Raw genomic sequence first — 66,658 nt, 5'->3', positions numbered from 1 at the left:
GCAAGAACCTGACCCCCTACAGCGATGAGCTGCGCGAGAAGCTGAGCCAGAAGCTGCAGGAGATTCGGGAGAAGGGCATCCCCCAGGCTGCTGAGTATCAGGCCAAGGTGATCCAGCACCTCACTGCCTTCCGAGAGAAGGTCACGCCCCTCGTGCAGGATTTCAAGGAGCGCCTGACCCCCTATGCTGAGAGCCTCAAGACCCGCTTCCTGAACCTGCTGGACAACCTCCGAAAGAACTTGGCCAAGGGCAACTAGTGGCACCGGGCCAGGGACTGACACCCCCTCCCCTAGCCCACAATGACCCCCAACTGATCAGCCACTGCCCTGTATTCCACTGCTGCTAATACGCATCTGGGCGAAGGCACCAGGTGTGCTCGCCTCCCCCTTCCCCTGCCCCCCGGGCGCCCCCAGCGCTGGGCCAAGCTGTCTCGGCCCTTTGGGGCTTAGTCACTTACTGATCAATTGCTGTCGAACGAGGGTCTCTCTGCTGGGGGGCGGGGGAGGGCTGGGGTAGAAACCAGCACAGGGCAAAGGCCAGTCCACTGGGAATGTCCTTCCCAGAGCTCTCCTCCCTGTTCCAGGCTCGGGGCTCTCACCTGCCCCAACCTCCCCCCCACGCACCCACCCCGCAGAATTCTTCATTCTTGTTTCTTTGTTTTGTCAAATAAAAATGATTTAAGTTACTGGGAGCTTGTGTTTGCAGGGGATTTCCCGGGGGGCAAGAGAGCACTGTGGGGGGCAGGGAGCACCAAATGGGAGGCTGAGGGCCCTGTGGGGCGGAGAAGACATAGGAGCTCCAGGGGGACTCATGGGGGTCCATGGGCTGCAGGTTACTGAAGGGAAGGGCTGTGCAGACCAGGAGGGATGGTGGGGGGCAGGAAGAGGAATGGTCTGCAGGGGAGAGGGGGTGAGGGGACCCTGTGGGGAGCCCTCCCAGGTGCTCACTTTCCTGCAATCCAGCAATCCTAGTGTAGGCTTGCAGAGCACCCTGAGCTGAGCCGGGGGGGTTGCCCCAGGGTGGCTCTTTCCAAGAGGCGTTGATCGGAATCACCTTCCCGCAGGACCCAGCTGCTGAGGAGTCTGTGTGCAAAGCCCAGCCCAATCGGAGCCTTCTGGGAGCCCCAGGGGGAGACGTGGCTGTGGGGCTGGGGTGAGCTGGGCAGCAGACATGGCATGCGAGGCCATTGTAGCTCCCCAGGGGAGTGAGCCCCTCCGGCTCAGCCCTGTCCCTTGTGCAGGGAGTGCAGGGGATGCCCTCAGCCGGGCTGTTATAAACCTGCTGCCGAGGGGAGCATCAGCCGGCCAGGGCTGGCAGCTCGGGGGCAGGCTCTGGTCCTGGCTGCTCACAGGGGTTGTCCAGAGCTGTCGTAGCAGGTCAGGGCTGAGGGCTGTTAGCAGAGCTGGCTAGGAACAGAGTGGGTCAGGCACAAAGGGTTGATTCGTCCAGCTGAGGCCTCACCAGAGCTGAGCCAGGCGGGATGGTCAGCTTGGTGTGAGCTGGGTCCTGCAAACTCAGGTGTTCATGCTCCTGAAGCCATCTTGGTGGTTAGTGTGCGGATGTGGGTGTGCGCCCTCACCCCCCCCAACACACACATCCCAGCATCGCACCAAGATGGGGCGTCAGGCCAGGCCCTGGTGCCCGCTGCCCGCTCTGTAGCAAAGCGGAAGGGCTCTGTGCGCTGATCTCCTCGCTGCTGTTGAGAGAGCATCTGGCAGCCCTGCAGTGCTGGCTGTAGCCTGAGCCTTTATGCCCCCTGTTGGCCTTGTTTTCGTCTGCTTTCAACCTGCTGGTGCCAGAGCCAGGCCACAAGTCCATCGTGGGGGTCTGCCGCGCAGCAGCGTGTGTCTGCAAGGGGAGGGGGTTGGCTGCATTGCACAGCTCTGGGTTCTGCGTACAATAACCGCCCACCCGCCTACACTTGCTGAAGGTTTAGACAAACCCACATCTTGACGCTAGCCGGGAGAACGGCCACCCTGCGGTCTGGCCCAAGATTTGCAGACACCTTGAAGGGGCCTGATCCTGAGCAATTCCTGAAAATCCAGCCCCCTTTCCTGTGCCTCGGGTGAGGAGCCCCCCACCACAGCAGTGGCTTTGTTCTCTACCTCAAAGCATATTCTAGGCTGCCATTGTTAAAGCAGCATCTTCCCATGGGGCCAGGTTTCCACTAGGTAACGAGCACCCAATCCCCTGTCGTCCTTTCGCTAGAAACGCAGCTGCGGTTCCTAGGTACCAGAGAAGCAGGTGCCACAAAGGGTGGAGGGGGGCGTGCCCGGAAGGCCTAATGCTGACTTCGTTCATTGCCATGCAGCGAGTTGGGATGTGCCAAGCATGGGCGTCTGCGTGCGCACAGCTGGAGGATTGAAGTCAGGGCTGGACTGGGAGCCAGAGCACTCACCTGAGTCCCAGCCTGGGGGGTGGCGGCTCATTGGCCAGTAAATCCCATTCTGGGCAATTGTTCCCGAATCCTAGTTGGTTCCGATGAGTCTTTCTCCCTGACCCAGTGCTGAAGTTGTAATGAAAGGGGTCCTGGTGTTCAAGCAATTTTTTTATTCATAACTGATGCAGCAAAGCCCAGAGGTGCCGGGACTCAGCCCTGCCCACATCAAGCACTGCCTCTACCCAACGATGGGTATTGCACGGAGAATGCATCCAACTTCTCAAACGCTGTGCTGCTTGCTCCCGGAAGCCAGTTTACTGCATGCATGCTATGCACACACACTCTCTCTCTGCAACACTCCAGTAAAGGCCACCACATGCATCTCAAGTTTACTTCATTTTATTGCAAGACACATGACAAACTTTGAGTTATGATGTTTTATAAGGGGGGAAAAGCCCAGCCCCTCCAAACCAACACACCAGCTGGAACCAAAACTCCTGTGCCCCAGTGGAAGTAGAATATGACCACACCACGCTGAGTGGAGATTGAGTCACTGAACAGACAGGCAGCTGGGAAAGCGCTTAGGTGGACGGATGCTGGGCTCTCTGCCCAGAGCAGGCAGTCGCTCTGGTTACAATTTGCATTGCGCATCCTGCACCTGCCCTCACTCAGCTGAGAACCCGACCAGAGCTGCTGATGTGGGGCTCACTGCCCAGGCGACTGCTGCTCCCAGAGCGCAGCGAACTTGTCCTTTAGCATACCCCAAAACTCGTGTACGTCCTCAGCACGCATACTGACCCAGTCCCTGAAGGGTTAAACACACCGGGGGGGGGGGCAGAGGAAGAGGTTATATTAAAGGGGGGGCCTATATGCAAAGGTTGAAGATAGCCACTTTAATAATATGACTCGGTGCAATCAAGCTGGGAGTTACACCCGCGGGGGGGCAGAGAGGGAAGGACAGCTTACTGGGCGTTGTGGGTCTGTGCTGGTGCTATAAACTGCTGCTTTAATAAGCAGCGCAGGGTCAGGGCATGGCTTTTATAATCATGCTGCCTCGCCTGAAATGCTGAGAAACCCACTGTCCCCAAGGCATCCCCCTGTGGGCTGGGGAACATGCTGGACTGATGGGACTGGTGCACTTAAGCCACAGAACAAGTGCAGCAGGGGTAATGGCAATGCCAGCTTCCCCCATCCTGTCCTGGGGTCACAGAGGCCCATCTGTCCATGGCCCATTCAGTCCTTGCCCTTTCACTGAGCTGCCAATTAGAAGACAGACTCATGGGGTATTTTGTGTCCTCAGAGGGACTGGCCTGAGCCTGAGACCTGCTCTGTCTCGTGCCTATGCCCCTGGATTAACCAGTTTGCATATTCTGTTTTTTGCAATTTTGCATATTGCAGTCAGAGTGCTTGGGGTTTGCTGCACCCCATTGCCTCGGCATGACAGCTCCCTCCCCCAGCTCCTGGCACAGGCAGTTGGGTACAAGAGCCGGCCAGGTGTTTGCCTCGTGGGAGAGGCACTGTGAGCAGACCAGCTTCTAGGGGGCCTCAGCCAGCACAGGTGTGACTTGGGTGCTGACCCTGCGGCGCCCATGGCCCTCACCTGGAACTGTGGGACACTCAAGGTCCCAAGAGCTTTGTCACTGGCTTCCTGGGCCCAGGGTTGTACCCCAGCGTGTTCCACACTGAGGAGCAGGGGCCTCCTGCTCGCTGCTGCACTGGGGCAGACCTCTGCAGCTCCAGGGGCTGCTGGGCACTGCCCAGCCCTGTATCTGCCCCTGGCCTGGTCGCCAGGGTTCTCCGTATGCTGGCTGTGCCTGGGCAGGCATGGGAAGGGGAAGGGCTTGTGGAGAGAGGTGGGGGAGACCCCTGGGCCAGAAGGGATGGGGGGGCGCACCTGGCCTGCTGAGCCAACTCGTATTCCTGGACCTTGCTTAAGGTGTCCTTGGCCGTCTGAGCCATGTGCTGGACGTAATCTTGCACCTTCTTCAAGACGGTTTCCTCCTCTGTGGGGACCTCCGCCTCTGCAAGCAAAGACCAAGCCATGGGTGTCGGGAGGGGCGGGGGGGAGGTTCTGGGGGGTATTAACAGGAGTGTCGTTATGTAAACCAAGGGCGATAATTGTCCTGCTCAACTTGGCACTGGGGAGAGCTCAGCTGGAGCCCTGTGTCCAGTTCTGGCTGCCCCACTGTAGGAGAGATGTGGACAAACTGGAGAGAGTGCAGAGAAGAGCAACAAAAATGACCAAAGATTTAGAAAACCTGGCCTACGAGGCCAGGTTAAAAACCAGGTTGTTTAGTCTTGAGAAAAGAAGACGAGGAGGGACCTGATTTCAGTCCTCAAATATGTTAAGGGCTGTTATAAAGAGAGCGGGGATCAGTTGTTCTCCATGTCCACTGAAGGCAGGACAAGGAGAAATGGGCTTAATCTGTAGCCAGGGGAGATTTAGGTGAGATAATAGGTAAAAATGTCTAACTCTAAGGCTAGTTAAGCTCTGGACCAGGCTCCCAAGGCAGGTTGTGGAATCCCCGTCACTGGAGGTTTTTAAGAATAGGTCAGACAAACACCTGGCAGGGACGGTCTAGGTTCTCTGGTCCTGCCTCAGCACAGGGGGATGGGCTAGGTGGCCTCTCGAGGTCCCTTCCAGCCCCACGTTTCTGTGAGTCCCTCTCTGTCTCCTGCTGCCTTGTAACTAACAGCAGTTCCGTGGGGCTTTCCTCCAACTCATGGGCTGCGTGATGCCCCTTCCCTCGTCCCCACCTCACCCTGCAACCTGCTCCCTCCCCCCACTCTTCCCATCTCTTGCTTATACCCGATTCCTTCCTCCCCCCTTCCCCTCGCCCCTAGATGGGGGGCGGCTCTTACGTGCCACAGCAGCGAGCAGTGCCAGGCCCAGGAGCATGAGGAGGAGCTGGGCCTTCATGGTGCGGGCTGAGGAGAGAGCAGCAGAGCGTGAAGGGCTGCAGGGGCCATCCCAGTGACAGCCCCCCCACCCGGCGTAATGGCACCTCCCTCCCATGCCCGCTGCCCCAACGCCCCCAGGATGAAAAGCCAGCCAGCTCCCTGCTGGGTATGGTGCAGCGAGCCCCCCTGGCTTCAGGGCACGTGCCCGCCCCCAGGCCTCTTGCTGTGCCCCTCTGGACACGTAGGCGCAGCCTACCCCGGGAGCCAGCGGCTGCACACCCGGGGCTGTACAGTGTCAGGGCCGGTGCTCACGCCCCAGCCCACTCCAGCCTGGCACGCGGAGAGCCAGGAAGCGAGCGGCTGCCGCGAGTTGAGCTGGGGGCAGAGCGGCCAACAGGGCTCAAGGTGGCTCAGAGTAGACAGGCACCCCCTTCTGTCCCCCCACGCAGGCCCCAGCCCAGCACCACCAAGCTGGGAGAAGGACATTGTCTCCCCACATGCACGCTGGCCCTGCTAAGCTGGGCTGGGACTAGCCCACAGCCTGGGGTCTCTGCCTGCAGCAGCTCCCGCCAGTGCCCTGATCTCTGAGTCCACAGGCTGCAGCGTGTGTGAGCCAGGGAGAAAGGCTGGCAGCTTCCCCGGCAGAGGGGGCTGACGGCCCCAGCCAGGCCAGGCCCTCTCCAGCCATAGCAGGCAGAACATACAGTCCCTTCAGGCAGACTGGGTCCCATCCTGCTCGCCCCAGCATCGCTGCTCGGAGCCGGTGACGTGGGCTGTTCCCACCGCCCCTGCCCTGCTGCCAGCCTCAGCCTGGCCGGGCACGCAGGCCCCGGAGCAGCGCTTTGCAGCTGGCTCAGAACACACGCAGGAAGGTTTGATGGTCCTGTCTGCAGGGGGGGGTCGTGCCATTAAGCTGCACACACCTCCCGGGGGTGGAGAGTGCCCCTGCCCAGGGCAGACCAGGCAGCTGCCTGCACCCGCTGCACGTGGGTGTGCACAGAGCTTAGTAAGGCGCGAGGCAACAGCTGCTGCCCAGTGGCATTGCCAGAGCATCCGACTAGGACTCTGGAGGTTGGTTCACCGAGGGCAGGACTGGCTTTTCCCTGTTATCTCCTCCCCCGTTGCAGCCGGGCCTGCTTTTCCTTTGCAGTGATGCTCTGCGGCTTGAAATGCAGCTGACTCACCTCCAGGTGGGCGCAAGCCCCAGCCATGGCCCCCCAGCCCCAGAATCTACCGTGTCAAACTCCAGGCTTACCTGGCTGCGTTGCTTCCTGGGCTTTGCTAACCAGCTAGTGCCCCGGCTTCACGCTTTTATACCCGCCCCAGGAAGCGGCCTCCAAGGGACGTTTGGGCAAAGGTCAATGGGGTGGCTTGGCCAGACCGAAGAGGGGGGTTGCATTTATGGCTCACTTGCTTGCTGCCAGGCATACTCAGGGTCAGGCTGCCTCAGGGAGTTGAGAAATCCCACAGCGAACCGGGGCCAAGGCTGTACACACACCCACACCCACACTGCAGCGCGAGGCCCTGTGGTGATCAGTGCAGAGCAGTGACAGGGCTCCCATCCCTGCTTTGCAGAGAGCCTAACTCCCTGCAGCCGCTGCCTTATCTGGCTCTCCCCTCCTGGGGGTGGGCCCCAGGTGAGTGCTGCCAACAGAGATGCTCCACTCCCCAGCCTGTCCTCAGCTCCCTGACCAGCCGGGCCCAGGGGAGGCTGCAAATCTCTATGTGGCACAAGAGTGACCTCCAGTGGCCTGCGTCCAGCTTGCATCGGCGGGCAGGGCACTGGGGCCAGCCACCGTCTGCCCTGGCTCTGGGGGCAGGCAGCGTCCGGGCTAGCTGCCCCGAGGGCCTGGGGCAGGACTGCCCTGCCGGGTGGCGCGCTAGCCCTGTGCTCAGCAGAGCGGCTCCTGAAGGCACCAAGAGCTGTGAGAGGCCTGGGCTGCTCCCGCATTGTCCTGGCTGGCGGGAGGGGCGGCACCAGCACCTCAGCAGCGGGGAGAGGGCAGCAGGGCCCACCTGGGAAGCTGGATTGCTTGGTTACTGACCAGTTTTCTGGGCCTGGGCCAGCTACTCCCCCATGGAGAGTGGAGACCCAGGTCCAACCTGCTTCCTCCCAGGGCGGGAGAGGAGGAGCAGGGTGACTCTATTCGGATGACCCTCTGGCTCTGGCCCAGGTGACAGCCCCCAGGGCTCCAGGCCAGTCATGCCCCAGCCACTCTGACCCCCATAACCACCATACAGCCCTGCGAGCTTCCAGGCAGGGCCTCGCTGCTGGAGCATGCCCAGCGGAAAGGAGCCCAGGCTCCAGCAGAGCTGAGATGGGTCGAGGTGTGGAGGGGAGGCCCCTGAGGCATATTACAGCAGCAAACAGATGTCCCAGTCCCGCGCAGACACAGTCCCTGCCCCAGGAGCTGGCAGGTTAAGCAGATAGGCTGGCCCAGGAAGTTCCCCCTTTTCACAAGTGGGGAGCAGAGAGACTTGCCCACAGGGGGAATAATTGGTAGCTCTGGGCATTGAACCAGGACACCTGGGTTCCCCACCAGCACTGTAACAAGCAGCTCATCCTTTCTGTGTCTCCAGGCTTGCTGGGTTTGGTAGGGGAGGGATGGTATGAGCCACTTGCACAGACCAGCCCTGCCAGCCTCCCACTCCTCAGTGCAGGTTTGCATTTGCTTTGCTCTCAGCATGAGCCGGGACATCCTGCTGCTGCTGGCACCTTCCTCCCCGAGGTCTCCTGGTTCACAGCTACCTGGTGTCGTGCACACGGGCCTTCTACAGCCAGGACAGCAGCCGGGGCTCTTTGGACTCTGGTGGTGTCATCCCTCCTGAGCCCTGCCGCAAGCCCGTCACCCCAGTCACCTTGTACTGTGAACCGGTGATAACACATCACAGGGGAGCTTCAGCCTGAGCCAGGGAGGTCAGCGGGGTGCATCTCTGGGGAAGCTCTGGGTTGCAACCGGCTGGGGGACGAGCTGTGGGGAGACATTTAAATGTGAACTAGGCAAAACTTGGGGGGGGGCCTTGCGCTGACGCCTGCAGCTGTGCCCATCTGGCGCTCTCCAGGTCTCCCTCGGCACTTCGGTCGCTTGTCTTACGCTCAGGCTCCATCACCTGCTTTTCAGGGCCTAACCACACCCTGTGACATCATAAGCGGCCGCCATGGAAACAGCTGTGATGTCACAAAGAGAGGGCTATGATGTCAGGTGGGGGAGAGTGGGGGAGCCCATTCCAAGCCCTGTCTCAGCGCTGAGCAGCTACTCTCATCCCGCAGCCCTGAGCCAAGTCTCCTACAAGGCGGGGTGCTCTACAGCACAGGGTGAGGGAGGGGAAACTCAGCAACTCAAGCAGGCAACAGCAGGACAGCGAGTGCCATCCTGGGGGTGGGAAATAGCTCTCCCCCCAGCCCACAGGCCCCCCATGCGTGCTGGTCACGAAGGAGACCCATGGCTGCAGCCCCCGGGACGAGGGGCAAGCTGGATGTGTGGCCAGGGGAACGAGGCTAGTCTTGCACCGTACACTATCTAATTGGCCCCACAACCGGGGAAGCTCCCAGAGGGCTAAAGGCACATTTGCCCCCAGTCTTGGCTCTGAGGCCGGGGGGGCCTGTCTGTTTGCAGAAGCTCGTTTTGCCAGGTGCCCAGGGCGGTGGCAGCAGGAGGAATGCTTAGCCAGGGCACTGGCTGTGTCCCAGCCCAACGGGGGACTCTGTGCTGGGTGAGGGGACCCTGTTGGCCATGCCCGGTTGGGATCCTGCTTCTGAGCCTGGTTACTGGTGGTTGTATCCACCTTACTATCAGGAGGGGGCTCGCCCGCTCAGAGAGGGCAGAAGGGCTGTGGCCAGCAGCCACGTCACAGACATGCATGTCCAGCCTGGACTCACCTTCCCAGTGGGGGGGTTGGGACAGGCCCTCAGCCTTGCAATGAGCAAGCGAGGAAAGACTCGGCACAACCTCCGTGCTGCCCTGGGAGGGGCCCTATGGGAGCGTTGTGTGCAATTGCCGCTCTCTAGGGCTGCCCTGGGTGCCCCAATGCCGGCCAGGATCCCCAGGGGCTGGGGCTGTGCTGAGACCGAGCTGCAGAGCAGCGGGTGTGTTCCTGCAGCGCCTGGCTGTGTGGAGCGATGAGGATGCTCTGGGCTGGCAGGGCGCAGGGCGCTGTGGGGAGTGCTGGGCTGGAGATGCTGTCCCAGGGGCTCGCCACTCTCCGCTGGCTGAGCTGGTGGAACTGCAGGTGGAATGGTGTCGCTCTTTCCCTGGCCCACTGATGGTTTCTCCAGGCAGATATATGTTTAGCTTTTCCTTTTTCTGGGTCCAGTTTGTTTCTAGAGAGGGGCAATTCCAGGGGTAAACATGAGCCTCTGGCAGCTGGCTGCACAGCGCCTTAGCTGCACAAGGAGAATGAACTTCCCGAAGCTCAGTCTGTTCCCTGGTGCAGATTTGGACACATCACAAAAGCAAACTTTGATTTCATACAATGGTGCATAATTGTCAAGAAGACGGTGGGAGACTGGGGCGGCGGCAGGTCAAGACTTGACGTGCATCAGCAGATCCAGAGTGCAGGAGAAGGGCTGGAGACGGGGGTGCTTTGGGTGAGGGGTGAGGTGCGTTGGCAGAGCTGGGCACAGGGAAGGGCTGGAGACAGGGGTGCTTTGGGTGAGGGGTGAGGTGCGTTGGCAGAGCTGGGCACAGGGCAGGGCTGGAGACGGGGGTGCTTTGGGTGAGGGGTGAGGTGCGTTGGCAGAGCTGGGCACAGGGAAGGCTGGCAGAGATGGGGTGCTATGGGTGAAGGGTGAGGTGCATTGGCAGAGCTGGGCACAGGGCAGGGCTGGAGACGGGGGTGCTGTGGTTCAGGGCTGAGGTGCATCGGCAGAGCTGTCTGGGAAACGTGGGACGGACCAGACGGTGCTTTCTGTAAATCAGGACTGAAGTGCGTGAGCAGGGCCAGGTGGTAGCAGTGTGCGCAGTGCACCTCTGCTCTGGCTTGCTCTGGTTCCGTCACACAGCACACACCTAGGCCCCCTGCCCTCATTAAGTAACCGTCTGAGAGGCAGGAGTGGAACAGAGCTGAGCCTTGGTGCATCCAATGTGCACTCAGACTTTGCCTCCCGCCCAGCCTTGGCAGTACCACGCTGGAAGCCAGGACTTTGACACCAGCGTCTGGTTAGCAAACACCCACAGACCATGTTGCTCAATCCAGCCCTTCCCGAAGCCAGCAGAGCAGTGGGGCATGGCCATGGGAGACTGACCCTGCTCTGGGCAGGAAAACCAAATAGCCACTTTGCCCATAAACAAACCCGCCCTGCCCTGGAACACAGCTGGAGGTTTGGGCCAGGCTAGATTTGCTCTGCACCCATCACTGGCCCGTGGCAAGCAGGGCACTGTGCCTGCTGCCTGGAGCAAAGCGTCTTGGGCCTCATCCTGCAGTGTGCTGAGCACAGCCCCTCCTGGGTAGGTCAGTGAGAGCTGGGGACCCTCAGCACGTGGCCAGGCCCTGGCTGAGGCAAAGCTAAAGGAAATGCTAGACAAGCAGCACCTGCATGCTATGCTAACGATTCCTCGGGTTCCCTGGCCTTGTGCAGCAGGGAAACATTTCCACCTCCTGGGGGATCCTACTGGGCCATTATTCTTTACTGGGCGCTGATGGCTTCCTCTGACATGTGCCCCTCTGCCCCTGCCAGGCTGGACACCATGCAAGCTGGGGCCGGGGGGGCAGGAGGGCTTCCAAAATCAGTTTCTTTTCGTACTGGGCTCCTGAGCCCTTGTTGTGCCCCTGATCCACACCCTGCCCCCAGCCTCCTCACACACTGGCCCTGAGCATGCTGTGCGGTTTGAGTGGGGCTGGGCCTGCGTCTGCCAAGGCCTGTCCAGCGCCAACGCCTCATACGGAAATCCTGGGCGTGCTCCCTCCTCCAGGCTCCCTGTTGCCTCCTCGCACAGGATATGCAGCAAGTCGCACTGGTCCCAGTGTTCCCAGAACCATTACACGCCCCTTCCCCCTTGCACACACTGCGTGCTTGTCTGCAGCTCCAGGCACACAGGCATTCAGCACTCGGCTCCGGCTGGGGGCATGCTCCGTCCCTAGCTGCCCGTATCGGACCCGGGCGTGCACCCCTAGCACCCGCCCTGCTGGGCAGCTGGAGAATCAGGCCTGGGCTGTTGACTTCTTGGAACTGGTTTCTCCCTCCTCAGCTGGGACCCTTGATCCAGGTGAGCTGGGGTGGCAGCCCATCACCTGGCCACCTGCAGCCTGGGGAGCGGCCAGGCCTGCTAGGCAGTGCCTGAAGAAATGGCCCGCGGGGTGGGGGAGAGAAGGACCCACACTGAGTTTTGGCGCTTGGTCACAGTGACATCTTTTTGCACGACATGTCGTCACGCATGTCCCTCCACCCCCCCCCCACCACCGTTTGGAGGGTGTCTTGGAATGACAAACAACGGGTCGGATCCCCAGTGGGTGGCGCTCGGTGCAGATCCAGCGGAGTCACTGCACTGCTTCACATCAGCTGCGGCTCTGGCCCAGTGGACCCTGTGCTCTGTAATGACCTAGCGATGAGCTGAGCTGATGTCCCAGACGCCCTGGGGAGGGACTCAACACAGAGACTTTTCATCTCAAAATCCCAGGACGGATATATAAGAACTGGGCCCCTTGCTAGGCCGTCTGGAGCCTGGGTGTGGTGGCTCTGGCAGGGTTTCAGTCTGGACAGGGACTCCAATGCACCTGGGAGCTGGGCTCCATGAGGGCAGCGAAGCTGGCTGGGGAGGGGGCAATGAGGACCCAAGGGTGGAACTGACATTAAATGTACTTTACCCATGTTACAAGAAGGGGAAACTGAGGCAGCGAGCCAGGTGATGAGCCTTGCTTCAGGGCCAGTGGCGGAGCCAGGAGGAGAGCCTGAGTGCTCTGCATGCCTCCCCGCCCCGTTCTTACCACCATGCAGCAGCTTCACATCCCCCCTGCAAGCAGGATTACGGGTGTCTGAGCTTCACAGCGATTTGTTTCAGCAGGCGCATCTGCAAGCGGTGCTGGAGACTGATGGCCAGGGGGGTCAGGGGGCAGGCAGGCTCTTTCTGGGAGCATTTTCTCAGCAGAGGCTGCCAGTGATTTTCCTGCCAGCTGAGAGTTCCCCTCCTGCATAGGCTGGGAAGACAGGCAGCCCGGGACTCGGCCTGGCCTCTGTGCCTGGCTGGGCAAAATGTGCTTCACTCTTGGTCCTGACCCTGCGAAATAAAAAGCGCTTTCCCAGTGCACCCTACCAGGGCAGCCCCCTCCCAGCTGTGCAGAGCTACCTGCTGTGTTGGGCTGATGAACACACCTGTCCCCAGCTGCTGAGGAGGAGGGAGACAGGATCCCCCTCAGGATTGGTCCATATCGGACACTGTCGGCCACCTCAGTGGAAAGTCCCAGACACGAGCCCAGCAAATGGCCCGGGCGGGATCCAGTTCTGCATTTCCCTCTCCCGTTTCCACACCCGTTGGCTGCCGTGCGGTTGCACCTGGTTCCCTGCAGTGCTCCCCCGCTATCTCCAGCATCACGTCCCAGCAGATAACGACACACCCGCGCACACGTCAGGAGCTTCCACGTTGGGCCCTTACTAAAGTCCAAGCACTGGGGACTGTGTCACCAGCCTGCGTGGAAGCGGCTGGGGGCTGCTGGCTGCGGTATAAATACAGGTCGGCAGGGCACAGCCGAGGAGCAGCACAGCACAGGTCAGTGGGCTGGGAGGGGGAGCAGCAGGCAGCCTAACCCCTCTGGCAGGGAGCTGCGCCAGGAGCCCTGAGACGGCCACAGTGGTCCCTGTCCCTGGCTCTTCGCTGCACAGTGCCTTGCGGGGGAAAGGCTGCAGGGGTATCCGACCAGGGGTGCAGCCAGGGAGACGGATGGCTACTGGTCTGTCCAGAGGAGTCAGTGGGTGGGTGAGATGGGCACTGGGATCCCAGCCTCTGCAGCAGTTCGCAGGTCAGCAGCAGCCATGGCTGAGCTGCGGGAAGCTCAGCCCGGCAGGAAGAAGGGGTGCTTTGGGGGGGACAGAGACAGGGGGGACTGGAGGAGGGGCAGAACCTCAAGCGGACCCTGCCCTGTGACAGCGAGGGGCTCAGCTCAGGGTGGGGGCACTGCGGGAAGAGCAGGGTCAGGGTGCACAGGGAGACTGACGCATCTTGTTCTCTCTGCAGCGTGGCTCACTTTGCCTGGCCAGTCCCTGAGCACAAACAGCGCAAGATGTCTCTGAAGGCTGCCACCCTTGCTCTGGCACTTCTCGCCATCACAGGTAAGGGAGAGCAGCCTCTCCTGCTGGGCCGGTGCAGCCCTCGGGGCCGAGGGCCCTCTGGGGCTGCCTCCTGTCCCTGTCCCTGTCCCAGCATGCTGCTCTGCAGAGCCATGGCCATTCTGGACTCTTTGCTCCTGCCCTGCTCGGGTTGGCTCCAGGGAGTGAGGAGGGCCTCACCTGGAGACATGGTCTCAGGCATGTGACTGGGCTATCCCTGCGAGTCTGGATGGAAAGGGAACCCCTGGGAACAGGAGGGGAGTGGGGCAGGCATAGGGCTGGCTGCACATGGCATTGAGTGCTGGCGCTCTTGTTTCTCCATAGGGGCCCAGGCAGACGTCAGTGCCCAGCAGGTGGCCGATGTGGTCTGGAATTACTTCACACAGCTGACCGGCAATGCCAAGGAGACCATGGAGCAGATCCAGCAATCTGAAATCAGCAAGCAGCTCAAGTGAGTGCACTGGAGAGCAGGCCCCTAGCCCCCACGGGGGACTGTGGGTGGGTGACACCGGGATCCGTAGGGAGGGATCCCGTGGGAGGGATGGGACCTGAGCAGTTCCTGGGGCTGGCACAGGTGGAGAGAGTAAAGCTCTGGTACCTGTTTCTCTGCACTGGCTCTAGGAGCTCCAGCTAGAATAAACAGTAACACCAGAGCACAAAGTAGCCGTGAAAGAGAAGCCGGCTGCCTGACGTAACAAGGGCTTATGGCCTGCCAGACCCACTGCCCCTCTAAGCGGGAGAGACCCACTCTCATGCAAACCAATGGGGACAACAGGCTTGCAGGGAAACATCGCCTCCCCCCAAAGTCAGGAGCAGGGTAGCTGGAAGAGACGGGGTTCCCTAAAGGCACTGAGAGGCAGGTCTGCAGCCAAGGGCTGCTCCAACAGGGGTGAGAGCACAGAAATGGGTGCCCTGGAAATGCCGCTAGATGTCTGAGGTGTAGTTGCAAGGGCACAGGGTAGGGGACAGGAGCTGCGGGGGCGGGCAGTGCTTGAGTGGTCAGTGAATCAATGAAAGACACTCAAGGTGCTGAGCTTCATTTCCCCTGCTCCCGCAGCACCCTCTTCCAGGACAACCTCCAGAACGTCAACTCCTACGCGGGGGACCTGCAGAAGAAGCTGATTCCCTTCGCCACCGAGCTGCATGCCAAGCTGAGCCAGGACTCGGAGAAGCTGAAGGAGCAGATCCGGAAGGAGCTGGCGGACTTGCGCCTCAAGCTGTCCCCTTATGCCGACGAAGTGCACCAGCAGATCAGCAAGAACATCCAAGACCTGCAGCTCAAGCTGAGCCCTTATGCCGAGGAGCTGCGTGGCCAGGTCAACCAGAATGCGGACTTGCTGCGCAAGCAGCTGGCCCCCTACGCCCAAGAGCTGCGGGACAAGCTGCAGGAGAATGTGGACGGCCTCCAGGCAGCCCTGGCCCCCTATGCCGAGCAGCTCCAGGAGCAGATTGACAAAAACGTAGCAGACATGAAAGAGAAGCTGGCGCCCTTGGCTGATGAGCTCCAAGTCAAGATAGACCAGAACGTGGAGGAGCTGCGCAAGCAGCTGGCCCCCTATGCCCAGGACGTGCAGGACAAGCTCAATCGCCAGCTCGAGGGCCTGTCCTTCCAGATGAAGAAGGGCGCAGAGGACCTGCGGGCCAAGCTCTCGGAGAGCGCGGAAGAGCTGCGACTAAAGCTGAACCCTTATGCTGAGGAGCTGAAGGAGAAGCTGCGCACGGATGCTGAGGGCCTCCGCCAGTCCCTGGGCCCCTACGTGGAGGGCCTGACTGGGCAGATGGAACAGAAGATTGAGGAGTTCCGCCAAACCGTGGGCCCCTACGGGGAGGCCTTTAACAAGCAGCTGGTGCAGAAGGTGGAGGAGATGAAGCAGAAGCTGGGCCCCTACGCTGGGGAAGTGGAGGATCATCTTGGCTTCCTGGAGAAGGACGTGCGGGACAAGGTCGCCTCCTTCTTCAGCACCATCAAGCAAATTGAAAACTGAGGGGGTCCCTGAGCGGGCTCGGCTTCGCTTCCTATCACCACCTGCTCACCCTCACCTCCACTGCACAAGACAAGCCGCTGTCTACCTCAGAGCCGGGGCGAAGAGCACGGGAACCAGCCCCAGGACAGGCTCAAGGGCATGCTGGCTCTTCTGCAGCTCAGGCCACAGAGCGGGAAAGGGACCCGGAGCCGTGAATGCCAGGGGACCTGCACATGCTAGATGACTGTCTGTCTGTGCTGCTACTGACTTTCCTGCACTTGCCCTCACTCCAAAATTGCACCTACTGTATCTGCTGAAATAAAACTGCAACACAGCAATGCACATTGCGACTCTGTCCCTCTCTTAGCCTGACCAATAAGGCACTCATTCTGCTACTACTGGTTCTGCAGAGGCCATAAGTTCTTCCTTGGGAGCACGGTGGTGGAGGGGTGGGGAGAGAGGTGCTGTCCCTTCCAGCTCTAGTGGCTTGAGGAAGTGCCTAATTTGTTAAATTAATGAGCCAAGTGCACTCCAGTGAGTCTGAACAAGAAACTGGGGGATAAACTAGGCTGGATGAGGGGAGAGTGAGAAAGATTGGCTGGTCTTTCTTTCTTTCTTTCTTTCTTTCTTCTCACCAGTTGAAAGCCCTATCCTGGGATGTCCTGTGGATACCCCTGGGTGATTGCCAGTGGGAGGGAAGCAGGGTCTGGGCAGTGGGGGATGGAAAGGGACTTGCTCCAGGCAAGGTGGTCTGCATGGCCATGAATAGTGTGGGGCGTGGGGCTGGGTGAGGGAAGCAGGGAGGGGAGGTGTGCACAAGACAGTCTCTCTGTTAGGCTGTGGTCCACGCATTGAGCTAGTTGGAGCACACTTGCTGCAGTGTCTGGGTACTTTAAATCCAAGGGGAAACACTTTCAATTTGGATTAACATTCCCCTGGCTTGCCCACCTGAGAGTGACACCCTTACAATCGCCTCCTGAGCCCCGGCAGCCACCAGCCAGCTGTGAGCTCCAGTGCATCCTCCACTCTGCCTCACCCCACTTCCCTGAGCAGCAGATCCTGTGTCCCAGGATTGGGTGGGGTCTCCCAGGGTCCTCTTCTGTCAGGCTAAGACGCTTGCTGCCCTGGGAACAGGGAACTCTGGTTTTCCCGGGCCCCACTTCCTAGTCTAACAGCGTGTCATTCATCTACAGACAAGGGGCCAAACCCTGCACTGGGGTAAATCGGTGCAGCTCCTTTGAGGTCAATGCAGTTATGCTGCTTTGCATCACCCGAGGACCTAGTCTGAGGGACCATGGAGCACCCCCAGCTGAGGGAGCGTGGTTTCCGGACACATGAAGGGCTGCTAGCTACAGACAATGGTGGTGCTCCCTCTCCAGGGGGGAGAAGGGACTGCAGGCTCCATTGTGCATTCATCCCCTTGGCCGAGGCTGCTAACAAGGAGCTAGTTAGTGCTGTGAGTGATGGAGATGCCTGTCCTGCAGCAGAGACCCACCCACCTGTTTGTTTCAACGAGGCCTCTCAATGGCCAATGCATGGAAACCATTTTGGGTGCGTACCAACCCGTGGTCGCTGTGATGCTGTAATCTAGAGGGGTGGATTGCCTACACTCCAGAGCCATCCAGTCCCCATGGCCGGCGTGATAGTGATGTAGCAATGGAAGCCCTCGAATGCGTTGCTCTGAATCCAAACTATATAGCCACATTCCCAGCTTCTGAACAGTACCGAAACAAGGAGGTGCCTTCATAACTCTGGGTAGGTCAGCCCAGCTCTGTAGTTTTGTTGGCCTCTGTGTGTGTGAGTGCGTATGCATGTGTGAGTGTGCACTGGACTTCTTACGCTGCACTGTCAGCAACGAAGGAGGAGCAGGGCTTTGTCTCTTTCAGACACCCCAGGAAGGAAGCCGCTGAAGCAGGTCAGTTTTATTTTACAGCCTCATTGATTTCCTCTGGGGTGCTAATCTGACACCTGTGGGTGGAGGACTTCTCCTGCTGGCTGCTAGCAATCCTCAGGCCTTTATCATCATCATCATCATCCCCATTTCTGCAGGAGATGGAAGCGAGGGGAAGCTTCATGGCATTGCACTGGCTTTAGCTCAGACTGCCCCTTGCCTCTCTAAGGACAGCCCTGCTAAAGTCCAGGCCAGCGTGGTGCTAGGCAAACAGCATATAGACTGGTATTGTGTTATCTAGCTCCCACTAGGCATTCCCGTTGCCCAAGGGCCCCCAGAAGCTGGGCCTATCTATTAGCATTCCATGAGGAGGGTCAAACGGGGATTAAGGTGATTGGCCCTGGGGTGGCAAGGAGAGGGCTTTCTTTGGCAGCAGCAAGCTAGCTCAGGCAGTTGTGAAGACAAGTCACGATAACCCACATCCCCTCTGAAATAATGGTTGGATTTCTGCTGAGTGCACAACCCACTCCCCAAAGTGACTCTGAATCTATTAGTCTTTAAGGTTGTTTTTGTGGATACAGACTAGCACGGCTACCCCTCTGAAAAGTTACACCGAATCTGTTGTTTTGACCTGCAGTCAGGCTGCTTTCACAAACGAAGCAGTGTTAGGCTGACTCTGTATTTGCATGGGAGACTCCAAGGGACACCTCACTGCAGAGGGAAAGAGTGATGCAGGGGCCCCAGTAAGCTCCTGCTCTGTGCTTGTACAGTGCCTGGCACAATGGGGTCTCAGTCACTACTGTAATACCAAAAAGAAAAGGAGGACTTGTGGCACCTTAGAGACTAACCCATTTATTTGAGCATAAGCTTTCGTGAGCTACAGCTCACTTCATCGGTTCCACAGTATGCATCCGATGAAGTGATGCATAAGCTTACGCTCAAATAAATGGGTTAGTCTCTAAGGTGCCACATGTCCTCCTTTTCCTTTTGTGAAGACAGACTGACACGGCTGCTACTCTGAAACCCGTCATACCAGCACTACAGACCAGTTATGTGGTTTAGATATCTGCGACTCTCAGTGTCCTGCTCCTGGCTGGGCTGCCCTGATCATTAGTGCCCACACGAGCCACCTTCATTCGTCAGAAACACAAGTTAACTCAGCACCAGAATCGATTTCATGAGGTGCAGGGTGCAGGTGGAGCCGTAGGAGAGGGATGTGGACGTGGGGGCAGCAGGGCTGGGGAACGAGAGCAGAGAGAGACAAGCCCACGCACATCACTGAAGGATGGGGAAGGCCTGTGGGAATGGCACATGAGACCTAGGCTGTGAGCTCTGTGCAATGCCCAGCACGGTGAGACCCTGCTGTCAGGTGAGGGTCTCTGAGATCCACACTCCTGCATCAATAAACAATAAACATCTTCCCTCTCTGAGCAGCTTTTTGGCTCTAGCAGGTAGAGGCGGAAAGTTGTCCCCAGCTCCTGGCTCTTTGGTGGCCTCGTTCCAGTTCCCAGTGGCTGGTTCTGCATGTCACCAAAAACACCAGCCTCATTCTCTGCACTAATTGGCCCCCTTGTGGGCAGTCTCAGGAGTGAGGTGAGGGGCTGAATGGACCCTGGAGACTGAACACCTCTCGCAGCCCTAAAGGGGTCAGTGTGAGGCTCTCTGTTAAGGCTGCGGAGCTTTCCCAGGGCTGCTCCTGTCCTGGAGATGTGGAGAGGACCTAGATCCAGGCCACCTCGCCCCAGTGCTACATTCACATGAAAAATGTTTTAAATGGAATAATAATAATGGAAGAAATTGACAGACTAGGGCCAAGTTCCTCTGGGGGCTGGAAAGTGCCTTATTAGAGGGAGTTATAATAGCATCACGCAGGAGCAGCTCCCCAGCTACCTGTCCAGGCTGGAGAGTGACTTCAGGGTCAGGTGTAGAGGAAAATGGGGGTTCAGCACAGCCCTGTGCCCTGTGAGCCACTCCTGTTTGCATGGCTCAGGGGAGAGAGGTGAACTTTGGTGTCAGAGGAGGGACAGTGACTGCTTGGAACTTCACTCTTGCCTCAGGCTGGACTTTGCCAAATACGTGGCTTGTCACCTCCTCTGATCTGCATGCAGATAACATATTGTCACTGGGAATGAGGCTGAAAACATGAAGTACCCTGTCTGCTTGTTTCCCAGAAGGGCCTTAGGTACTAATGTGATACAAAAGCTAAATGAGGTAAAGGTTTGCAGATCAATTCTCGGAATAAGCAAATCAGAGGTGGAGTGACAGCGTCTGGGGGGGTTTACTCCTGTCACTGTTTACAGAGTTTGGTTCATTTCCCTCAAAACAAATATTTCCAAGCTTTTTTTTTCTATTTCACATGCAGTGCCAGCAGCCCAGTGCTTGTGAGCAGCCCTGCACTAACACACCAGTGTGCCCAGACCAGAGTTCACCAGCTATTACGTTGCTTTGGTTTGCTGTAGCAATCTGAGCCCAGTGGAAGCGTATAGATAACATATATATCTTAGTAGTAGTGCACAGTCTAGAAGTCAGCTTGGAGATCAAAGCGCCTTCACAGTTTATGCTGCACAGAGCCCCGTGGCTCTGCATCTGGTTGTATTAGTGAAGCTCAGGTAGGATCCTCATACACCTCCATGGATCACCTGTGTGCTGGAGGTGTCTTGGAGCCATCAGGCTGACTACTCTTGCTGGCTCCTTCCTGCCTTGCCTGGCTGTGTTCGGTGTGCTGCTGGTCACTGCTTCTACATCAGTACAGACACAGGGGGATGTCAAATGGGGTGACGGGTATGAAATGACCCTCCTGAGTGCTGGGCATTTCCTAACCTGCCAGCCTCAGGAGAAGCTCTGGGCAGAGAATCTGAAATGCCAGTCAAAGGCGCCTGGAGCCTGGGGCCTACAATTTGTTGTGAATGTTTGAAAATGGCTCAGTTTTCGAAAACGCCCTCAAACGTGGATTTTCACTTTAAACTGGCCCCACTTTCACTCAGCATGGCTGGTTTTTCAGTGACAAACATGTTTTTTAAAATACTGTTTACAAAATTTGAAATTGTTTCAGCGGTTAAAATACATGAATAAAACATGCAAAAAAGTTAAATTTTGGGTGTTCTGGATGGAAAAATAGCCATTTTGCTGAAATTGGGCAAAAGATAAGCTGTCTGGGCTATGAAATGGCTCAGGACACAAAGGCACCATTTTCCCAAATCTTTTCCCCCTTTTGTTATTAATTATTACTATTTCATATTTATATTCACTAGGCTCCAGCTGGGATCAGGGTCCCATTGTGCTGGGCATTGTGCAGACAGATACAGAGAGGTGGTTCCTGCAAAGAAAACCTACTGTGGCTACAGCTCCGGACTGGGACTCAGGAGATCTAGGTTCAGTTCCTTTCTGTCAGAGACTCCATGTGTGACCATGGTCAACTCACTTCATCTCTCATTGTGCCTCTGATTCCCAGCTGTAAAGTAGGGACAATAGCCCTTCCTTTCCCCCACCCTTTGTCTGTCTGTAAGGTCTTCAGGGCAGTGACAGACAGACTCTCACTATGTGTTTGTAAAGCAGCCAGCACAATAGGTTGTCTGGCACATACATTTCTGCAGCATGCAAAGGGTTAACTTTGTTTGTAAGCCACTGGGGAGGGGAGGTGGTTGGCTGGGAAAGCTGGAACTGAACTGGTCTGGCAGATGGGTGGGGTGAGGTTGGTGAGTGATCTGGGAGAGCCAGTCAGATGACTGGTACTCACGTCATCCCCTGAGAATGTCTTTGAACCTCCACGTTGTATTTACATGGAGTGAGGTCCAAAGCCACTGGCTCTGCAGAGGCATATGGGACCTCTTGTCACCTGAGCACTTCTGCCTAATACTGATCCATATATAAAGGAGCAGCATATGACGGGCTCCAACTCACAGAGGACAGCAGGTGAACAGCAGCTAGGTAAGGTGCAGGTGATACAATTCGTTAATTCTGCAGCAGCTCAAGGCATTTTCCGGGGAGTGTTGTGTAGAAGTTAGAGCAGAAGTTTGTGAGCCAGGACTCATGGGTTCTATTCCCACCTCTTGAAATGTTACCTAGTGCTTAGGGACACTGGGAGTCATGTTTTCTGGGTTCCATTTCTGCATCGGAAGGGATATGGTTTAGTGGTTAGAGCAGGGAACTGGAAGGACTCCTGAATCCTAGACCCAACTCTTTCACTGACACACTCTATCTAGGTCACATCTCTATGAGCCCTAGTTTCACCAGCTATAAAATGGGATAACAATGCCGACCTACTGTGTGCTACAGTGGCCTGTGATGCTGGATTACTTAGATTGCAAAGCTCTTTGAAAGCCTTGGATAAAAGATGCTTTAGTCAGGTATAGTGCTCTTGTATGGATTTCCACAAGGGCCTAAACCTGTGAGGTGTGTGGGTGGTCTCACGTTAGAGCACCCTAAGGAGTTTGGAAATGAACCTCTATCAGGGCTTTAGAGTTTTCCATGACGTCAGTGGACGGATCTGTTAAAATGGTTTTCCCTGAGGTTGTTCCCAGACACCCAAAGCTGCCTTCTGAGTTATTGTCTTGAACACAGTGCCCAGGGCAGAGCTGAGCTCTCTGATCGTTTGGAAAAACTAATTTCAAACCAACGGTGATATTGACACAAAGGGGTGATTACCATGCACGAGTGCAAACTGAGGTCACCTGTGCTCTTGTCACAAGGACCACTGAACTTGGGTTATTATTTATTTATGTGTATTATGATAGTGCCTAGGGAGCCCTAGTCATGGACCAGGAATCATTGCTTATGTGCATCATTTGCTCCCACTCAGAGGCAGTTTATCTTGCTGACCAAGGGGGCCAGTTTTTGATAGCCTTACTCACACTGAGACTACCCTACACCTTGAGCGATCCCGCTGAAATAAAATCAATGAAGTGGTCAGGTGCTACTCAATGGGAGGGTATCAGAATCTGGTCTCTTTGGCTGTATTTTACATTCACTATCTGGATTTTGTGCCATCCAGCTGCAATTTAAATCACCACCTGAAATGTGTTTGAATCTAAAGAGAGTCACTGCAAAAAGCAGAAATCCAGAAAGAAGATCCAGGCATTGGAAAATGAACCTGGCCCCACCCGTGAACCGATAAAGTGAAGGCAAAGCCTGGGTCGTGGCAGGAACTCCACTAACTGCTTTCTGGTTGGTTTCTCTCCGCAGAGTCCCCGCCCAGTGACCAGACAGACCATGCCTCACAAAGCTGCACTTCTGGTTTTGCTCCTGGCCACCTTCTCAGGTTGGTGGTCTTCTCTATAACAATGTGCAGGGACTCAGTCCTGGCTCTAGACATGAAAGGTGAAAGGTCTCCCTGCCCTGCTGGAGATTCAGCCGCGCAGCAGGGGTCCCTGGCTGCTTACAAGAGGATGCAGCTTAGCAAGATAGTATTTTGGAACAGGAGAGGACAAGTCCATTGACCCATCTTGCCCCAAACGAGAAAGGTGTTGCAGTAAGATGGCCCAGTCACAGGTCCCCAATGTGTTGCTCCTTTGATGTTCTCGCTGTACCCCAAGGCAGGGTAGCTCTGACCCTGTCACGGGAGTCTCAGGCGGTGTTCCTTTGACTCTGCCGCTGGACCCAACATGTGTCACTGGCCTCCACTTCCGTTGTGTCATGTGAGTCAGTCCCCCGATGAATCCTTCTGGTTATGCTGGGCCTGGCACCCAGAACTCCCACTGAAGTTAATGGGGGCTGCAGCTCTGGAAATCAGGGCCTTTATTACTTTGGGGAGGGGGCGCCCCTGGGACTTGTCAGTGTAGAGAAGACTCCTGACCATCCCAGGGATAAAATGTTGTCTCAAGGATTACAGACTGTGAGCTCCATCAGTTTAAGAGCAGCTCCCAACACTAGGTCTTCCCTTCACAGAGCTCCTCCATGCCACCTCCCTGCTACCAAGCTCATGGTTTGCCACCAAGGCTCTCCCGAGGTCATTCTGTTAAATACTCTTGTTCCACCCATGCAGCTTCTCAGGCTGAACAGGCGAGGAATGGGTTCTGGGATTACCTCAGCCAGCTCACTCACGACAAGGACAGCATGGCACATACCCAGAGCATGAAGCTGGACCAAGAGATCAAGTGAGTACCTCATTCTCTGGGGTTAAAGAATTAGTAGGTAATACCCTGAAGCCCCTTGCCCTGTCAGAGACCCAAGCACATCTGGCTCCTGCACTATGCCTTCCAATTGCTTCCAGGCTGATTGGTTTATTGATTGATTTTTAGAGAGGTATAGTGTCCCTAAAACCTTCACATATATATAGGCATTTTTGCATTTCCAAAAACAAATAACAGATGTCGTCAGTTGACTCAATACTATCCATGCTCCTTATGTGGCTGGAGATCTCCCAGCTGGCCCTACCCAATAATGACTGAAATAAAACAAAGAAAAGCCCAGTGGAAACCAAAAAGTGATTCCTGCAGCTCGGCGAACATGAGCTCTGGCCCAGCAGCCAAGACCGGGAGTGAGGACGGCAGGCAAGGGCTCTCTGCTGCGACAGGGCAGCGAGACTGGCGTGGCTAGTAATATTGGTTAGCCCAGCAACACCGCAGGCAAGTGCTGTGCAAACAGCTCTCTGAGGGCTCTCTCCCTGTACTCCTCTATTGCAGTTGTGATGCCCCAATTCAGCTCTGCCAGTGCCCCTCATTCCTGACCTGCGTCCCCTCCCTGCTGTTCACTCATAACCCTTACCCCAGCTCTGCCAATGTGCCTCTTTCCTAATCTATCGCACTACCTGCTTGCCGCTCCTGAGCTTAGACTCATGACGAATTCTGCCATGCAGTTTTTGTTCTATGGGCGAAGTCCACAAGGGACTAATCTAAGATGAGACCCACCAGACTCATCTTCACTTATGACGCAAGGCCCAGGTCTCAAGGGGTGAAAAGTTAGTGCTTTATATATCCTTGAGAGCCCCCTTTCTTAATGCAGCACTCAACTGTATAGCCATTATTTCTAGTAAAGTGACAAAAGTGTTAGGACGAGGAAGCAGAGCTCAGGCAGTTAAGTGTGCGTCTGTTGCTTCTTACAGAAAAGTGAAAGAAAGTATCCAAGAAGGAGTCAACTACATGGGAAATCTCCTTGAGAAACTGGCCCCACTTAACAGAGGACTTCAGCCACGGTTCTACCAAGACTCCGATAGCCTGCGAAGGCTCATCAGGAAGGAGCTGGAAGGCCTGAGGGTGAAACTGTCTCCTTATGTGGATGAGGTGCACCAGAAAATCAGCAAGAACCTGGAAGCACTTCGCTTCCAGCTGACCCCATTCACCGAAGAGCTCCTGGACCAGGTCTTGCTGAAATCTAGGGAGCTCCAGCAGCACCTCACCCCAACTCGAGACATGAAGGCCCAGTTCCTGGAAGGCGTATATGAAGTTCAGAGGTTTGTGGCTCAGTATGCCAATAAAATAGCCTTTCATACTGACCAAGTGAAGGAGGTCTTCCATCCGTACGCTGCCAGACTGGTGACTGAGATCCACCGCAACATGGAAGAGCTCCATAGAAACGTCACCCCACACACCAAAGTCAGCCCAGAGAAATTCAATCAGTACATCCAGGAGCTCTCTGAGAAGCTGACCCAGAATGCCAGGGATCTCCACCAGAAGATCCAGAGGAATCTGAACCACCTTAAGAAGCAGCTGCGCCTTTACCCCAGTGGCCTCAGGGAGCACATTGCTGGCACTACTGTAGACCCTAACTGGGCTGTGGACCCCTACATGGAGGGCCTGGCTCAAGAAGTGCAGCAGAGAATCGAGGAGTTCAGAAGGGACACGTTCCTCCAGATAGATGACTTCACCAGGACCATTGACCGGGAGACAGAAGAAATGAAGTTCAAACTGTCTCCACTGTCCTCATACTCAGAGGAGTTTCAGGACAGCTCTGCACCTCTGGAGGATTTACATGTGCGGCTTGACTCTCTGTGGAAGGATATTTCCCAGAGTTTAAATGAGAAAAGCAGCGATTTACAATGAAATCCTGTACCTGTGTATAGAGAGGGGTGTGCGTGAGTGTGTGCGTGTGCTCGTGTGCATGCTTAAACCATGCCAGTGGGAAAGAAAAACTGTCAAGAAGTCATGTCGTACCCTAGTGCACTGTTGGCTAAGGACACCTGTGGCCATGACTTGGACAACTATAACAATAACATGCCATCAACATGGCTCCTCGTGCCACATAAGTACAGCTCTGTCCAGTTGCAGTGCTAGTCCAGAGTTCTCAAATCTGATGGGAGTTCAGCCAGCCCCTCCATCATTGCCCAGCAGTCCCCTGCGGCTGAAAAAACACTGCAACCTGCTCTCTCTTAGAAAGATAAAGCCACAAAGTCACCTTCTGTCAGAAGGATACAATTCTGTGACTCCTTATCAAATCATTTGGCAGGTTTCAGAGTATCAGCCGTGTTAGTTTGTATCCGCAAAAAGAAAAGGAGTACTAGTGGCATCTTAGAGACTAACCAATTTATTTGAGCATAAGCTTTTGTGAGCATGAAAGCTTATGCTCAAATAAATTGGTTAGTCTCTAAGGTGCCACAAGTCCTCCTTTTCCTTTTATCGAATCATGCAATTTTACTAAAATAATTCCACAAACCATCTTTGCTGCGGTCTTTTGAAAGCCAAATGGTCAGAGTGCTTATCTCAGCAGCAGGAAAGAGGGAATAAGTACCACACCTGTAATTACCTAAAGCAGTGATTCTCAAAATTCATTGCACCATGACCCCCCTTCTGACAACAAAAATTACTATACAACCCCAGGAGGGGGGACTGAAGCCTAAGGGCTAGGGGAGGGAGGCAAAGCTGAAGCCCAGGGACTTATGACCTGGGCAGGAGGCATGTAACCGTAGCCCCTCGGGCTTTGGCCCTGGGTGGTGGGGCTCGGGCTTGGGCTTCAGCACCGGGTGGTGGGGCTAGGGCTTTGGCTTTGGCTCGGCCCTAGGCCTCAGCAAGTCTAAAAACAGCTTTGGCCCCAACCCACAATTTGAGAACCTCTGACCTATAGCATACACTATATATGTATATATGTATATAAATATACATTTAGATATATGGCCCAGTTTTATAAACCTTACTCACATTGACTTCAGTGAGACTACTCAGGTGAGTAAGTACTAGTCAGTGGGAGTAAAAGGTCCAGAATCTGGTCCATACTGTATATCTTTGGATTAATACAGAGTTGAAATGTTGAATTATTTTTAAACTCTTGAAGCTGGACTTCTAGACTTTAACAATCTCCAGTGTGTTACTAGAGTGAATAGTACAAGCTGCTAGTGTACTGCACCCTATGTAGGTTACTCCGCAGTGTTAACCCTTTCATTGCACATTCTGTGTATATATAAAATATCCCTCTCTATAGTCACAGCATTTTTTATGGAACAGTTGATGGGAAACATTCAGGTGTTTGGATGTTGTAAGTCACGGCCACAACAGTACTGAGAGGCCATTTGCTATATCAGTTTTATAGTTTCTTCCCCTGCAATTTAAACGACTGTCAAATCTGCTTCAATAAAGTTACGTTAGATTTCTTTGGAGTTGGTTTTTCCTTTTTTTTCTGTTGAAATTGTACAATGAATACATTATCACAACGTGTAGACTTTTAAAGGCTATGTAGGAGTCACATTGTTTTGTCTCTCTCTACTACTTTGTGCTCAGATATCTGGGCTTCAAAACCCAGCTCAGCATCTGGGCACTCGGTATAACACAAGAACATAAGAATGGCCATACTGGTCCATCTAGCCCAGTCTCCTGTATTCTGGCACTGGCCAGGGCCAGATGCTTCAGATGGAATGAACAGAACAGGGCAATTTACTGAGTGAGCCATCTCCAGTTGTCCAGACCCAGGTTCTGGCATCAAAGGCTTATGGACACCTGGAACATGGGGTTGTGTCCCTGACCATTTTGGCTAATGGCCATTGATGGAGCTATTCTCCAAGAATTTATCTCATTCTTTTTTGAATCCAGTTATACATTTGGTCTTCACAATATCTCCCGGCAATGAGTCCTATAGGTTTACTGTGAGTTGTGTGAAGCAATTCCTCATGTTTGTTTTAAACCTACTGCCTATTAATTTAATTGGGTGAGTCCTGGTTCCAGTGTTATGAGAAAATAACACTTCCTTATTCACTTTCTTCACACCACTCATGATTTTATAGACCTCTATCATATCGCCCCTTAGTTGTCTCATTTCTAAGATGAACAGACCTAGTCTTTTTAATCTCTCCTTATATGGAAGCTGTTCCATACACCTAAGCATTTTTGTTGGCCATTGCTGTACTTTTTCTGATTCAGATTTTCTGATTCAACTTTTTTGAGATGGGGGCTGCATGCAGTATTCAAAATGTGGCTATACTAGGAATTTATATAGTGGTATTGTGATATTTTCTGTCTTACTAGCTATCCCTTTCCTAGTGGTTGCTAGCATTCTGTTCGCTTTTTTGACTGCTGGAGCACATTGAGCGGATGTTTTCAGAGAACTATCCAGAGTGACTCCAAGATCTCTTTCTCGAGTGGTAACCGCTAATTTAGGCCCCCTCAATTTTCTAGGGATGATGTTTTCCAGTGTGCCCTGCTTTGCCTTTATCAACATTGATTTTCCTCCGCCATTGTGTTGCCCTGTGATCCGGGTTTGCGAGACCCCTTGGCAGTCAGCTTTGGACTTAACTACCTTGAATAATTTTGCATCATCTGCAAACTCTGCCACCTCCCTGCTCACCCCTCTTCCCAGATCATTCATGTGCATCGGTTGGTGACGTGTGCGCTCCCCCACCCTCCTGCCATCCCCTGTGCCAGGCGAAGGCCTTCGCCCGACCCTGAAGCCTGCGTGGGAGTAGCCCTGCGTCACGTGACCTCGCCGAGGCGTTCCTCCCTCCCTCCCCACGAGGCCCGCGGAGCACGCGCCCCCCCTTAAAAGGGGGGGCGGGGCCCGCCAAGGAAGTTCCGGGTCAGAGGGCGGCAAGGAGGCGGAAGCGGAAGCGGAGGGGAGCAGCGCAGCGCAGCATGTCGGCGATCGGGGAGCTGGAGCCCGTGCGGGGCGGCCCCTTGTTCCGGCCCCTCAGCGCCGAGGACGAGGAGCAGCAGCCGGACGAGATCGAGTCCCTCTGCATGAGCTGCTACCGCAACGTGAGGCCGGGGAGGGGCCGCCCCGCGCGGGGGCCGGGGGCCGGGCTGGGAGCGGGGTACAGGAGTCCCGCGGCTCCCCTGCCCGGGCGTGAGGGGGGCACCCGCCCCGCCCCGGTGGGTCCATGTTCCCTTGGCTTTGCTCTTCCAGGGGGTGACCCGGCTGCTGCTCACCAAGATCCCCTTCTTCAGAGAGATCATCGTCAGCTCCTTTACCTGCGGCAGCTGTGCTTGGTCCAACACCGAGATCCAGTCGGCGGGGCGGATCCAGGAGCAGGGGGTGCGCTACACCCTCGCTGTTACTGCGCGGCAGGTGAGCCAGGCCCCCCCGTGTCGGCCTCTCCGGGCGGGAGGCGGGGGCAGGCCCAGACCTGGTAGTGTGGAGAGCCTTAGCACCCGCTGCTGGGTGGAGGGCGCCCTGGCAGTTCTGAGGTCGCCTCGTTGCCACCTGCCGCTTGCTGGCCTTGTCTGGATCAGTCAAAACGTAATTGCTGAAAACCAGCAAAGCTGTCAAAAGCCTCCGCTTGGGGGATACCAATGGCCTGACTTTAAGCGTTCAGCGCTTGTGATACAATAGGAAGCCCCTGAGTATCTTGTTGATAGTGGAGACTGAATCTGGGGCCTCATGCTATGAAAGCCTGAACACCTACTTCCTGAGCTAGTAGACCCACTTCTCCTAGTCAAGGTTGTAGCAGGTTCATCAGCCTGTGTATTGCCCAGCCACTGAAGGGGGAAGGAGTGCCCCACTGAATAAGCACAGGGTACACTTCCACTGCCTGTTGAAATTTAGTGGCTGATCCTGGGCTGTCTGCATCTCTGAAGACCATGCTTGTGCCTGTGCATCCTGACTGAAACTATAGGGCGGGTTGAAACTGGTGGAATGTAGGTAAGCAGGTTCTAACTAGGACCCTAGGACTGTCACTACTTGAGGATAAAGCACAGCTGTCCTCAGAGTACAATATGGCAGCAATTCTGCTTGTCTGACTACTATAAAGTAACTAATATTTAATGAGGCACTATCAGCTGCTCGTTAATGGGATGCTGACTCTCTGGGAAGTAGTTTGGTGTAAGATGTCCACACAGCATGCTAAAACAGGCTGTTCTGTGGAGACGTTGTGGACATTTGAGGAAGGGAGAGCCAGTCAGTGGATCAGTGTTTTCCCTGATGCGTGGCATCAATCTTCAGAAAAGATTGTTTTTGTCAGGTTCATTGATGCTTTGGTGTATCTGCACTTACAAGGTGGGCAGAGGAGATGGGGGTGGCTTAAGGTGGCCACCATTTAATTGTAACTTACACTTATGAACTTAAGTTGAATGGGCAAATAACTGGTGGGAGAGGCAGCCCAGGGAAACAGTGAGTGGAAACATTGGTTTCACTGGCTCTGTGTGCGAATGATCTTCTAGTGGGAGGATGCTACCACTGTGTTCCCAATGTGCTTCTCAGGGTTGAATTCATACTTGCTTAGCATGTGTAGGGTTCCTGGCCTGTTGTAGCTTTGTTTTTAATCTTTCCTATACATTGTTCTGTCCAGGATATGAATAGGGAAGTGGTGAAGACAGATTGTGCCACGGCTAGAATCCCAGAGCTAGACTTTGAAATTCCTGCTTTTTCTCAGAAAGGAGGTAGGTATGTAATCTGAGCTCGTTTGTGGCTTGGGGTGGCTGGTAGCAATTTAGCAGAGGTGTTGGTACAGCAACAACTTTTGGCTACTGGAATAGACTGCTACCCTGTATCTGAGTATGACCTAGCCTAGACCAGGGTTTGGATCTTGGGGCATAAACTGATTTACACCAGTACGGCTTTACTGAGATGACTGACTGGATGATGGATGGAGGTGGGTAGAGCTAGGCTCTGTGGTATTACTGTCTTGTACTCTGGACCCCAATTTATCCTGCTGCTAGTCAGTGTCTAGCATGGAAAGCTAGCTCCCCCAAATCCTGCAGTGTCTTGGAGACGGTGTCACAGCCTAGCCCTGAGGCGCCTCTTCCTTCATGAATGCTTCTCATGTTGGCAGCAGAAGCTTCTTCTGTTGGAGGTCTGGGCTTCTGTCCACTGACATGTGCATGGTGAATCTGCAGCTGGATAGTGCTGCCTGAGTAGGGAAGAGACTAGAAATACCAGGCCAAAAAGCAGGAGCTCTTAAGAGTTCTTGTTTTCCCATCTGTGGGAATAAATAGTTCTAGGAAGGATTGGTGGGCTAGGGATGATAAATTTAGAAGATTAACAACATTGCTCTAGTGTACTTAATACTGTAATTAGGTCTGCTTTCTCCCTCTATCAAGCTCTTACCACAATCGAGGGAATAATTGACAGAGCTGTCGCTGGCCTGGAGCAGGATCAGCCAGTCCGCAGGGTAAGGTGCTTTAGGAAGGTAATATCAAAACAGATGTCCGCTTACGGATTACACTTGTCTACAAATTCTGTAACTATCACAGTTACACATCCCCTACTAGATGACGAGCTGAGAACGCTTCTTGGCTTGGCATTGTGTGCCTGTGACAGGCCTATCTGAAGGTCTAGGCTGGTACCAAAGATCCGATCTGATCTTGAGTATCTCTCCTTTCACAGGCAGCAGACAAAGGTGTGGCAGGAAAAATAGATGAGTTTATTGGCAAACTCAAGCAGCTGAAGGAAGTGGATTCTTCTTTCACCTTTGTAAGTATTAGCAGGAGGGTGGGGAAATGCATCTGCCCCTCTCTTTGGGGGCAAAACAAGGAGGATTCCTGAAGACTTTTCTTATACTTCCCTCTGTCAGATCATAGATGACCCCTCAGGTAATAGCTTTGTGGAGAATCCTCGTGCGCCGCAGAAAGATGATGCTCTTGTGGTTACTCATTACAGGAGGACTGCCCAGCAGGATGCTATGCTTGGCTTGGAGGTATTATGTCTGGGTGGGGAAGGTGTCTTAAAGTCAGAAGTGAGGGGAGGCCTGGCAGGTGTTAGTTCTTCCCTCATTCCTACCCTCCGTGGCCTATATTCAGGTGCTAGACTTCCATAATGGAAAGGAAAATGCCCCCTTCAGATCCTAATCTGTGTCCTCCTTTATATGCCAGAGGGGATGCTGCTGAGTAGCAGAGGCATTCTTCTCTTCCACCCTGTCCCAAAGAGTCTGTTCAGAGATCCATGAATGGGAAGATGTATCAGGTATAATTATCTGAGCCTCTGAGTTGGCATACTGATATTGGCCTCTATGCTGTTTCAGACAGAGGAGACTGATGAGAACCCAACTGACTCTGTGGAGGATCTGAGGAATGAAGTGAGTAATGTTCCTGGTTGGCCACCTGGAGCTCTCTAACTGGATTGCAGCTGTGTCCTGATTGCTCTGAGGAACATATGGTAGTGGGCGCACACATAGGGATACCGATACCTAAACTGCCCCATTTGCTGGACTAATTTTTTCCAAGCTACAGTGATCAGGGCTATAAGTATTGAGATGGAAGCTAAATTCATGTATTGCTCCCGGTTACAGTAGTCTTTGGTATCTGTCTTTAGCCAAGTAAGTGCCCATAGTGCAACAGATCAGACCCTTCAGCGTGTTCTTGTATTGTAGGTGTTGCAGTTCAACACAAACTGTCCTGAATGTAATGCCCCAGCCAACACTAACATGAAGCTAGTGCGTATCCTTCTGATGGGACGGTGTGACAGTACAAGTTGACCTTTTCCTGCTGTGCCGAGAGGGGGTGGTCAGTATTGTGCACAGGCCTGGTGCTTTATGGCTCTGTATTCTGCCAGAGAGAGGCTTAAATGTCTGACCCAGGATAGCAAAGCCTTTGACTCTGGAGACCTATCTAAGAGCTACTTATGGCTTGGAAACAAGCTCATGTTTGAATCTCAATGGATGATCCCATTAAATAGGAACAAAAGGCTGGAAACCTATTGGTGCCTGTGAACAGGACTCTCTGAATTGGTGCTCAGCACCTGCGTTGGCACTGACATGCTAATCTCCTTCGACTGCTCTTCTGAACAAAGTTGCATCCTGTCGTCGGGAAGTAGCTTAGTCCTGTGTAAGGAAGACAGAAGTTCTTTGTCTTGGAGGTTTCTTATTTCAGGCAAACTTCCCTAACGGTCTGTCCCAGAAATTCCACACTTCAAGGAAGTGGTCATCATGGCTACAAACTGCGAGGCCTGTGGACACAGGACGAATGAGGTGAGCTGCAAACCTGACCATGTCTTCAGAACATGCCAGCCTTCTCCTGTGCTCTCCAAAGGGATGGACTTTTCTGTCTGTCCCCTGCCTGCACCCCACTCCTGATCATAATTTGGCTTCCTGGATTACATATTGGACAGAGGAGACTGGAGGAGATGGGGGTTTGTTAAATGTCTTTTAACATTTAACATACCCTCGGGTGGGTAGGACCACAGCAGCTGAGTGGCTAGCATTGGAACAAATACCTGCAGCTGTAACATGTTAATCCACTAAGTAGCTGACTTGGATGACTAACTCTTCTATCCCCCAAAATCTGTCCTAAACCTAAGGTTGAGATACTGACCCTAAATGACCCTAGATCTGGCTGGCCCAATGCAGAGTCTTAGATGCAAGACATACACACCAACTCTTAAAGCACACTGTAGTGGCAAGAGGATTAAAGTATTCTGAATGCTTTGTCACTTGTAAACTAACTCTAACAGATTGTTTCTAGGTTAAATCTGGAGGAGCAATAGAACCGTTGGGTACCAGGATCACCCTTCATGTTACAGACCCTTCAGACATGACAAGAGATATACTAAAGGTAATCTCTTCCTTCAGATACCTGATAATCTTTAAATGTGTGTGTGGCTACTTCTTGGGACCTCTTCTCTCAATTTGGCCCTACTGATGAAGGAAGTGGGGTCTAGCTGGGGCTTCTGGGATTTATTCCCAGCTCACCATAGACTTTCTGTGGTCTTGGCTCTTCACCTCTGAATCCCTCAGATGGCAGCTGCTCTCTAGCACATCACCCTTTTGGATGACCTGGAAATAAGCATACCATGTGTCTCTCTGCAGTCAGAGACGTGTAGCGTGGAGATTCCAGAGCTGGAGTTCGAGCTTGGCATGGGAGCGCTGGGGGGGAAATTCACCACTCTGGAGGGGCTGCTGAAAGATATCCGAGATCTGGTGAGTGGTGTATATTAAGCTTCTGTTTAGCTGAGGTTTGTACCTGTAGCTGCATTTGGGATGCATAGGACTCCTCCCCACCCCCCCGCCAATGAACTGACTCCAAATGCTGAGAACCTGTAGCTTCCTGTAGACTTGGGTATGTAGCGCAAGCGTGCAGCGCCACTGAACAGTCATTCATGTTATGCTGCAGCCTTCACTCGCCCTGCCTGGAGAGGGGGGAGCACGTCAGCCACAGTGGCTTTCATGCTCTTCTGGGGAGAGGTGGGTTGTCCTTCAGAATTCCTCTTCCTCCCTCCCCTTCTTCATGTTTCACAGTAACTGTTCTTGTAGACCCTGCTCCCCTGAGCTAGTCAGTGCATCTATCAGAGGGTTACTTGGGAGCAGCATCAATCACTCCCTCCTTAGACTCTGGATGTGTTGCCATCCCAGCCTCTCTCGATCTGAACAACTGAGGGTAGCTCTGATATGTGGCATAGCTTAATGCCTGCTCTGTTCTGGCGCACTGATGCCCACAGGAAGGCAGGCTGTGGAAGCGGGTTTCTGAGGTCATAGTAGATGGAACGGACACTGTCCCTCTGCCTTCAGAACCTGATCTAGGAGCTAAAGAGATCTCAGCACATTGGTTCCAGCTCACTCTGTACAGGGCCTCTTCACTGTAGATGTTGATTCTTAAGATACCCAGCTGAGCTGAGGACTTCCCCTTGACTGATGTAAAGATAGGAACAAGCCCTTTGTGTCTAAAGGAAACAAGGTTTCAAAAGCCTCTTATGGGTTGCCTAGAGCAGCATGCTATCATAGCCGGCTGCCAACTCCTATTAACTAGTGACTTCCCAGGGCTCCCCGAATGTCCTGGGCCAGGCTGGGCGTCGCTCACATGCAGGTACCACGAAGTATTCCGCAATAGTAACTCAGTGTGGCAGAATGTGAAGGAGCCTGTTTTCTGTTGCAGATTGTGAAAAACCCCTTCACTCTGGGGGACAGCTCTACTCCAAGCAGAGTGGAGAAGCTCCAAGAGTTTGGCAGGAAGGTGTATCAGGTTAGTAGCTTTGGTGTCCTATTCGCACTGAACCTGGCAAATGACCTGGTCAGATGTGTTCTTTGGCAGCATTGCTGCAAGTCTGAAGGGTGTAACTTTGTGGAATCTCAGCAGGCATGTAAGTTTCCCCTCCTTATGCTGCCATCCTGTTCAGTTCCCGCCTTCCACCAATGTCCTGTGTAGCCATGCTATAAGCCTTCTGCAGGGAGGGGGCTTGTGGCTCCTGCTTCAGGACCACTGATGTTGCACCATATATCATTAGGCAGGGAGCATCCCCTAACACAACATGCTTACACCCAATGAAGGCAATAATCCTGAAACTTTCCCTGACCTCAAACCATCACACAAACTAGACTAAAGATGTTTAATATCCCTCCTCTGGCCACCTAAGTGTTGGGCAGAGCTTTCCTGTCACTGAAATGAGACAAACCTGCCATGCTGCAACACAGTCCGGGCCAAAAGGGGCGAACTGTCCATGTACTTTGAGCTAATGCTCTGTGGCACCTCCGTGCCATAGGATCTCCAAATCTAGTACATATAACTATATACATCATGGACATAGATCACATCACTGGCTGTACTAGTATTCTGATAGTCAGTGTTCAGAAGAGTAATGTAATAGGGCTTTGGCTCTGTCTGCCAGCATTCAATGATTCAGCTGATGGGGGTCAAGATGGAGCACTGCATGCTGGGAGATCAAGGCACAGCCATATTAGCCATATCCAGTGTGGACAGCTGTGAGAAGCTGCACTTCTGTTTGAAGATTACCACTGGCTTGTGTGTTTCCTGGATGATGGAGCTGGGACACAAACTCTTCATTTGTTACACCAGACTCCTCAACCTTCAAATGTTGCAACTGTTCACAATATGAACAGGGACTAGATAGCATGACAGCAGTGCTTTGCTGCTTCCTATGCCTGGAACTCTGTCCGGCTCTAAGCCTCCTCACCTGAAGCATGTCCTGTCTTGAGTGAATGCTGGTATACACAGGAAATGCTCTAGCTGTCTGTAGAGCACTGCACATTCTTAGAATGGTGTATAAAGTGTCTAGCTCCTGAGGTAGCATTCTCTGCAAGGTTGAGTGTGATGTTGACAACCTGCAAGATGCAGCAGGGACTTGGATTTTAGGTTTGATTGATCACTGCTCAAATAGAACATGTGGGGTCCTGGCTGTTAATCTGTCTCCATTTCCTCAGATTATGGAGGGTCACATGGAGGCTCACTTCATTCTGGATGATCCTGCAGGGAACAGCTACCTTCAGGTAGAGTATTGAGCACTTATGATGAGACTTCCCTTTAGGGTCTTCTGAATGCAGTAATCCACAGATGCACCCCCCACCCAATGCTATTCAAAACAACCAAGGAACCACTTTGGGGGTGTCCTGAGGTGGGAAGAGAATTGTTTTTTCACCTCCATGTACCTTAATGTCGGTCAGCTCCATTCCAGGAGGCAATCCCAGCGGTGGTGGTAGGAAAAAAGCAGATACATGGTTCTTCAGGGGCTGAGAGTTAAGAGCCTAAGGTCTCTTTCTCTCTTCTATTGACTTGTGGGAACTTGGGCAAGTCACTTGATCTCTCTGCCTCACAGAATTCACTTCTAAAGGGGGCTGACCCTTGCCTTCCTAAAAGGGAGGGTAAGGCTCAACTATTATATGTAAAATGCTTTGTGATCCTTTGGCTGAAACTTGCTGGAGAAGTGCAACGCATGTAAGTATGTGAGGCTCTGACCATACCAAAGCACAACTAACTTTCTTTCTTTTTTTCTCTCTTTGAACCAAAGAATGTCTATGCTCCAGAGGAAGATCCAGAGCTAAAAGTGGAGCACTACGAGCGCACGTTTGCACAGAATGAGGAGCTGGGCCTCAATGACATGAGAACTGAGGGCTATGAAACTGGGCTGACCTCTGAGCAGTAGCAGCACATGGAGGGACAGAAAAGCCAAACTCTTCTCACTAAGTTATTACTATTGTAATAGGGCTAAGGACCTGGCCTATCTTGCACTGGAAGCAAGCTTTTTGTGCTTAATTTACATGTGCTTAATTTACCTTTTTGGAAGTTGGCAGGTGGGCAGACCTTAAAGTCAAAAGTTGAGTGTTAATTACCTTATTTTGGAGGTTTATACTTGCATAAAGAAAAATGTAAAAAACCTATTTGCTTGGGTTTCAGTTGTGTTCTTTGTCTTCCTGTGTATGCACTAACTGGGATCTGTAGAACCCCTCCTCCAGCAGCAGTTGGTGCTAGATCCTTGAGTAGCAGCTGGCTCTGCAGCTAGTGTCTCCAGACTGATGGTACACTTCTGTTTTTAAATGAAAACTACCCTCACTTTCTCTACACTGTGTTCCAATGTAAAGTATTAATTAACAAAGTGTTGCTTTTGCATAGTTCTATGCCCTATTTTTGTTTTTTTTGTGCATGTCCTCAAGCTCACAGCTGAGAACTCCAGGCACAGAGAAGCTTGGGTTTGAATCTTGGGAGGAAAAGCTAACAAAACAATTAGTGGTGGATCAACACAATCTCTGATTATGGCTAATACTTAACCAAGTCAGGGGTTTGGCAGTGTAGAGGCAGTTGAGTGTACTCTGAGCTGTGCTCAGAATAAAAAAGGAATAATTTGACAATAGATGGGTTTGTCTAACTTTCAGCCTGAGAAAGTGGGGCAGCTGTACTGCACTATTATATTCCACTTGCAGCAGTAAAGGGGGAGGCAGCCTTAATTATAAGAAGGCAATGATTTTTTCATGGAGGTTGTGCAAGTCACAGAATCTGATTTCAGCCCTTGGGAGCTGCAAGATCCCCTTGGTTGTAGATGGCAGCCGGCAGGGGCCCTCCACAGCTCCTTACCCGCTGCGCGTACCCTGTAGCTAAGCTCCCTATTTTGTCCTAAACTTTTTTTAAAAAAGCAGAAGTCAGCCAGGTCCTGACCTGCTGTGAGTTTTAATTTGTTACAGGGGCCCTGTCCCTGACTCTTACTAAAAATACCCACAACACCATCTCAACCTTCCTCATCCTGCAGTGGGGCTGCGTGGCCCCCAGTTCCCGATCCTGGTTCAACTCCAGCCCAAGCCTCCAGCAGGGCCCTCGGCCTGACGGGGGCTTTTAATGTCCGGACAGGCAGTTTTAATACTTTACCCCGCTGCGGCCTAGGGCGGTCCCTGCGCCCAGTCCCGCTCCCTCAGTCACGGACGCTCCCCCTCCCCCGCTCAGCGCGCACCAGCAGGCGGAGACCAAGGGAACTCCTCGCTGCAGGAGCCCCGCCGCGCGCCCCACACCCCTCCCCCGCCGGAAGCGCCCGCGCGCCCCGCCCCACGTGCGCCGGCCGGGGCCAGGCGGTTTCCGGTGCGCGCCGCGCGCCGCTTTGTCCCCGTCGCCGCCCCGTCCGCCCCGCGCCGCGCCGCCATGGCGGCCCCGGGCCTGTCCAAGGCCGAGTACCTGCGGCGCTACCTGGGCGGGGCCGCGGCCGAGCCCGAGGGCGGCAGGCGCAAGCGGAGGAAGAAACCGCCGGGGAGCGGCGGCAGGGGGTGAGTGGCCCCGCTTCCGGCTCTTCCCCGGGGGGCCCCCGCCCCCAGGGCTCCTCGGGCCCCGCGCCGCTGCCCCCGGGTTCCCGAGCTCCGCAGTGGGCCCCCCCTTGCTCCCAGGGACCCCCCTCCCCGCCCTAAGGGGTCCCCCTGGCTCCCTTAGCCCCCCTTGCTCCGAGGGACTCCCCCCAAGGGTCCCCCTGGCTCCCTTAGCCCCCCCTTGCTCCCAGGGACCCCCTCCCCGCCCTAAGGGGTCCCCCTGGCTCCCTTAGCCCCCCCTTGCTCCGAGGGACCCCCTTCCCCATCTCCCACCCCGCCCAAAGGGGTCCCCAGGCTCTCCCAGCCCTTAGCCCCCCCTTGCTCCCAGGGACCCCCCCAAGGGTCCCCCTGGCTCCCTTAGCCCCCCCTTGCTCCTAGGGACCCCCTCCCCGCCCTAAGGGGTCCCCCTGGCTCCCTTAGCCCCCCTTGCTCCGAGGGACCCCCTCCCTGCCCTAAGGGGTCCCCCTGGCTCCCTTAGCCCCCCCTTGCTCCCAGGGACCCCCTCCCCGCCCTAAGGGGTCCCCCTGGCTCCCTTAGCCCCCCCTTGCTCCGAGGGACCCCCTTCCCCATCTCCCACCCCGCCCAAAGGGGTCCCCAGGCTCTCCCAGCCCTTAGTCCCCCCTTGCTCCCAGGGACCCCCCCCCAGGGGTCCCCCTGGCTCCCTTAGCCCCCCCTTGCTCCCAGGGACCCCCTCCCCGCCCTAAGGGGTCCCCCTGGCTCCCTTAGCCCCCCCTTGCTCCGAGGGACCCCTTTCCCCATCTCCCACCCCGCCCTAAGGGGTCCCCAGGCTCTCCCAGCCCTTAGCCCCCCCTTGCTCCCAGGGACTCCCCCCAAGGGTCCCCCTGGCTCCCTTAGCCCCCCCTTGCTCCCAGGGACCCTCTCCCCGCCCTAAGGGGTCCCCCTGGCTCCCTTAGCCCCCCCTTGCTCCCAGGGACCCCGCTCCCCGCCCTAAGGGGTTCCCAGGCTCTCCCAGCCCTTAGCTCCCCCTTGCTCCCAGGGACCCCCCCGCCCTAAGGGTCCCCCTGGCTCCCTGGGCCCCCCCTTGCTCCGAGGGACCCCCTTCCCCACTTCCCACCCTGCCCTAAGGGGTCCCCAGGCTCTCCCAGCCCTTAGTCCCCCCTTGCTCCCAGGGACCCCCCCAAGGGTCCCCCTGGCTCCCTTAGCCCCCCCTTGCTCTTAGGGACCCCACCCCACCCTAAGGGGTCCCCAGGCTCTCCCAGCCCTTAGCTCGCCCTTCCTCCCAGGGACCCCACCGCCCTAAGGGTCCCCCTGGCTCCCTTGGCCCCCCTTGCTCCGAGGGACCCCCCTCTCCCGCCCTAAGGGTTCCTCTGGCTCCTCCAGACTTTCCCCAGGCTCCCTGACCCCCCCCCCCCAACGATTTTCCCCACAGCGCTTAGGGATGTGATTAAAGGGTTGAAAAATGTGCTGTATAGCAGCGATTCTCAACTAGGGGTACGCCAAGGCTACATAAAAAGCCCAGACAACGACTTGTTTACGGTGCTCTATAGACTATACACTGAAACGTGTGTACAGTATTTATATTTCAGTTGATTATCTTACACTTATAAGATAAAAACGAGAAAGTCAGCCATTGTTCAGTACTGGTGTGCTGTGACACATCTATATTTTTATGTCTGATTTTGTAAGCAAGTAGTTTTTAAGGGAGGTGAAACTTCGGGGGTACGCAAGACAAATCAGACCCCTGAAAGTGGTACAGTAGTCTGGAAAGCTTGAGAGCCATTGCCTTATAGTGACAGACTCAAGGATCTCGGTCTATTTGGCTTAACAAAAAGAAGGTTAAGGGGTGACCTGGTTACAGTTTGTAAGAACCTAGGTGGGGAATAAATATGTGATAATGGGCTCTTCAATCTAGCAGAGAAAGGTAGAACTGGATGTTTTTCTAAAAGATCTGCTCTAGGAATTATTGTGGGAAAATTCCTTGGTCTATGCCATATAGGAGATCCAGGTTCTCAACCTGTTTACCTTTGTGGGCTGCATCCAATACTACCTGTGTGGCCCATAGGATGTCACATGGGCTGCTGCTCTGTGCTGATTGGGACATAAGCGGCCCATGGCTGCAGGTTGAGAACCTAGATCATCACAATGGTCCCTTCTGCCCTTGGAATCTATGAATCTGAGAGACCTCCTCCACTTCCACTCTGAAGGATCCCCAAGTAACCCCTTAACCATGGGGGCCCACCAGTCATCTCCTCCCTTCTGAGACCAGAACACTTGTGTCTACCCCTATCCCCAGTGTGTGTTTGGGGCTTGGGGCTTGTGTAGCTTTCTTTCTTGCTCTCCCTGCCCTGTTCACTGCATATGGGGAGAGGTATAGCTAGAGCATCACCCCTAGGTGGCTGATTGGGGGTGGTTGGTCTCACAGCAGTAGACTATGGGGATGCAAAATGCAACTGCCGTGTCTCTGAGGGTCCTTTCTTTGCCTGCCACCTGAGTTGCGTACATTGGACACACATGCCCCTTATTGCTTCATTCATTTGCTTTGTACTCACTCCCATGAGCCATGGTCCTTTCCTAATGCCACTACCTTTCTCCCCCTCCTCTCAGGATGCGAATAGTGGATGATGATGTGAGCTGGAATAGCATTTCTGCTGCACAAGAGAAAGAGGAGGAGGAAGAGGATGAAGGGGATCTGCCTGTGGTGGGTACTCAAGGGTCTGGAGGCTTGTGCTATCAAAAACCAAAGTACTGATTTTATTGAGCACCCTTACAAACTTCCTGCTGTCATCATGGGGGGAAACACTTGCCAAGCAGTGCCCGGGGGAATGGCTGCCTGTGTAAGTGGACAAAGTGAATAACTTGTCTGGTTTAACTGTAGAGAGATCTCATTAGCATCCTAGAAAGAATGATACTTTGCATTCAGATTTTTTATATATGCATTGCAGTAGATCTAAAAGCTTAAAGCAAACTGGAGCCTTGTTCTCCTCGGCCTTGTACAACCGTCAGCAAAGGGAGCATTTGGTTTGTAAGCTGTTGGTGATAGGGACTGTTACTTACTACATCTCTGTCTTGCATTAAAAAAATTAACAAAACAACATTATAGCAAAAGGAGAGAGCAGCTGACCCTGCAGTGCTGCTGTTCTGTGAAGATGTTTCAGAAATAGGAAGTAAAATTGACCAATGGCATAAGTGGGTGCAACTCTGTTGGCCTTAATCAGTGTCAGATTTGTCCCAGAGCACGTGTGAAAGATGTGGCTGCACAAGGGCTGTGTTACACTACATGTCCCATAGAGAATCCAGGATGCGAGTGTCTAAAAGTAATTGAAAAGCACTTAGAGACCATTATGCTTCATGACTCATGTCCCTCTTCTGGGGTAATTGCTTCCGAGAGCAGAGATTCTCAACCTTTTTCCTTTGTGAGCCCCCCCAGCATGCTATAAAAACTCCCCGGCCCACCTCTGCTGCAACAGCTGGTTTTCTGCATATAAAAGCCAGGGCTGGCGTTAGGGGGTCACAAGCAGGGGAATTGCCTGGGGCGCCATGCCACAGGGGCCCCTGCAAAGCTACATTGCTCAGGCTTTAGCTTCAGCCCTGGGTGGTGGGGCTCAGGGACCTGGGCTTCAGCCCCATGCAGTGGGGCTTTGGGTTTCTGTCCTGGGCCCCAGCGAGTCTAATGCTAGCCCTCCTTGGAGGCCTCCCTGAAACCTGCTCGAGGCCCCCTTGGGGGCCACGGACCTCTCGTTGAGAATTACTGTGCTAGAGCATATTTTCCTGTGCTTTGTCTAGTTCAGGTTCCAATGACACACTGTAAGTAGACAGACTGTAACTAGCAACTTTTAGTAGGATGTTATTGAGTTAACAATCATATTTTTAAAAGCCTTTGTTTGAGTTACTAACAGCACCTGAGATACTGAAAGATTTTTAATGAGACTGATCAGTTTCACTTACTGCTTCTTTTGGGGTAGCCCATCTTCAATGTCTTGTGAACAGATACTGTTTAGATTTAAAACTTCCCTTCAAACAAATACAAACAAACAAAGTTCCCATTGGAATTGATAATTTTTTTTTTTTTTGCTAATTCCTGTTTTTGAGCCAAATCTAAATTTTGATCTGAGACTGCTTGGCATGGTGGGTCTTTAGAGATTGATTTTTAAATGAAAAAGAAGCAGAGGAGAGCTGTTCCAAAACAAAAGCAACAGATGAGAGAAATATTTTGAAAAGTTTTAAAACAACCTCTTGTAATGAAATCAAATAAGCCTGTGCAATTGATGTTGTGAGCTAGACTTTGCAACTTAAGTAGTAAGGGATGTGTTCTTTTCTAGAGTTACAGAGAACAACCCAGCATTTAATACATAGTCAGAGGCTTTAGCAATATTGTATGTTTTGATATCAATGTACAGAAAGTCTGTGCAGTAGAATAATGGAGGTTTACAGGCAAACCACATTAGTTGCCTGAATGTGTTTATTTTTGAGAGTAAAAAATCTCTTTGGTTCTAACTCTGCTACGTTACATTCAGGTGGCAGAGTTTATTGATGAGCGTCCAGAAGAAGTGAAACGGATGGAAGAATTCCGGACAAACAATAAATGGAAGCTTTTAGGAGGTAAGCTTGGAGTGGTGGTTGTGGTTGTTTTAGCCCCAGTAAAGTTTTCAGCTTGGTACAATACCCACAAATGTAGTAAGTCCTTGTTCCAAATAATTTACAATTAAAGATAGATATGTAGGAAATAGGAAACACTCTGTAACCCAGAGATGGAGAAGTCTTAAGTTTTATAGGGTTTTCATTCCACATTTCAATACATATGTCTTATGAGCCTTACAGAAGAAAAGAGCTTTCAGGAGGAACTTGACCAAAGAGAAGTGGTTTGGCTTAGAAGGGGTGTTCCACAGGAAAGAGGCAGCATGGAAAGTTGCATGTGGAAAGTGATAGAAGGAAATGAAGAGAGATTCAGGACTGGCATTTTACAGAGAACAGAGGGGCTGATGGGATACAGTGGGACACAGGATGAGATGCGGATGGGGGGACTTGTGAATGGGTTTGAAGATAAAGCCAAGACCTTCAGCTTGACTTCAGCAAGGTGATGCCCTGCAATTGTCAGGTTGTCATCGATGGAATTGAGGGTGAAAGTGAGCATAGTCATCACCTGCAGAAGATGTGAGGGCAGGGGCCCTCTTAGTTGATTGCAGGGAGCCCTGTCTGACTTCATCTAGGGAGCACATCTGGGCTAACTTTCCATTCCCTTCCCCTGAGTATATTGCCTCTGCAAGCTGAAAAATAAAACACCAACAGAAAAAGCATATACCTCACAAGTTCTGAGATGTGCTCTCATTTTATGGAGAAATCATAGGACTGGAAAGGACCTTGAGAGGTCATCTCGTCCAGTCCCCTGCACTCATGGCAGGACTAAGTATTATCTAGACCATCCCTGACAGGTGTTTGTCTAACCTGCTCTTAAAAATCTCCAGTGCTGGAGATTCAACAACCTCCTTAGGCAATTTATTCCAGTGCTTAACCACCCTGACAGGATGTTTTTTCTAATGTCCAACCTAAACCTCCCTGGCTGCAATTTAAGCCCATTGCTTCTTTTCCTATCCTCCGAGGTTAAGAAGAACAATTTTTCTCCCTCCTCCTTGTAACAACATTTTATGTACTTGAAAACTGTTATCATGTCCCCTCTGTCTTCCCTCGTAGGTCATGTTTTCTAGACTTTTACTCATTTTTGTTGCTCTTCTATGGACTTTCTCCAATTTGTCCACATCTTTCCTGAAATGTGGCGCCCAGAACTGGACACAATATTCCAGTTGAGGCATAACCAGCTCAGAATAGAGTGGAAGAATTACTTCTCTCGTCTTGCTTACAACACTTCTGCTAATACATCCCAGAATGATGTTCGCTTTTTTTGCAACAGTGTTAGACTGTTGACTCATATTTAGCTTGTGGTCCACTATGACGAGAATCTAAGTGATGATCTTTTCTTTTTTTAGATCAGAATGAAGATTCACAAAGCTCAGACCTTTCTCTAGCTGCCAAGTCTATAGCAAGGTATGGGGCTTTGCCTGGGGTCGTGGTTACCAGGTTCTTTTTTATTTTGTATAATACTTTGTTTTCAGTGTTGTCCCTTTTATCACAGGGTCTCACAGTACTTTACAGTTAAGCCTTATGATGTAGGAAAGGGATATATGAGGATTGCTTTATTCAGTCCTAAAATGCATTCACCTCTGGGGGAGAATGCAGTAACTGTCTATTACAGTGTACAGAAATACTACACAACACTTTAACACAGGAAGCAGATTTATTCCATAGTCATTTAAATATGTAGAGAAAATGTTGGTGACTGCGTGCTGCCAAGCAAAGCTGGAATGTGATGAGGACAGTAGAGTTCCCTCATTTTCATAACAGCCTTGGGATCTTTATATTCTCGTATGACTCCTAAAAACATTCCGACTGCCCATAATAGTGGAAGGGGCTGAAACAGATTTTAAGTATTATGTTGGTCATAAAGTGATTCTGGTAGAACTTAAATGCCAACCCGGCCGGAGCTCAGAGGGCTCAGGTATAGGAGCCCTTTTGGGGTTTTTGTGTGGTAGTGACAGATCAGAGGTGACAAGTGCAGGAATTAATCTGTGTGAACGTCTGTTTGTGAAACTGAGAACCAAATGTGAATTGGTAACCAGCGCTCCATTCAGGAGGGCTATTAACATCCTTTAAACCCTGCTGGCTGCTTTACAAACCCCTTGTTTTGTTTTTATTTCCAGTTCAGAAACCACAAAACAAAAGAAAATTAAACACTCATCTGAACCATCACCTCCCAGGAGAGGTCGCCATGATTCACCTGAGAGCTCTCCACCCAGGAAGCAGCGTCATGATTCTTCAGATGAGTCTCCATCCAGGAATCAGCGCTGCGACTCGCCGGACCTGTCGCCGCCCCGCCGGGGCCGCCGCGACTCGCCGGACCTGTCGCCGCCCCGCCGGGGCCGCCGCGACTCGCCGGACCTGTCGCCGCCCCGCCGGGGCCGCCGCGACTCGCCGGACCTGTCGCCGCCCCGCCGGGGCCGCCGCGACTCGCCGGACCTGTCGCCGCCCCGCCGGGGCCGCCGCGACTCGCCGGACCTGTCGCCGCCCCGCCGGGGCCGCCGCGACTCGCCGGACCTGTCGCCGCCCCGCCGGGGCCGCCGCGACTCGCCGGACCTGTCGCCGCCCCGCCGGGGCCGCCGCGACTCGCCGGACCTGTCGCCGCCCCGCCGGGGCCGCCGCAACTCAGTGTCAGGCAAAAAAAGCAACAAAACTATGGACAAATCGCTACCAGGAGGAATCCAAGGAGAGCGATCTAATCTGAGATCCGGCTTCCCACACAAGTCCTCATCGCATCATAAGCAGCAGATAACTCCAGATCTTTCGCCCCCCAGGAAGAACAGAGACAATTCTGACCTAGCCACATCACCATGTCAGAGAAAGAGAACTGGATCACCTAATGGGCTGAAAAAACAAAGCAGCACAAGAGGTGAGTGTGTATGAGATCATCCAGCGCTAGCCGGGTGCTCTTGGGAACAGCAAGTCACTCAAGTTCGTGTTATTTCTAAACGTTTGTCAGGCCCCAGTCTGTGACCATGTTTGAACACTGCTGCCAGCTGTGGGATTTGGAATCAGTGTTTCACACTTTCCCTTGGTAAGTTAAAGATGGTAGGACTTGGACTTATCTTACAACAAGTACAAAAATCCCCAGTAACGAAAGTTTTGTAATGGTAAAGCTAAGTCTCTCAGTCCCGTTCTGCACAGACTTAGCAAGGGGTTAAAAATCAACTCAAAGTGCCTATATCAGAGGCAAATTCAAGTAAAAGGAACCTCACGGAAAGAGAAGAATATTTCCAACACGTGTTAGTGAATGTTAATAATATCCTTTTTCCCTGCACATGAAGAGGTGGCCTTAGGGACAGCTGACCTAGCCCATGCTGATGGGAAATAGCCTCAATCAGGAACGAAGCTGTTGGAGCAATGCTGATTATACCTAAGTACTTACCAGTATTTTTATAGGTGTAGAAGAGGGATTTTCAAAATAATGTCTAGGACCAGTTGGGGCTGTTCTTAGAGTTTGATATAGAGTTCTAAAAGGAGTGCCCAGGCAGGGCTTAGCTGTCTGTGTACCCTATTATCACATGGCTTGTTTAACATCTCTTCTGGTTTCCAAAACTGGCTAGTTTAGCTCTGCAGAGATGCACCACAGACGCTAGCATGTCCAGGCTTTTACAGGGCTCCAAATTGTATTTCTTCTGTGATTATAATTTGATATCTCTGTATTATTGCAGACGTTTCTCCAGCCAATAAAAAGCCTAAACAGGCTCTGTCGCCTAAAAGGCGCAAGAGGCATGACTCTGATTCTTCACTGCCACGGAAGAGTTCCCAGGATTCCTCTGATTCTGACCTTTCCCCCCTTCGGAACAGTCGCAGACCAGGCCTGCTACACCGTGACTCCCACTCCAAACTCTCTCCTCCCAAGAGGAATCAGAACACATCTTCGGATTCTGATTTATCTCCTCCCCGAAGGAGTCAGGCAGCTGGAAAGAAACTCCACAGTTCAAGGAGCTCTCCTGGCCTCTTGCCTCCTCGTCGAGGCCCAGATTCTAAAAGATCTTTCCAGGGGGAGAGAGGAGAGGACCAGAGGGTAAGCTTGTAAGGTATACGTTTCCCACGCTGCCCTCCTTACATGCCTCACCCCGTCCTGCAGTGAGCATTGGTAAGGTTGAGTGATTAGCTTTGTCCTCTTGGCCCACTCAGTCTTTGTGTGTCTGCTGAGAGTGCCCACAAGGGGGCCAGTTATTGCCCCGGGGAGGGAGGTGGCTTGGTGATATGGGCATTTCTCCTAAGAACTGGACTGAGATCACCAGCTCATTACATGGATGGGCCTCCACAGCCTTCAGCTAGTGATAATGTGTGGTATCCCTTTTGGATTTGCAGGCCAGCCAGATGCTGTCTGGGGGTAAAGCTGGCTTGGTGTCAGCCGACCTGCTGCGGAGAGAACAGCAGGAGCACAGGAGACATGACAGAAATAACAAACACTTGGAAGGTAAAGAGTTAATGAGACTGTAATGGGCATCAACCTTCCTTCAACCTACAGCCTGGTTCCTACTGCTTTTTTCTTTGCTAGTCGTAGGGGTTTTGGGTGTGGTGGGCCCTGGCTGAAGTGATTCTCTGTGGGGTAGCATCTAGGCACTCTGAAAGGCCTTCGAAGGGCCTGTAAAGCCCCTTCATTTTCAGTTTAAATCGATTTTTACTAAAAAAGTCGCAGGTTTTACAAAAAGTATTCACTTTTTTTTCTCATTTTCACCATACTTTTGTATCATTCAAAAACATAAAAAAAACTTGTTTTATTAGGAAAATACAAGACATTGCATGAGATATATGTATTACGATAATACAATACTCTGCGTGTGTGTACATGCAAAATTGCTTGTTGAAGTAAGGCTACGTATTAACCTAGATAAGGTACACACAATAAACAAACAGGCACGCATGCAAGCTCTGAAGTGCGTGTGTGTGCATCCGAACATACTGATCAATCTCATGCCGACCATGTACACATTTCAAGCTGTTAGCAGCTAATGGTTTAAAGATTTGACACACTAAAATGGGAAGAAAACTAAAATCTATATCAGAATACATTTCAGAACACAAGGAGGTATTCAAAAGTTTAAAAAAAACCCAAAATCAGGAGAAAAGGATGAAGTTGAGTGTATGCGCGGCAAATGGTATAGCCCAATTATTAAATGTAAATATTTATAGGTTAATAGTTCTAAGTCTACAACAGTAAACTGTTTATTCAAATGAAAAGTTTTGTTTGGGGATTAGCAATATATTGTTTTCTTAAACTCAGAAGTGGCATTGTGTTTTGAGTTCTGTTTTAGTTCTGTAGCAAACCACATTGAACGGAATTCAAAGCAGTAATCCATCTACTGAATACTTTTTTCCCATCTTTCCGTTCACCAAAATAAACCCTGATACTTACCTAGAAACATTATTAATAGTTTTTTGCACTGATTTTCACCTGTTTTTGGTGTTGTGGTAATAAACACTGATAAATTCCTGGGAAAAATTAAATAAAAACTGAAAACAAAGGGCCCTAGGCCTGTAAAGTAAATGAAATATAAATGGTGGAACCCCCCCCACCCCCGAGCACTGCTCCCCATGAAATAATAATAGAGAGGGCTGAAGCTTTTGGGACTTGCATCAGGGTGCTAGGCAGGCTCAGGGAGCACTTTTTAAAAGAACAGGGTCAGACTGAGATTTGAAGAGGCCTACCTACAAGGACAGTTGTGGTCAGTGGCTAGAAACTGGTGGTTGTGGTTCTGTTGTTATTGGTTGGTGACCTTTTTCTGAGGCTGGAATACTTTAAAAACAAAAAAATATACATTAACCAACCAAAACACAAGGCTCTTGAAGTGCGTAGAAGTGATTAACTGAATTGACTGAGATCTTGGAAATGTTCTAAAATGACTAACCTGGACCTTCTCATGTCTTCAGATGAATCCCAAAATGCTGAAACAGTCTTTCGAGACAAATCAGGCCGCAAGAGGGACCTTACGCAGGAACGACTTGAACAGCAGAAGAAGGCGGAGGCGAAATCTGAGAGAGATGAGCTGTATGCCAAGTGGGGCAAGGGGTAAGAAGTCCCAGAGTTCAATAGCAAACTGCTCAGTCCTTCTGTTCCATGGCATAATATCCCCTCCCCCTAATGATGTAACACCTCTGTTTCCAACAAAGATGGCCATTTTGATGGTGGTTTGAGTGATACGGATGCAGGCCCACTTGTGACTGGAGTGAGATCACTGGACTCCTTTCCCAGGGAGCACTGACCAGGCACTGAGATTCTGGATTTGAACCTGTGACCTGGACACCAAATGTTCTCTGTCATCTTAGAGATCTCTTGAATCTTCCTGTCCAGCACTGGTGTGTGGAGTGTGAGTGCCGTACACTTGTTGGTAGCACAGGATTGCAGTCAGCCAAGCACACTGAGCAAGCAGTAGGATGTGCCCTGGGTCTGACTTGCTCTAACATAAGGCTTCGTATGTTTCTTTTCAAGCCTGGCTCAGAGTAGGCAGCAGCAGCAGAATGTGGAGGATGCAGTAAAGGAGATGCAGAAGCCATTGGCTCGTTACATTGATGACCAAGACTTGGATCAGATGCTTCGAGAGAAGGAAAGAGAAGGGGACCCCATGGCTAACTTCATCAAAAAGAAGAAAGCCAAAGAGAGCAAGGATAAGAGAGGTTGGTTTGTATTTGTTATGGCAGTTCAGGGCTCCAGTGATTGCACTGGTGAACAAGGCTGCTGTGAGTAAATACACAGCACAAGACTCACCGTAACAGATCAGTCTGTTTCTGGTGGATGTTAGTGCAGTAGTGGTAAAAACAACTGTACTGTTGTTTGCCAGCTGTGGTCTGATTGGCTTAGAGACCAGGTGAACAACAGTGCTATGGTCTTATGAACCAACAGAGTTAAACTAGATTAAAGGTGGTATTTGGAAGTTGCCTCCATGAATAATGGTCAGTGCTCAGCAGGCTGGCTGGCTGGCTCAGCATTCAGCGCTTGTGTGTGTACACTGGTTTCGATTGATGTTAACATAACCACGTGATTGGGCTGAAATAGTAATGGATTATATTGTTGCTTTTCTCTGCCTCTAGAGAAGCCCAGGTACAATGGACCAGCACCTCCCCTGAACAGGTTTAACTTATGGCCTGGGTATCGCTGGGATGGAGTGGACAGGTAGGCATTCCTGTTAAGTTTGCGGCGGTAGAGGTAGTAGATGGGCCTCTGCCCTGAAGAGCTTACCCTGAGCTCAGGGGATAACCCAGACAAAGGCATGGGGGAAGCATGCTGTACTGCCTGCACACAAAGGCGTTTGCACACAGTCTCTTGGCTTAATGAGCTTCCAAAGCTTTTTTTTTTTTTTTTTTAATGATGTGAATTTCATGCCAGAGTGAGGTGCTGGCTCAACGCCCCGAAAGACCAGAGTTCTCTGTTGACCAGCACAAGGGGAGCAGCCTGGGTAAGCAGCACTGCAGGCTTCTCGTTAGAGCTGCTTGAATTTTTGGGGCGTGAAAATGGCTTTTCAGTGATACCGAAAAATGTTTGCCTTGGCAATTTTACAAATCGTTGGTCAAATTGAAATGACCAACTATTGGGTTTCAGGTTTTTGCAGGTGCACGCCCCTTCCTCTTTTCCCCTTTCCCATCCTCCCCCTCTTTTTTCCCCAGTGAGGTGGGAGGAGGACCCCAACCGGTCTTTTTTGTATTGATTATAACTTTTTTTTTTTTTTTTCATTTTTTAGATGAAAAATCAAAAACTTCCATGAAATGTATGTTTTTAATTTTTCACAGAAAATACTTGCCATTTTCTTACCATCTGTGCTTTCCACACCCTGCTCTCCCCCTTGCTAATATGCCTCAGTGCTGACATTTGCAGACCCTTGCTATGGTGAGCTGGGAGACCAATCTCCATAGTTTGTCCGTCTTGCCAATGTGGGGATACGTGGCTTTTGCAGTCAGGACATCTATTGTTAGAAACTGGAAGGAGTCTCACCTAATTTGCTGTACAGTGGCCACTGAACTGCCACCAGATGGCACCAGCTGTTGTTAACTACGGATGGAGCTGAAACTGAGCCAGCAATCTAGAAATGGAGGGGAGCTTGAGCAATCTGGTCATTCCAAAAGGTTTCATTTCTCAGAAATGGCTTGGTAAAGTATATTGTGCACCAACCCACACTCTTGTTGATGTTATTTTGTAGGTCCAATGGGTTTGAACAGAAGCGCTTTGCCAGGCTAGCCAGCAAGAAGGCAGTTCAGGAGCTTGCATATAAATGGAGTGTTGAGGACATGTAAACAAAAGAGAGAACCATATGGAAGACTGCTCCTGGCTCCCTGGCAGGGAGGAAGAGAGACCTCAGTACACCTAATGCCGTTGCAAGAGCTGTAAGAAATGGCTTATTCTTCCCTGAACACCTCTTCTCCATAGCATTTAGTGTTAAAGAGGACTACCTGGGGATGACAAGGCTGCCTCTAAAGGAAAGTTCAAGATGTTCCTGGAAGAGGATGAAAACAGGTCACTCTGTCCAGGCAGGCAGAGAGGAGAAGGGGGAAACTTTGGGTCCCTTGAGCACAGAGAAGAACTTCTACAGCTTTACTGCGAGCAGCCAACAGGTTGAATGCAGAGGCAAAGTGCAGTATCCTGCTACCTGCAGGAGCTGTTCTGCTCTCTTGGACCTGCTGTGAGATGCAGAAGAGACACCAGTTTCTGGCATTAATATTTTTTTAACAAATTATATATAAATACATTTGTAACCCTATTTTCAGCCAAACTCCTGGTCCCCTGGAGGTGTTTTTGGGATCTGTTGGTTTTCAGTTGTGTCCCAAATCTCAGGTGCTTCTCTGGGGTGCGGAGAGGATTAAAGAAAACTACTTCATAGAATAATTATGCTTTTGCGTATCAAGATTGTAAACCGAAAGTTGAGATTTCAGCTGTGGGGAGCTCAACAGGTATTTGTAGGCAGTGGTGGCAGCTCGTGCTTTAATACCATCAGCTGGCTTGTCGCTGTTGTGCCTCAGAAAGTCTGCCTGATGTCATTGCTAAGGAGCCTGAAGTGGCTTTTCTGTCCCGCAATGTGTGGATTCCTCGACTGGCAGTGAAAGTTGTAAAGCAGAAGCCCCTCTTGCTCTTAGCTGTGAGCTTAGCTAAGTAGACAAATATTTCCTACAATGCCTTGTTCCATATGGTGTAACATCACTATCTCGTCCCTTCCTAAATGGGGTTTTTTGAGAGAGGGGTGTGGGGGAGAAACTCTTTTGTTGTATTTGACAAAAAACCCATCCTGGCTAAAAGCTCTGGCAGTTGGTCTGGGTTAACTGCTTATGGAAAGATGCAGGTAATGGTGGGTTTAAATGTACTACCCTGAATGTGATTTTCTTTTGAGTATCTGATGGCAAGGGGTTGGTCTCTATCGAGCGGTCTGATAGTAACAGCTAGCTTGGCAGTTGCATAGTCACAGCCTTGCTGTTTGCACGTTTGTTTAAACCTGAAATCTAACTTTCAGAACAGATGACCATTCTGCCAAGACTCTGAGCCACAGTTAAGGGAGAGACAATGTGGCCTGGTCCCTCCTGTTGAGAAAGCACCTCTGATCTCACAGGCAGCTGGAGTTTTCTCTTGTTTACTTTGCAGAGAGAAGATGTTGAATGCCCCAGCTGTTTCCATGGAAGGTCCTTGCCTTAGTAGCAGTCTGGGTCTTGGGATAGGAATTAGGCTCCCATGGTTCTCATGCTGCATGAGAGTGCTGGGTGGGAAGTATAGTGCAAACGTTTTCTTAGGAAATGTGATTCTTGGGGTGGTGCTTTCTCCTGGTCAAAAGGTCATGCTCCTTTTTTATTTAACAGGTTAAATTTCTAGCAGTCCTGTAACCTGGATGTACAATTGTAAATAATAACTTTGTTTTTTAGCTGGCTCTTTGTGCGGGGTGGTTTTTTTAAACTTTAAACCTACAGCAGGGGTTAAGTTGGCATAGGTGTGTCTCTCAGGGGTGTGGATTTTTCAGACCCCTGAGACAAGTAGCTCTACCGATTTAAGTTCCTGGTGAAGACCAGCTCCAAACACAAATACATGTATAGGATAAATGTATGCATGGCACAGACATCATATTATAATCGTTCACAGCAGTTACAATTAAGTTTGAATTGGTGATTAAAAAAAAATTAACCCTTGGATTTTTTAAGTCAATGTAAGTTGTAGGCCTTTGCCCTCTTGAGATAGACGTATATAAATAGACTTTTGTTTTTGTCATCTGATTTTTCTGATAAGTCACGTGCTGCTGGTGCTCCTCTGTTACTCCAGCTTTGCAGAAAACTACTGTTTGGCGTTGTTCAGATAGAAAGTTGGAAGCGCTCCTTTTGCTGAGGAATGCATATCTGTCTAATCAGGACCATTTAAGTGCTAACACTAAGCACAAACAATTTTTATTTTCTTTAAAATAAAATGCAAAATAATAGGCTAACGCACTCTGAAAGCTAGTGTTAAAATATTAGAAGTTATTAAAGGTAAAATTCCTACAGAATCCTTAAACAAACAGGAAATACAATGAAATTAGGTACAATTATTGTGTAATTTCAATGGATATTACATTTGTATTGCTGTATCTTAAGAAACAAATACCACATCCATGCACAACAGCCAAATTAATAGTAGCTATTCTGAGTGTGCATCTGCACTGTGATCGGAGGTGATTGCTTACCCGCGCTAGCTTTAATCTCGCTAACCTGGCTAAAAGGCAGCGAAGACATGCAGGCTGTACAAGCCTGCCAAGAACCCTTGGTATGTACTTGTGTATCTATTCTGTGCTGCTGCGTCTTTGTTTTTAGCCACGCTAGCTAGATTAAAGTTAGCATGTGTACTTCTGTGTGAGCTGCAATCACACCTCTGCAGTATAGGCATACTCAGTCTCAGAGATTTAGATGATGCCATTTTAATGTTGCTAAGATGCACAAAAAACAGTTTATCAAATTGTCTAGTTAGTAATTGTTTGCCCATTAGCATCCTGGGGACAGAGTTGATTTGGCTGAGGGACCTGGATCTACACTGCAATCAGGCTTTAACGGGCACAAGAGAATTCATTGCTTCTCTTCCCTGCTGCTGTTGCTGGATCAAGTACGTTTGCAAACGACAGACTGGGAGCGGGATTGGCCTGAAAGAGAGTGTGGAGAATCCAGTTACGTGGATGTATGCCTAGTGCAAGCGAAGCCGTTGTTGCATGGCAGCAATCAGGATGCTGCCATGGCCTGCCTGGACTCAGTCACCGAAAGAAGCCGTACCTGTAAGACTCCCTGTGGACGGTGGAGAAATCCTGCTTTCCCTGTGCTCAGATTGGTTTCTGCTCTGGTTTGCAGTTCTTCACCTTCTCCGCTCTCTGGGGCAGGAACGTGCTGTGTGTGGTAGTTTGGCTTTCAAACTTGGCCTAGAAATCCAAACAGTCACAGAGTTCAGTCCCTTTTTTTTGTATTTTACACTGCAAGGTGTTGGGAAACGCTATCAAAGTGGCCCCTGCCCCAACCATGGCTACATTAAACATGAGCCAACTGCTAACTAGAGATACTGGCAACTTGTCAGCTTCCTTTCCGTTCTGAATGCGGAGCAGAGGTAATTACATTTGAAAAAGAAAGAAATGGAGAACGATAGGAAATTGCTTTTAGGAAATATTAAAATGTGTTAGCAAGGAAGCAGGGTTTTTCCCCTGTTGTTGCCACGGTCAGTTGTAGATGCTCTGTCACTGCCAGTGTCACAGAACAGATGAGGTAAGGCACTTGTAAATATACAACAGGCTGTGCGAGGGGCAGACAGACGTGGCCTGTCTGGATTCTGCCGTCTATATTTCTGGATGTTCCTGAATGCTGTTTGCTAGGGGGTCTGGGACATAAAGTAGCATGTGTGTGCTGCCAGGGTAGCAGTCAAAATACCCAGGTTTAACGTGGTGAATGTTTGCCTAAGGGCTGCTTTCCTCCACCTCTTGCTGTCTCAGATGTGCCCCTTCTTGGGGGGAGCAGTAGAGGACCTAGACTGACTGGTGGCAGCAGTAGGGTGCCCAGCTCCAGCCCTACCCATTGCAGCAAGAGGGCTGTCTTTGTTCCGGTCATTGTTTCCTCACTGGATGTTTGCTCCAAGCTCCTGTTCCACTCCCTCATTCCCTGCCCACCAGCTTCCTCTCCCACACCTCTTCGGCCCAGGTAACAACTCCCTTCCTCACCTCCCATCATGTTAGTGCCACACTTCTTCTTTTAAAGGTGATATCTGCAGCTATCCCGCTGCCTGTGTCTTGAATCCCCATGTGTCTCTCCATGTGTCTATTCAGATAATAAACTCTGCAGGACAGGGACTCTGCATGCCTGGGGAGTCTGTGCAGCACCTGCCATGGTAGGACCCTGACTGAAATTTGGCTGCTGTTCTCTCGAGCACCTTATCATTCATGGGACAGTGGCCTGTGTCTTTGTGGTACCCTGTGGAATTTGTCTGGCGTACAAGGCTGCGCTGAGGCTATTGGATGCACTCTGCTTCCACAGGACCGTCTGTGTTGTGTGAGGGTACCAGCCATGGGCAGCCCTTTAGCAGGAGCTGTCTCCTGGCCCCATCGTATTACCAGAGGTCGGATGTAGACTCCATCGTGGGGGTCGCCTTGCCGGATTCGGGGCTGGGCTCCCCAGTCTCTGAAGAAGAACTTGTGGGCTGTGGAATCGTCAAACTTTGCAGGGAGGGATCTCAACACCGTGGGGGGCCACTGGATGGTCTCCAGAGGCCTGTCCAAGGGCAGAGGAGGGTAAGAGAGCTGGAAAGAGACAAAGAGAGAGTCAGAAAAACAACCACAAGCTTTTTTATAGTACTTTTCATCTCTAGATTGCAAAGAGGCAGAGCCAGATTTTCAAAAGAGTTTTGCACTTTGTAGCTCCTATTGAGAACATGGCAGAGTTCTCTTTTTTTAAAAGTCTGTCCCTTGGTACTTAGAGAACGCGGCGTTGGGAAATACCACTTGCTGTTCCAGGTGTGGAGCTGGGAGTGGAATGGCTGAGTGCATGATTTACACCAATGGTTTACTACTGGGTCACAATGACACCAGGGCAAGAGAGCCAGTCCATTTCTGCCATGCAGGGGCAGGACAGGACAAAACTGTGGAAAGTGACACTGATACCCAAGGGTTGGGGGAGGAGGGGAGGTTCAGGCAGCATTCCCTCCATCTCATTTTTTCTTTAGCTTCCTTTTTTCCCCACTGGCAGGATCACTGCAATAGGGGATTCTCTGTCCATGCTGCACAAAGCAACCACTGCGCCCTCGGCACAAAAGCCAAGGGGTGCCCAGATACTGGTCCCACCTGACCCTGCACGCTGGCTTAGAGTTAGTGACTTACTGAATGAAAGCAAAATATAATTATCCTGAACTTCTGGCATGGCTTGTCCAAGAATCTCCAAGCAGTTCATCAGTGGGAACTGCATGGACCACACCCCTTTATCCCTTTACAAACGCTGGCTAATTAAGGAGATTTTCAAAGCTTCCCAGCCTGTGGGGCGAAGAAGTGTCACTGTTCCCATTTTACAGACAGGAGGGGAAGAAACTTGCCCAAGCTCATAAAACAAGGCAGTGACAGAGCTGGGAATTAACCTAGGCACCCAGACTCCTAGACCTTGTGCTCTAATCACTAGATTTATTCCCACTGTGTCAGTGAGAATCATCTTTATTCATTCACTGAAATTAACTTTGCTCAAAGAGTCCCTTGATCTCCATATAACCCCCCTTTCCTTCCCATTACCTTGGTCACCGTGTCTCCACTGAATTTTCCATCCCACTCTCTCCCCAAGTCTGCCAGCTCCTCTTTCAGCTTGATAGGGCTGGCACGAGGGTATCTGCGGGTGTCCCAGCCATGGTAGCTTTCCCTCTGCACTGTCTGAAAATCTGTGCTGGGTGGAAGAGGGAAACACTTCAGCTGCAAGGAGGTGAATCAGGTGTTCCTTAGAGCTTTGCACACCAACCATCACTGTGCATCTCCTGCGTTCTATTTGTGGCTGTGCCAAGGACTTGCTGTGCAACCTCAGACAAGTCACTTCATTGCTCCATGCCTTAGTTTCCCCATCTGTAAAATGGGGTCAACACTGAGCTACTGCGTTTGGTAAGTGTGTGCGTTAATATCAGTGAATGTCCGCCGGGCACTGTTCACTTGAGGATCTCAAAGCCCTTGGCAATGTTGTTTATAGGAACAAAATCCTGTTTTCTTCCTCTTCCCAAAACTTGTTGCTGGGGTTGGATGCAGCATTCTTCTGACTGAGAGGAGGGGAGGGCCCTTGTGCTAGCTCTCTGTCAAAGGCTCAGCTTACCTGCTCTGCCGCCTGAGGGATCCTTGCTGCAATGCTGAGACAAACCCCTCGTCTTGCCTGGGGTTTCCCCATTCCAAGCACTGCCCATGGGCGTTACTTGGTGGCTGCACTCACCTGAAGCCCTGGTTGATTGCCAGGTTGTCCAGAGGAGGCTGAGCAGGCCAAATCCGTGCAGGTAACAAGCTGCATGCTGGGAAATCACTCTGGTACTTGGTCATGTATTCCACCTGTGTTCGTTTCCTTGCTGGCACTACTCCCTTACCGCTTGACTGGGCTACCCGCTTCCCTAAGGGCACAGACTGGTAGGTGCTCTGGTGGGTTGTCGTCATGTCATGATCACCTAGCAGAACAGAAAGCAATGTACTGTCCCGTGCCATGGGGGTGGGGGTTAGTCTTTGGAGGGGCTACCCCTCTCTATAGGAGCAGGGTTTGGCTGGTTCGCCAACCCTAGTGAGAGGGGCTGCAGAAATCAAGAGCATCCCGTGTCTTAGGCCAGATTAATAAAACGATACATCTCTCAGCTAGTCTCAAACTTGTTGGACAGTAAACTCAGGCTGGAGAATGGGGAAGCTTTTCCCGGTTCTGGTTTGGAAAGTACCCCAGAGAGAGCTCAGCCCAGGCTTTCAGGGTCGTCTCAGCACTCCGACAGCCCCTGGGCTGGCAGTTGAGAAATGACATGGAAACAAGCCTCCCAGCCGGTAAGCTCAGCTCTGCCATGCTCGTTAGCCTCTGAAACTTTGTGCTGCTTTGTGCATATGGTACAGCCCCATCCTGGCCTTCCTGCATAGTGTCCTCACACCTAGCCGTGACCAGCCTCCTGGGGTGTGTCTACACTGCAAGGGGCAGTGAGTCTCAGAGCCTGGGACTTCAGGGCTTGTGCTACAGCACTAAGAATCATTTGGAGCTGTTCAGATTTGGGCTCAGAACCCGAGGGACCGGGGTGAGTACCCGAGGTCAAGCCGCAAGCTCCACACAGCTGGTTTTAGCACCGAACGTGAGTCCCAGTCCGTAGACTTGCTGCCTCTTGCAGTGTAGATGTACCCCTAAACTGGGGGCTCTCAACCTTCCCAGGCTGCTGTACCCCTTTCTGGAGTCTGATTTGTCTCTCGCACCCCCATGTTTCACCTCCCTTGCAAACTACTTGCTTACGAAATCAGACCTAAAAATACAGCTCTCTCCCAGCACACCAGTACTGAACAATGGCTGACTTTCTTGTTTTTACCACGAATTGTAAAATAAATCACTTGGAATATAAACATGGCACTTACATTTCAGTGTCTAGTCTATAGAGCAGTGTAAACAAGTCGTCGTCTGGAGGACATTTTAGTTCGTACTGACTCCACGAGGGCTGTTTATGTAGCCTGTTGTAAAAGCAGGCCAATATCTAGCTGAGCTGCTGTACCCCCTGAAAAACCTCGGTGTTCCCCTGCTTGAGAACCTCTCTTGCCCTAGACCAGTGGTTCTCACCCTGTTTACCATTGTGGGCCGCATCCAATACTCCCTGTGTGGCCCTGCGGCTGTCACATGGGCCGCAGCTCTGGGCTGATTGGGCCGCAGGGTGGGCACCGCAGCCCGAGACTGTATCACCTGGGAGCCGCTGGGGCTGGAGGCAAAGGGCCCTGTGGCAGGCTGGCCAGTCGGCCCCGTAAGGGGAGCTGGGCTGAGCCCTGCTGTGGCCCGGCGGATGTAGCCCCAGCTGAGGGTGCGATGGGGCAAGGCTAAGGATGGGTCCCGGGTGTCTGGAGCTGGCTGCACACCGGGTGCAGAACGCAGCTGGGAGGAGCCCGTGAGAGAGGAGCTGGGACAGGCTTGGCAAAGGCAGCCCCGAGTGAGCTGGGAGAAGGGCCTAGAGAAGGGGGTACCTGGGGCGACGCAGCCCGCAGCCCGTCAGGAAGAAGGTAGGCACAAGCGAGAACCAGCGGTGAGCCCCAGGAGGGCCCAGCGGGCCTGGGGAGGGCAGTTCTACGAAAGTGGCAAGGCCAGGCAAACCCTGACCAGGAGGATGTTTGGGGGACGGGCCTGTGCCCAGCAAAGCTGGTTAGAGGGAGCCATAAAACCAGCAGGGCCATGCTTGAAACGAGGGAACGTGCTGGAGACGGGCTTGCTAAGACGCCAACAGCAAGCGCAATCCCGGCGAGGGCGGCTGCGTGCTGCAGAGCCTATGCGGGGGCAGCCCTGCTTCCGGGCCCACGTGGATGTGGGGCTGGAAGCTTTCATCCTCTCTGTTACCTTCGATGGTGAGCTGAGCCTGGAGGCCTTTGACCAGCTCCGGTCTGGGGACGCATTTCTCCGTGAACTCTCGCTGCGTGGTGCTTTCCATCTCGGCCGCCTGGTCAGGGGACAGGAGAGCGCCTGGGGTGGAGAGAACGGGGCTGGTGCTGCTCAGTGTTCCCAGCGCAGCGGGTCGGGCTGAACCCTGGGTTTCGGGCGTGCCCCGGGGCACGGAGCCCAGCCCAGCCCAGCCCCATGGCAGGCACTGTGGGCCTGGTGTCTGGCATTGGAGAGGCCCTCCTGGCTTCTGTAGCACCGGCGAGCACTCAGGGCACTATCCAGATCCAGGACTCAGGGGTGGGGCACGTGGACTGCGGGCACCCCAAGTTAATGCAGCCCCTTTGGCCGATCTCAGCCTGGGGGGCGGGGCGGGGGGGTCCCAGAGATACCTGCCAGGGCTGGCGGCTCTCCATAGCAGGCTGGGCGTTCCACTCGCCATCCCTTGTAGCTCTCCTTGGTGGTCGTGGTGTGGGGGAAGCCGGAGCCGTCGGGCTGCCTGTGAATCGGGGGCTGCCGGAGGGTGGCCACGACCGGCTCCCTGGGCGGGAAGTGGAGGCGGTACAGACTCTGGCTTTGGAAGGGCTCCTCTGGGCACTGATACGCCTCCTGCAAAACATGACCGCCCCGTGCTTTGGGCTAGAAGGGTCAGCCTGTCTCCTCCCCGGGGGGCAGCTGGGCCCACGCCACTCCCAGGGAGCGACCCGTTGCGCTAACCCGGGCTCAGTGGAGAGCAGGCAGTGCAGCCCCCGTTGGCGCTGACTGGGTTCCAGAGTGTCCAGCCGCAGAGGGCGCCTCCCCTCGTGAGGGGTGACTCGTGGCTTAATTCACAGAGCCCCCTTGGCTTGCAGGCCTTGCTAGGGCAGGTGAGTGGGTGGGGTAGAGCCCTGGCCTTCTCAATGGGGGGCGGGTGGGGGAGAGAGGGGTTCTTCTTTCTCTCTCGGGAGAGGGGGACGGCAGGACCCTAGCCTGGATCAGCTGCGGTGCTGGCGTTACCCGGACGTGTGCCTTGGTCCTCTGGCCCAGCTCCCAAGGGATGAACTCTGCCCGCTGCGTGGTGCTGAAGGCCATGGCTGGGGGGTTGGGGTGTGGAGGGGTGCGGAGTGGCCTCTTGCTGCTTCGAGGATGCACGTCTGGAGGGGAGGAAGAGTGAGGAGGTGACCGGGAGGCGCACGGGGCATGTGTAAAACTAGGGAGACTGCTTTGGTTCCCCTCGCTTACTTGGTGGCTGGGTGTAAGTTGCCTTGTAATGGGACAGCTGGGGCCGCCTGCAGTCCTGAGGCGCTGGCCGGCTCCACTTCTTGCAGTTCTTGTGGCGCTTGTGTCGACTGAGTGTGACAGAGAAGCAGCTGAGAGAGAGGAACTGAAACCAGGCTCCCCTCCCCTCTGGGAGCCTTCTCCACATCCAGCCTGTGTGCCCCAGGGGGGGTGACTGCTCAGGCAGCCGGGTCTGCTCACTGGGAGCTGTGTGCTGGGCAGTGGGGCGGCAGGTGCTCTGCAGCTTTCAGCGCCCCCGAGAACGGCTCCCCTCCACCTGGCACCTCCCAGAGCTTCTGGGGAGACGGATGCTATTGGTAAGAGGAAGAGATCTCTCCTGTGGTGCAGGTAGGAGCTGGAAGCTACCAAATACTGTGAAATGACCCTGCCCCCCGGCCTGCTACTGCCCAACTCCCACTACCAACACGGCTCAGGGCACAGCTGCAGGCCTCTGTCATGTTCTGAAAAGAGGTGGTTAAAATTTGTAAGTCCCCAGGGACATGGGTAAACGCTACAGAATACATCCATGCACACGCACATGGATGGTCTGTGGGGCCGAGACTTTCTCATGCCTCTGGGTACCGCTGCAGTACAAGTGATGATAGCTCTTTGTAAAGCTGCTCCATACTAACACCGAGAGAGAGACAGCCCTACAGTGAGACATGTAGAGCAGGCTGCTGTCCTTCTCTGTGCTGCCCATGGCTTCTAGCCTGCCTGCACTCCTCAGTGCCAGCAGCTTTTGCTTAAGATCAGGGCTAGTGTGTGTGGAGTGGGGAAAGGAACCAATTCTTGCTCTAGAAGCCTTCAGCAAAAATAAACAAAGGGCGTGTGTCTGTCTGTGCCTGTTCGGGCGCTCACTTACCCACAGTCGCAGAGTTCACAGAGACAAGCAAACTGCAGGGACTCCATCTCCCAGGCTTTGTAGGTCAGGCAAGCGGAGGGAATCCCTCCGCCCCCCACCTGTGAGATGCAGTTTCTGGTTCTAGAGATGACGGGCTACAGGGCTGGTGGTACGGACCCAGGAGTGCTCTGAGCAGCTGCTTCTGGGCTCTATGGAGTCTCTGTTTGGGCTGAGCTTAGGGGTTTAGTGTGTGTTGCAGGTTGCTATGGTTCCTGGTCTCCTGCCTTTCACCCAAGAGTGATTTGAATGTGAATGCTGCTCTAGCAACCCCACGAATGCCAGGTTACCAGGAGTTTAGAGGAGGGGAAGGGCTGCGCTGTGTTTCCCAGGCTAGGTTTGTAACTGAGACAGGATTGGGAGCAGCAGGGCTCCACAGGGCCGCTAACAACCATGGGAAAGTATGCAGCCCTCTGGCAGGGGACAGTCACTCGCAGGCGGGGGCCCCTAGGTGCTGTGCACACCTGGTGAGCTCTGGGGCAGGGGCCTGTCTGCATAGTGAAAGGAAGGGAGGGGGAAAACAGGCCCAGAGAGAAGTGACTTGCCCAGTAGAGCTGGGGTTAGACCCAGGGCTGCTGACTCCCAGGCCAGTACCTTCCACGCTGCTTCTCTAACGCTAGCTAGAACATCCCCCAGGCTTGGGGGACTCTGGAGAGCCACTGGCCAGCACTGTTCAAGGCGGGTCTGCATCTCCAGAGCCAGCTCTTTGGCATGGCTGCAGGAAGCTGCCTGATCCGGCCAACGACTTCCCTGAGGCCGGAGCTGCTGAGGACCCGTTCAAGGCTGAAGTTGCCACCAACAAGAAGCTGGCCAAGCCAGCACCAATTAGCTGAGAGGCCAATCAGCGTGTTAATTGAGTGTCATCAGTCATTTAATTGTTTGAAGCACTGTTTCATTAACAAGTTGAACGGTCCTGGCAGATGTTAATGGAAGGATGCAGAAGAGTCTCCTTCTCACTGGTTAATAAGGGGGTAACTGCTCAGTAATTGGAGACAAAGGTTATTTTTATTTGCTTTTGGGTTCACGTTTTCAAGCTTTTCTCCACAGCCATGAGCAACAGGAACTTAGCTGCCTGTCTGTCTGTCTTTTTTTTTTTAAAGTGGGATCCTCAGCTAATAACCTGAGTCCCAGGCTTGGGACTTTTAATAATAAATTTACAGTGTTGCCAACTCTCGGATGTTTTATGAGTCTGACAGTATTTGCTGTTCTTCTTAACTGGACTGGATCCGAGAACAAACAGAACAGAAAACCATTCCCTTCCAGCCCTGGAGACTTGGCCAAGTTGAACATAGGTCATCTCTCTCTCTCCCCACCCTTTTGAGCCCATTCCCTCAGGAGTTTACCAAACTCCCAGCAAAATGCATTAAAAACCCCTAAGTTGCCTCGGGGGCTGGTCTCTTACGAGTCCTGTGAAGGTGAAGGAGCAGTTCAGTGGTGCTGATGGACACAGGGCTGCCCACCCTCTCCGGTAATGATGTTTGGTGAGCGTGTGTCTGTATAATTTACTTGCTGTTGTGACTTGACCCTGCACAAAGCGTAATGGGGTCAGTCCCCGACCGCTACCCACTCCCTGCTGCAGGAAATACCCATTTCCAGCTGCTCAAAGACAGGCACATCTCCTCTGCTTTAATTCCAGGCCCTCTCAGGGCTGAGGGAGAATGTCAGTCTCACCTCCCAGCTTCTATCGGACTTGTTTGGTTTTCTAAGCATTTCTGAAACCAGCCCTGGCTGCCCAGTAGCCAAGTCGGATCCTACACTCACCCAAAGGGGGTTGCTGTATAACAACAACAGCTCCACAACAACAAACCACCACCCAACAGGCAGCCCAGCCCTCAGAAGCCGCTGTGCGGTCTGCATGGCCCGTCAGCGCCAGTGAGCAGCCCTAGAGCCAACCAGCGTGTGACGCAAGAGGGACAGCACACATTTCAGGTGATGACTCAAGTATTAAATGATGCAGCTAGAAAAAAAAGGGAAGCCCCTGAAATCTCTCTGGATTCCAGCTGAATTTATGACCAAGAACTAGTTCCCTCCCCGGCACTGAAGAATTGGCCTCGCGAGCTGTTAATTCAGGTGTTGAAGCTAAAGGCTGGGGCTGCTGCAGGGCTCAGTGACATATCTCATGGCAGAGCAGGGGCCAGGAAGGGGATGGCTCGGCCCACACGCCAGGCTGAGCTGGGGAGGGCAGGGAGGGAACTTGCACTCAGAAGTGGACCGTTGCTGCCCGAGGGGTTTCCAACATGTGCATGAGCCTGTCCCATCACACCTTTCTGAGGCTGTTTTGGTGGGGGGCTGACCCCAGGGTGAAGCAAGGCACAGGAGGCCCCATGCAACTCGTACCCCAGCCAGGAGCTCAGGAGGGGGCATTATCTCATCATGGGGGGAAGTGCTGACAGCAAGGGGCCAGGAGCTGTCCCCTGCCTGTTCTGAAAGCCTCCGTCAGGACGGGAATCCTCTGTTCAAACACTTCAGGTGCTTCCTCCAAGCTCAGTGCACTGTGCTCAGGGGGGGCTGCAGGACAGGTGGAGCGTGCATTGCTCCTCTGTGCCGGGTGCTCTCCTGGCTGCTTTTGGGGGGTTAGGAGCCCTGCTTCCCCCTCCCCCAGTTAGTTTCCTTGCCCCAGAGAAGTAGTAACAATGGCTGCTGCATGGAGATGCCTCTCTCCTCCCTGCCTGGCGGTGTTTGTGTGGCGGGGGGAGGGCAGCTCCTGAGGCCTCTGCTCCCCCTGAGCCAGGATGGGTGGGGTTCCTTGAAGCCCTGTTCCCTCTGGAACCCATTTCAGTGCTCAGTCTTCACGAGCCTCAAGTGGCTCTTGCCAAGTAGCCCACGCCCCAGTTATTGCACTGGGCGGTTTCCCTCACAGATGACCTTGGCTCCCCAGGCTGGAGGTGGGTTGCCCGAGGGTGCTCCCCGCTAATTAGCTGGAGGTGCAGAGCTATATTATAGTCTCAATAGTCAAGGTGCTGCGGGCCCACCAGAGGGCACTGTGACACCAGCTATCTGTGCCCTGGGCCTGCAAGGGGCTGGGAGTGGGGGGGTAAGTGCGAGTCTGTCATTGCAGCCCTGCCCCCTTGGCATCACTGGCCTGGAGCGTCTAACCAGCCCTAGAGCCACAGCTTGGGGGTGGGCGTCACAGCTCCCCCTGTGCAGGGTGGCCAGGTCCTATGGCAGCATGGGCCTTTCCGCAAACACCTGGCATGATGTTATTTAAAAATACAGCTTCCATGGCCATGATGTCCAGTGCTCAGCCCTCCTGGGATGGACGGAAAGGGCTTTATAGGCTTTCACCTCCTGGGCTCTATCTCCAATTTAGAGGTGGGGAAACTGAGGCACAGAGTAGTGGTCTGCTTGGGCCTGACCTGGATTTAAGCCCACCTGAGCTTGAGAGGGTTGTGTCATTTTCCACCCCAACACAAACCGGAGTTGCCCCTGGGGTTGGTGTGGCTGCATGCCCCACTCCCTCCAGAGTGAGAGGTGCTGCAGTTCTGGACCTAGGGCAGTGAGGAGGCCGTGGCTGGCACGAGGGGGGGCACGTGGCTGCCCCAGGCTGATCCCAGGAGGAGGAAAACTGCCCTGAGAGGGTCTGCTTGTTTTCTCAGCACTTGTGGCTGGGTTCGGGTCGGGTCACAGGGTTCTAGCACAGAGAGGGGAAGTGACTTGTCACCCAGCAAATCAGTGGCAAAGTGAGGGCTAGAACCCAGGAGTCCTGTCAGGGCTTCTCACTAGCCCTCAGACTGGTCATGCCTGACCACTGTAAGTGTCCGTACACCTGCTGCGCTGGGAGGGGCAGCGATGGGCTTCCAGCTCTCTGGCTTCTCCTTCTGACCCCTCTCTTCCTGCATGAGCATGAATCTGTTGCCTGAGAGCTGCCAGGCAGGAGTGGTGGAGGTTCACGGCCCTCCCAGGAGACTTTTGCTCCCCTAACACAATACCAGGTAGCTGACATCACAGGTCATTTGCCCTCAGAGAGTGAAAAACTCTCACCTGACAGGTTTCAGAGTAACAGCCGTGTTAGTCTGTATTTGCAAAAAGAAAAGGAGGACTTGTGGCACCTTAGAGACTAACCAATTTATTTGAGCATAAGCTTTCGTGAGCTACAGCTCACTTCATCGGATGCAACACCTGACAGTGTCATTAATCAGGTGGCACTGAACAGAGCTGCTAATGTTTGTGCTTAATTAGTGCTAATGCAGCTGGGGGCCTGGGGATCATTTGAGGGAAGATTTCACACACACCCCTCATCTTCTTCACTGGAGCTGGCAGTAGTTGGCCCTGCGGTACCTTAAACGTGGTGCCCTTAGGAAAGTGTCCAGATCTTTCATGACAGGCTGGAATCAGGACAGGGCTGGGTCCCAAACCAGTCCCCTAGATCCAGTCACCTCTGGATATCAGGGATATTTGGATCCAGAATTGAGGCAGTTGTGTTATCATGTATCACCTACTGTATTCTTTGTGAATCCTGCTCCCCACATTTCCACCTCAGGTGTGTGATGTCGTCCCCACCCCATCCCCAAAAAAAGCCACAAAGCATTATGGGTTGGTCTGTGCAAAACAGAGTGGCCTGCTGTTTCTTTACTTGCAGGTGCAGAGTTCTGTTTTTACAGTACCCACATGCTTTGGATCTGGTTTTTGCTGTCAGAAGGCCCTGGTCTGAGAGAGCTGTGCTGGGCTACAGAACAGAATGGAAGTCGGATCAGAATGTGCAGAAACAGATCACTAATGGGTCCCTGCTTCAAACAGCTGTGTTGCTGAGTGCATGGTGCCTGTGTGCTATAGCAGTTTTAGGCATGCATAGGCTGTGTGTGTCCTTATTGTGTGCTTTACTGTGTCTGCATCCATTGTTCCCAGGGGTTGTGTATATCCATGCTACACAGTGTTCATTCCTAGCTCCCTCTAGGCATGGGATGAATGACACCAGCTGTTGCAAAGCTGGTGAAATGTTTGAGGGACGACCCCTTTCAGTGGCCGTTACCTGAGGATATCTGGATGCAGGCCAGAGACGTGCTCATGCCGGAATGTAAGTGGATGGACTCAGGTGGCCTGCGGGGACACTCTGTGAAGAACCCTGGTTCTAATGAGCCTTAAAGAGAGACGCTGTGCTACCAAATGGCTGGCTTGGCAACGTTTAGGGTTCCCACATGGACAGGACATGTGCCTCTTGCTCAGCCAGCCAGGCAAGCAGATGTCCTCTCTCGCTAG

The 66,658-nt window shown here is 52.7% G+C and overlaps 6 protein-coding genes and 1 pseudogene across 6 annotated transcripts in view; 5 read left to right on the top strand and 2 right to left on the bottom strand.

Moving 5' to 3' along the window:
• Window positions 1–331, top strand: part of APOA1 (apolipoprotein A1) — a 2,285-nt gene extending 1,954 nt beyond the window's left edge. Inside the window, exon 3 of the mRNA XM_077839841.1 lies at window positions 1–331. This exon is cut by the window's left edge and continues 350 nt beyond it. Coding sequence (XP_077695967.1) covers window positions 1–257 — 257 coding nt within the window. The 3' untranslated portion in view covers window positions 258–331.
• Window positions 332–3,085: 2,754 nt separating this feature from the next.
• Window positions 3,086–5,300, bottom strand: APOC3 (apolipoprotein C3). The gene is made up of 3 exons (XM_077839710.1): window positions 5,243–5,300; window positions 4,275–4,401; window positions 3,086–3,185 (listed from the first exon to the last, which is right to left on the bottom strand). Exons 1-3 carry the CDS (start codon window positions 5,298–5,300, stop codon window positions 3,086–3,088), a joined length of 285 nt encoding a protein of 94 aa, XP_077695836.1.
• An 8,195-nt stretch (window positions 5,301–13,495) lies between these two features.
• On the top strand, window positions 13,496–15,526 carry APOA4 (apolipoprotein A4). The gene is made up of 3 exons (XM_077839919.1): window positions 13,496–13,544; window positions 13,866–13,992; window positions 14,599–15,526. The coding sequence occupies exons 1-3, from the start codon at window positions 13,496–13,498 to the stop codon at window positions 15,524–15,526; spliced, it is 1,104 nt and encodes a 367-aa protein (XP_077696045.1).
• Window positions 15,527–21,277: 5,751 nt separating this feature from the next.
• APOA5 (apolipoprotein A5) lies at window positions 21,278–25,372 on the top strand. The gene is made up of 3 exons (XM_077839651.1): window positions 21,278–21,323; window positions 23,377–23,488; window positions 24,436–25,372. The coding sequence occupies exons 1-3, from the start codon at window positions 21,278–21,280 to the stop codon at window positions 25,370–25,372; spliced, it is 1,095 nt and encodes a 364-aa protein (XP_077695777.1).
• A 2,982-nt stretch (window positions 25,373–28,354) lies between these two features.
• ZPR1 (ZPR1 zinc finger) lies at window positions 28,355–36,938 on the top strand. Its single transcript, XM_077839740.1, has 14 exons — window positions 28,355–28,507; window positions 28,656–28,817; window positions 30,037–30,127; window positions 30,788–30,858; window positions 31,074–31,160; window positions 31,261–31,383; window positions 31,708–31,761; window positions 32,056–32,122; window positions 32,582–32,652; window positions 33,146–33,235; window positions 33,490–33,600; window positions 34,553–34,639; window positions 35,836–35,901; window positions 36,420–36,938. The coding sequence occupies exons 1-14, from the start codon at window positions 28,385–28,387 to the stop codon at window positions 36,552–36,554; spliced, it is 1,338 nt and encodes a 445-aa protein (XP_077695866.1). The 5' UTR covers window positions 28,355–28,384; the 3' UTR covers window positions 36,555–36,938.
• A 1,039-nt stretch (window positions 36,939–37,977) lies between these two features.
• BUD13 (BUD13 spliceosome associated protein) lies at window positions 37,978–52,635 on the top strand. The gene is made up of 11 exons (XM_077839823.1): window positions 37,978–38,157; window positions 40,759–40,852; window positions 42,669–42,753; window positions 44,136–44,193; window positions 44,907–45,652; window positions 46,455–46,810; window positions 47,104–47,212; window positions 48,667–48,805; window positions 49,226–49,410; window positions 49,825–49,906; window positions 50,928–52,635. Exons 1-11 carry the CDS (start codon window positions 38,036–38,038, stop codon window positions 51,019–51,021), a joined length of 2,070 nt encoding a protein of 689 aa, XP_077695949.1. The 5' UTR covers window positions 37,978–38,035; the 3' UTR covers window positions 51,022–52,635.
• A 697-nt stretch (window positions 52,636–53,332) lies between these two features.
• Window positions 53,333–61,473, bottom strand: LOC144278557 (uncharacterized; annotated as a pseudogene).
• Window positions 61,474–66,658: the final 5,185 nt, after the last annotated feature.

This window comes from Eretmochelys imbricata, chromosome 22 (genome assembly GCF_965152235.1).
Source record: "Eretmochelys imbricata isolate rEreImb1 chromosome 22, rEreImb1.hap1, whole genome shotgun sequence".
NCBI lineage: Eukaryota > Metazoa > Chordata > Testudines > Cheloniidae > Eretmochelys > Eretmochelys imbricata.
The sequence above is the reverse complement of the archived record's forward strand: the minus strand, read 5'-3'. Positions and strand labels throughout refer to the sequence as shown.

What these genes read in the sequence shown, in the direction of transcription:
- APOC3 (XM_077839710.1), bottom strand. Translation starts at nt 5,300, where the DNA reads ATGAAGGCCCAGCTCCTCCTCATGCTCCTGGGCCTGGCACTGCTCGCT. An exon ending in ACTGCTCGCTGCTGTGGCAC is followed by an intron (nt 4,402 to 5,242) that starts GTAAGAGCCGCC and finishes CTTTGCTTGCAG; the next exon opens with AGGCGGAGGTCCCCACAGAG. An exon ending in GAGTTGGCTCAGCAGGCCAG is followed by an intron (nt 3,186 to 4,274) that starts GTGCGCCCCCCC and finishes TTAACCCTTCAG; the next exon opens with GGACTGGGTCAGTATGCGTG.
- APOA4 (XM_077839919.1), top strand. Translation starts at nt 13,496, where the DNA reads ATGTCTCTGAAGGCTGCCACCCTTGCTCTGGCACTTCTCGCCATCACA. An exon ending in GGCACTTCTCGCCATCACAG is followed by an intron (nt 13,545 to 13,865) that starts GTAAGGGAGAGC and finishes GTTTCTCCATAG; the next exon opens with GGGCCCAGGCAGACGTCAGT. An exon ending in GAAATCAGCAAGCAGCTCAA is followed by an intron (nt 13,993 to 14,598) that starts GTGAGTGCACTG and finishes CTGCTCCCGCAG; the next exon opens with CACCCTCTTCCAGGACAACC.
- APOA5 (XM_077839651.1), top strand. Translation starts at nt 21,278, where the DNA reads ATGACGGGCTCCAACTCACAGAGGACAGCAGGTGAACAGCAGCTAG. An exon ending in AGCAGGTGAACAGCAGCTAG is followed by an intron (nt 21,324 to 23,376) that starts GTAAGGTGCAGG and finishes CCACCCATGCAG; the next exon opens with CTTCTCAGGCTGAACAGGCG. An exon ending in AAGCTGGACCAAGAGATCAA is followed by an intron (nt 23,489 to 24,435) that starts GTGAGTACCTCA and finishes TGCTTCTTACAG; the next exon opens with AAAAGTGAAAGAAAGTATCC.
- ZPR1 (XM_077839740.1), top strand. Translation starts at nt 28,385, where the DNA reads ATGTCGGCGATCGGGGAGCTGGAGCCCGTGCGGGGCGGCCCCTTGTTC. An exon ending in ATGCTATGCTTGGCTTGGAG is followed by an intron (nt 31,384 to 31,707) that starts GTATTATGTCTG and finishes ATGCTGTTTCAG; the next exon opens with ACAGAGGAGACTGATGAGAA. An exon ending in CAGGGAACAGCTACCTTCAG is followed by an intron (nt 35,902 to 36,419) that starts GTAGAGTATTGA and finishes TTTGAACCAAAG; the next exon opens with AATGTCTATGCTCCAGAGGA.
- BUD13 (XM_077839823.1), top strand. Translation starts at nt 38,036, where the DNA reads ATGGCGGCCCCGGGCCTGTCCAAGGCCGAGTACCTGCGGCGCTACCTG. An exon ending in AAAACAAAGCAGCACAAGAG is followed by an intron (nt 45,653 to 46,454) that starts GTGAGTGTGTAT and finishes GTATTATTGCAG; the next exon opens with ACGTTTCTCCAGCCAATAAA. An exon ending in AAATAACAAACACTTGGAAG is followed by an intron (nt 47,213 to 48,666) that starts GTAAAGAGTTAA and finishes TCATGTCTTCAG; the next exon opens with ATGAATCCCAAAATGCTGAA.